The 72,089-nt window shown below is 40.4% G+C and overlaps 1 protein-coding gene across 4 annotated transcripts; it reads right to left on the bottom strand.

The window, feature by feature from the left end:
* Positions 1 to 13,877: 13,877 nt before the first annotated feature.
* On the bottom strand, positions 13,878 to 46,889 carry MC2R (melanocortin 2 receptor). Of its 4 annotated transcripts, XM_072154705.1 has the most exons (4): positions 46,808 to 46,889; positions 27,292 to 27,410; positions 18,320 to 18,376; positions 13,878 to 14,853 (listed from the first exon to the last, which is right to left on the bottom strand). In XM_072154705.1, the coding sequence occupies exon 4, from the start codon at positions 14,799 to 14,801 to the stop codon at positions 13,878 to 13,880; it is 924 nt and encodes a 307-aa protein (XP_072010806.1). In that variant the 5' UTR covers positions 14,802 to 14,853; positions 18,320 to 18,376; positions 27,292 to 27,410; positions 46,808 to 46,889. The 4 variants fall into 4 exon arrangements, with proteins under 4 accessions (XP_072010806.1, XP_072010809.1, XP_072010805.1 ...); XM_072154708.1 differs by lacking the exon at positions 27,292 to 27,410 and having other exon boundaries at positions 46,813 to 46,889; XM_072154704.1 differs by lacking the exons at positions 27,292 to 27,410; positions 46,808 to 46,889 and adding an exon at positions 26,729 to 26,838.
* Positions 46,890 to 72,089: the final 25,200 nt, after the last annotated feature.

Here is a 72,089-nt window from a genome sequence, read left to right as displayed (position 1 = left end):
CCTAATTTAAGTTGTATACAGCCTGCCAGCCCCTGAAAATAATAAACTCAGTACTCTACATTCCGAAGGCCCGGGCAGCTCCTCTTCCATACTCATGTCCATGTCGGGTCCGCGGCAGCTCTGTCTGCAGTGTCTCTTCTTCTTCAGGCCGGCACTAGGACCTCGACATCTGTTTATTTTTTTTATATACCTGAGTATAAGCCGAGTGGGGAATTTTCAGCACAAAAATTGTGCTGAAAAACTTGGCTTATACTCGAGTATATACGGTATGTACTTGTTGCAAATATGCTTATTTTAGTGATAGAGTGACCTTCTTAGTCACTTAGCAATCACATTATATAAAAAATTATATAACTGCAACTCTACATATGTAGTCTACTGCATTATTTGTAAAAATTTAATATACAATATGTGGGATGTACCACGTGTGCCTTAAAAGTGAGAATTAGACGTGATTTGTCAGATGTGAAGAGCAAACAAGCTGTGAATATATCTATGGCATCGAAACACTTTCAAATGGTACACTATGGCAATTGTACAGATTTTTCCATAACTGCTATAGAGGTGGTGATCAAACATGTAAATTGTTGAATAGAGAGAGTATTTGGATATTTTCTCTTGACACAAGATTGTCGCATGGTCTGAATAAGAGATAAGACATGATATTCCAAATTTAATACATTTGCAACTATACTTCTTTTCTCTCTTTAACAGTTTGTATCTGTTTGATTGCCATCATTTTTATACAAAATTATGTTGTTCATTTTTTTGATTTTAAACTTGTGTGTATTCCCTTTAACAAGAGAGGTCATGTGACCATAAGTTAGGGTGATTTATACACACCTGCACACAGACCACATCAGGTCATGAATAAGGATGTTTTCGAAACACGTAGACTGTGAAGCTGTAGCCGTGTGTTTATCTGTGCTTGGACTCCCGGTATCACACTGCTAAGTGCTGACTCTCCCTCACATATATATATTTGACATCAATATAGTTATATAAAATATGAATCACATATATTCGTTACAGTGGACTGTCAATGTACTGTAAGTTTCACTCCGGTTTGGAGAACAACAAGACCTATGCTTATTCTTTCCTGGGACTGTGGCCTCCCCCAAGAGGAGGAAGCCAATCCCCTTTGTACCTGAACATATTGAATAAGCAAAATACCCTTATACCCGAGTATAAGCAGAGGTATCTAATGTTAACACAAAACTGGAAGATCAACTCAAATATAAGCCTAGGGTGAGAATTGCATTGTTAACAGCCAACCCAGTTTATAGCCAGCAAGCACTTGCCCCCTATAGAGCCAGCCACCTGTTCCCTAGTATATAGCCAATGTTTGCCCTCTTAGTATAAAGCCAGTGCCTGCCCCCCTCGGTATATAGCCAGTGTCAGCACCCCAGTATATAGCCAGTGCCTGCCCCCCAGTATATAGCCAGTACCTGTCCCCCTAGTATATAGCCAGTACATGGCCCCGGGATAAAACCAGTGCCTGCCCCCAGTATATAGCCAGCAGCCCCTGCCCAGCCTGAAAAAAAATTATGTACTCACCTTACCAACGCCTTCCCCCCAGGTCTTCTTCTGTCTTCAGCTCCGGCTTTGTCTTCAGGTCCCCGCGCACTGCCGTCCCATATACCATGTGGTCAGCCACTTGCTGACATCATACAGCGCACACTTTGATGTCAGCAAGCTGCTTACGTTATGGTGAGTGCGACGCAGCGCATGGGGATCCGAAGATGGAGCCGGAGCTGAAGACAGAAGAGGACCGGGGGGGGGGGGGGGCTTGGCATTAGGAAGGCGAGTGCAGAATTTTTTTTTATAGACTTGGGTATAAGCCAAGTTGGGGTTTTTCAGCACATTTTTTGTGCTGAAAAACTTGGTTTATAGTCAAGTATATTTTTCCGTGTACAGAGCTGTGAGGGCTTATTTTGTGCGTAACAAATTTTATTTCTCAGTGGCGTGATTTATTATTCCATGCTGTGTACTGGGAAGCTGGAAAAAAAATCCAAATGTGGAAAACAAACACGTTTGCATCACGTTCTTGTGGGCTCAGTTTTTACAACTTTCACAGTGCTCTCCAAATAACACCTTTCTCTATTCTTTGATTTGGTACGATCACGGTTATACCAAATTTATGTAGGTTTTATTGTGTTTCAATACATTTTCAAAGATTAAACGAATGTGTACGAAAAAGAAAAAACATTTTTTTTCCATCTTCTAACGCTCATAACTTTTTCATTCTTCGGTGTATGGAGCTGTGTTGGGTGTCATTTTTTGTGAAATGAGCCTACATTTTCATTGCTTCCATTTTGAGGATCACTTTTTATCCCATTTTTTATGTGTTGTAAAATGGTGTAAAAGTCGCGTTTTGGACATTTTCCATAATGTGGTTTACCGCAGGCAATATATTCATTTGTAATATGTTAGACTTAAGGTAAGAATTTTATGTGCTTTCAGCCTTCTGTGCCAAAGGACTTTTAAATTTAGCAACCATGTAATCATTTTTGAATGCCAACCTTTCTTTGACATTTACCAATACAATCTATTTGTAAATAATATATTGTATGTTCTTGGCTCCAGGACTGTAAAATAGTGAACATAAGTGGATACAGAATCATTTAGCTTTTATATCAATCAGATTTCAAGAAAGTCAAAGATTTATAACAAATGTTTAAAAGCTATGTCTGAACTAATTGCAACAATATGGATGTGCACATAATTAATGAGAATGTTTTGTCATATTACCTCTCTAATAATAAAAGCAATTCAGTTGCATCAGAAAGCTGTGAAATGTTCATCAATAGCTCATGTGTCAGTATAGTTTTATATTGTACTTTTCTAAATAAACCAACCTTGGCCTTATCCATAATTCTGCAAATAACAATGACAACAGATTTATTCATTTTTTAATGTGTTTAAGTCATTTGTATCCCATTAATTGCTTTGTTGCTGCAGCAATTTAATCTGCCATGAATTCTGATTTATTTAGGTTTTACACGTGGCTTTGAAAAGCAGTATTAATATTCAAACAATTGTGATTTGATAATGTGCTTTCATTATGTAACAAGGTTTTGCTTGTTGTTATCCAGGGTGGATTTTTCTGTAGTTTTTGTTTGAATATGAAATATTTGTGTACTGATTACCGTATGTCTATTCAATTAAGCTGTGTTATGTTTGATTGATTTAAAGGAAACCTACCACTGCTTGGATGATGAAATCATGCGAGCACACCAGCCTGTAGGCTATTTAATCCTGACCCCTTTAATATGATATAATTAAACGATTGGGAATAGAAAGCTGTAGATTAAATTCAATCAATATAGGCATTTGAAGATGGCCTCTGTGAGAACGCTTATAAATGTCCTTTCTGCATGGAAATGTGCAAATAAGACATATATAGCCATGTGGCAGTCATGAAGGGGTCAATCTGAACAGTGGGGGTCTGATTGCTTGAACTCCCTCCAATCATGAGTACAGGAGTCTCTGTCTCACTAATTAAATGAAGTGCAGGTCGCGTGTGCATGGTTTATGTCTGTCACTCCTATGCGCTGTTTATAGTGATGATAGCCAATTATAGCCAAGTTCTGTGCTTGAATATTTCCAATGCTTCCATAGTGTTGAAAGAGTGTCAAGACCCCAGCTTCATTGAATTAGTGAGAACAATCATGTGGGGTGCCTTTCTCATGTCAATGGGGGTTCCCTTCCTAATCCTCTGGATAGGGCATGGAAATCAAATTTCAACATCCCTATAACATAGTTTAACTTCTTAGTTAAATATTATTATTATTATTATTTTTAAAAATTGACATGTGTCACTGAATCCAGTACTTAAGAACTCTTTACCTTACCCAGGTGATTTTGAGTTGTTTTTTTTTTTTGTGACTGTTGTACTTCATGTTAGTGGTAAATTTTGGTTGATATGTTTTGCATTTATTTAAGAGAAGGGAAATATTGGAATATTTGCGATATTCAAAATTCAAAATGCTCTGCTCTTCAAATAGCCTTCCTACCAAATTTGACACTTAAATTATCTCTGTTGTTTTACTACAATTCTAGAAAGATTACACATTGAAAACATTTTTTTTCAAGTTTTAAAGAACATTTCAAACTGAAATTACTTTGGAACCATTTTATTTCTAGGGAACATCATACTTAAAGAAACTCACCATAATTCATCCCAACTTTAGCCACCAAACTATACAAAAAAATCATCTAGGAAGCTTGTTCACCTTCCCCCTTCACCCTCTGCCTGATGTAATCTCACTACAGCAGAGGAAGTTCCAGCACACAGTGGTAAAATCTGCACAGTGTAGCTGAAGCATGGAGTGGCTCCCCGGGGATGGCTCAATAACATAATTGTCCCTGTCCCTGGTTTATCATTCTTTATTTTGATGATAGATTTTCTTTAAACATTTTATAGAAATGAAAACAAAAAGCAGGTTTTATTTGGAATTTTCAAATGTTGTCATTAATATGTATATACTTACACTGAATAGAAAAGAAAAATTCATCTAAGAAATTGTTGTGCAGTTTCTCCCAGGTATAGAAACGCCCCCCATGTGGATGTAACCTGCTGTTTGGGCATAGGGCAAGTGGAAAAAGTGAAGCAGCACCATTGAGCTTTTGTAAGCAGATAGTATTTTATTGAATGAGGGTAATTAATGCCTAAACGGCCAGGTCATTTTTTGCAGTTCTAATGGTGAAATAAACATCTCTTTTTCTGAGAAAAGGGTTGAGGCTTGGTGAACAGGCTAGGGAACCACCCTAGTCCTATTTAGAGAACAAATGCCTGGCACGCAAGACAAATTTTTATGCAGTCTCTTTTATTTATGCAGTCTTCTTTTATTTATATTCTTTCACATATCATGTTTTATAACGCAATCCAAAAAAATTAACATTTTGGTACTGTCTTTGGACCTTCATCGGGAACGGATTGCCATGGGTGCAAAGAAAAATGTAGATGAACGTGATGTGTCGTCTGTGGTATTGCGAAAATAAATAGTTTTAACTTGATAGGATATTTTTATTACATACAAACAGTCCCCGGGATACGTACAAGATAAGTTCCTTGGGTTTGTACTTAAGTTGAATTTGTATGTAAGCCCAAAAAAATTTTTTGTCCCAGTGAGACTTGAATTTTCACATTTTTTGCTGTAATAGGACCAATGATTATCAATAAAGCTTAATTACAGATACTTTACACCTGATTGTTGCAGCCATTGCAGTCAAGTGTCCTTAAAGGGTTTCTCAGGAGGTGGAAAAACATGGCTGCAGTCTTCCAAAAACAGCACCACACCTGACCATGGTTACTGCCAGTACTGCAGCTCAGCTGTATAGAAAGGAATGGAGCTTTGTTGCAATACCACACACTACCCATGGTCAGGTGAGGCACTGTTTTTGGAAGACTGCAGCCATGTTTTTCCACCTCCAGAGAACCCCTTTAAGTAGGAGACCCCCTGTATTTTTTTCTTTATAAAATTAATCAATAAATGACTATAAATATTTTTAAAAAAATATGCTTCTTTGTAATTTTTTAAAAAAGAAAATATGCCAGGTGGCTTTTCCCTGGCAGAATGCAAAACACTTTCAGCATCCTTTTTGAATGTTTAGCCTGGGAAGGAGGTAGACTCACTGCTGTGAGGTGATGCCTGATGAAGATCCATCTTCCTCTGGACCAAAACAAGTAGCTTTTACCAGTTAATTATCCTATGAATTGCTATTTCGGGTGAAAGACCGAAGAACATCTAATTTCCTCTCCTATCCAATAGTGACAATGTCACACTAGAAATTCATATTTTGTTCCCCCACCAAATCCATTTTACAACAAAACTTAGCAACAAGACATCTAAGGAGCTGAGCTCCAACTCTCGACATTAACTCTCCTAGTTCAGCAGAATATCAACATATAAAATGTTAGTTCTTCCTCCATAGATTATTTCCATTCAAACAATCTCCAAAATCATTCACTTTGTATGACAGGGAAAATGACAGCACTGTGACTCGACAATGACTAGCAGGGGGGTTAGGACACCTTAGCTACAAAAGTAATATGTTTAGTGGACCAGATGAAACATTGGTAGCACAACAATATGGATAAAATATAGGTTTCTTTTGAAGCATTGTTAACCATTGTATAATGGTGAGTCAGGGCCGGCACCAGCACTGGGCATACCTGGGCAAGTTCGGGGCCCAGAGGTGCTGGAGGGGCCCACCAAAAACTGCACATAAGGAGTCCATCGGGGTGAGCGGGCTTTATCTAATTAATCTATGGGGTGTGAGGGGGGCTCATATAAAATAAAAAAGAAGGGCCTGTGTATAAAATAACCATGAGGCGGCTTTTTAGTATAATAAACTAGGGGATATTGTAGGGAACAGGAGACTTATAGTTTTCGTATTTTTAATGCTGCCATTACCTCTACAAAGGTATCCACAGAGGCTCTGTCGCCCATGGGCCTACTGAAACTTGGAGCTGACCCTGTGTTGAGTGGACACATTTCCTCAGAAGTTCGAGTCCTGCCACCCCAGCAGAAATCACTCACCACCGCTGTTCGGACTTTAGTGCCCTGGAAAGAGATTGACGAGGAAGATGCAGACACCTGCCTGAGCCACAGCCTTACCACGTGGAGAGCCAACCAGGCCGGATGTCACCTTCACTATCCTGGAGTTTCATCTGCCGCTCACTGTGACCTTGGCTGCCCACGTACCAGCGCTCACTGGAGCTACACACAAGCTGCGTTCGGACTGCCGCCGCAGCCCAGGAGGCTCTCACCACCAGAGGACCACTGAAGCAGGATGCAGCCTTTCCTCCATGGGCTCTGCATTGCTGATGCACTTCACCCCGGTCCTAGCAGCCTTTGTGGTCAGGGGAAAGTCCAGGCTCGAGGTGCACTAGAGAGCCAAAAGTTGCTGCACTGTCCATATGGTCCGTTAGTACTTGTAACAGACCTTCATGCAACCACTGGCCAGACCATGTGAACCAACAGGCCATCTATCATCAGTCCCTGTGACCCTCCAGGCCCCTTATTTAGGCCGTTTGACCGAACTGGCAGGCACTGTCATCTTCAGGCCCCTTCCACTGGGCCCTGTGATCTACCTGGCCCTCTTCAACAGACCCTTTTATCCATTGGGCCCTTTGAAGAAGGACTATGGCAGTGAACAAACTGAACACCCCACACACCCCAGAAGTATAATCCCATGCCAGCACCTGGGGACTAAACATCACCAGGCAGCTCAGGGCGCGTGTCTGGGCGCAACAGAGCATCCATTTCTGGCAGCCCAGAGCGCCATTCATGAGTGTCAATAGGTGGAAATGCTGAAGTAACCCCCCACTTGGTGCCTGTTCTGGTCAGGTCTAACAACTAACAAGCAGCCTTGGTGGTAGCTGGTAATCAGGCAGCTATAGCACCGGGAGCCATCAAAGTGGCACAAGGCGTCCATTTGGCCGAAGCAGACACTAACAACACCATCTATACCTGGAGGTCACCCTTGTTCATAACATGTGTCTACTGTGCATTGTCTACTTGTAAACTGAATATATCCCGTAAGTATCTATGATGCCTGTATTGTGTAATCCACGTATCTATGTATTGATGTATGTATTTTTATTAACAAGCAACAAGTAAGGAAAGATCAAAAACAAAAAGCAAGCAAGCCTAGAGATTTGTTAATGTCTGTTCATTAAATGTATAGTGTTGTCTAATGTATGTAACTATATGCTGGGCACTATATACAAAATAATTTCCCCACCCGAGGATAAATAAAGTATTGCCTTATCTTATGATTCGCTTCTATTTCTTGGTAAACCAGAGGATATCTTGAAATGAATGTAGATAGAAGTAGGGTTTGAACAGTGCGAGAAAGCCTTGGGATTATCAATAAATTGGACAAAGTCTTATTTAATGCCATTCCCTTTTTAAAGTTATTAAGGGTATGGATTTGTTTAGATACCTGGGTATTGTAGTTTTCACTCGGTTGAAAACTTTATAGAATATAATATAAGTAGTTTGCTACATACACAGGACGAGGACAAGCTGATTTTTTCATTAGAGAACTGTACAAGCTGTTGATTACTTTAAATTTACATTTCTATAGGTGGTAAAATGTATGTTTTTCAATTATAGTGCTCAGTATATATGGTATTGTAATGTATGTATTTTGATAGGAGCATTTTGAGAATGGAGAAAACCTAACAAGTTTATTTTGTTTATTAATATAAAATAGCAAGTCAAAGGTTACAAAGGGTTCAATCTGTGATCCAATCTATCCAAAATACAATCAATGCAGCAGGACAAGTAATAAAACATAAAATTTACTCAAACTCTGTTAAAAACATCAGTCAAACGTTAGTCAAAGGATACCCAAAGGGACAGGTTCTACTAATGGTACGGTCCATGAATGCCAATGTAAGTGTCCCCACCTCACCATCTATAATAATCAAACTGGGATCAAAACTTTAATTTCTCAAAACTGTTTAATTGCATTGGTTTTGGACTGTACATTAATCACGTAATTTATAACAGTCCAGAAATGCTCTCTACTATATACCTTTAATGGGAGTATGGGATCATTTCATGTGGTATCAGATGCTCAGAAGAGTCAAACAATGTTGGACTATAACAATGAAGATATACAATGCACATAAAAATGATGGTAATATTGAAAGAGAAAATAAAAGGAAGTGGAAAACAAGGGATACCTTGGTGACTGTCCCTGGTAAAGAGTAAATACAGAGAAAGACTACTCAAACCCTACAGCCCTAGGTAGCTTCCACCCCAATAGGAACCATTTCCCTATTGACACGCAGTTCTTAGTATGAAACCTGAGTGTTTGAAGGGGTAAAAGTGTAGATATTAAATGTCACTCAAAAGAATGGTCCCAACATGACATGTTTCGCCTGAATACAGGCTCATCGGTAGAAATAATGGGGAAAAATATGCCCTACGTCAATGTTACGAATACAGGGGTAACGATATATGGAAGCACTTATCAGATAACCACCAATATTCATGGGAGGCAAGTGGCAGTGCCCAGAAGTCCCAAATCCTCATCACTGGTGTGAGGCAGTGCCATGCTGCAGAGAGGGGGAGGCAGATGTGGGCAGTGGTGATCCCTATATGTTTTGACCTGACATATACCCCTTTTGGCCTCTTCCTTTTCTTTTCTCTTTGACTATTACCATACTCTTTACCTTTGATGTTATACCCCACATAGTTGGACTCTTCTGAGCATCTGAGCCCACTTGAAAGCATACCATACTCACATGAAAGGACTGTTATACATAATGTGATTACTACACAGTCCAGTAGACTTTAGCTTGAGAATAGCACATTCCAAAAAGCTAGCAGAAAATATAAACAGTGTTCAGCAAGCATTGAGTGGATTACATATAGGTAGTCAGAGAGACTCAAATGCAGACGATTGAAGCAAAGCTCTGTCAATCACAGCACTTAACTACTGCAGAGGGACTGAGTGCAGTGCAATGTGATCAAAACACAGTCAGCATCATAAATCACAGTGCACACTAATAAAACGCAACTATAGCCTCATACCACTGACAAAGGTAGACACTGGCATGGATGTTGCAGCACTATAGGGTCTTGAACCCTATGTTGTCTGATCCATCATACTGTATAGTAATAATAATCTTTATTTTTATAGTGTCATCATATTCTGTAGTGCTTTTCAAATCATAGGGGACATATACAGTACAAATAAAATACTACATAACAGTCATATGGATTAATAGGAGTGAGGACCATGCATAAAAAAGCTTACATTCTATGAGGATGAGGGGGTGACGCAAAAGGCATGAGCTTGTATAATGGTCCAGCCATTGTTTATAAGGGAACAGTATAAAATAATTTAAAGAGTAACCATCATTCTGAGCAAAAAAAACCTAAAAACATAAATCTGCTCCAGGTGTCCCTTGGAATCATTCTCCAAAGTATTTTGCCTCTCAGTCCTCATTTAGTACCTTTTTTTGGCTAAATGGCAACCATGGTTTCCAGCAATCAAAAGGACTACAATCAGCAAGAAGGAGGGAAAGGACCTGTCTCCTGTCACCTCATCACAAGCGCATGGTGCTGACCAATGACACTAAGTCTACCTATTAATCTATCTATCCCATATCTATCTATCTTATATCTATCCCATATCTGTCTATCTATATATCCCATATCTATCTATATATCTATTTCCTATCTAATATCTATCTCATATCAATCTATCTACTTATGTATCTACACGTTCAGCACAGCACATGATGAGACAGCTTGAAGACTTGGAGAGTCTCTCCTGCCATTTTCTGCTGTGGAGTGTGAGGTGAATGCGCGAAGGGGGCTGTGATCAATCTTCATCTTGTGTGTGTGTGGATTATTTTTTTACATACAAGTGTAGGGAAAGCTGAGGGAAAGATAAGTGTAGTTGTTTGGTTGCTACATTAGTTAGGGCTCCTGGCAGAACATGACTGAGTGCTGGAGTTCTGAGCCATGAGGTAAACAGCTGAGAGCAGGGAGAGGTGAGAGAGGCGGTGTATAACATTCACATTCTCCCTCCATATTCAGGGACACTTATTCTTTAATAAATAAAATTGCTGCTAAGTAAAACCAGCCATCATCCGCCATCTTATATACAAAGTCCAAAGTAAATGGGACTGCAGTGAAGCCTGAAGCTTGGTATCTGGTGTTTGCCGAAAATAACAGGTAGGAGGAGGACTCAGGATGGGTTAGTAAACTTATGGAGGCTTGCCTAAAGAGAATTTTAAAAGCATGTTTGAAACTTTTGAGATTAGGTATTAGTCTGATAGTCTAGAGAAGGGGATTCCAGAGAATTGGTGCAGCTCATAAGAAGTCCTGGAGACATGCTTGAGAGGTTCGAAATAAGATATATTGCAATATGATAATATTGCATTAATCATGAACTTTAATAACAACTGTGCAAGGGTTTCCCAGCTGTCTTAGCATCCAGATAGGCACTCCCAGTGCCCCCATTTAGTTCTATGATTGGGTTTCACCATGGCACTTAGAAGGATCACAGCCATGATCTGTCCCATTGCAGGTCTTAATCTGTATGGAGAGGGTTTAGCGATTAAAATGTTAATGCAGCAACACCAAGACAGTGAAAAAGCTTATAGCTTTAAAAGATTCCTTCTGGCATTTCAGTTTACTATAATTCACAAATAAAACCGCTTTCAGTTCATAGATAAGTAAATATTAAAAAGTTAGAGACAAGTTTGCTAATATTTTACTTTGCAAATTCAACATACTATGAAGACATGCTACCAAAATCTGTAATCCAGTCCATGTGTTATGCAGGAAATATATGTTTCTTATTGTCTAGTGATATATATATATATATATATATATATATATATACATACATTTATTTCATCTTCAAACTGCAAAAACATGTTATACACATTTATTTCATCTTCAAACTGCACAAACATGTTAACATTGTGACATTTTGATGTTACAGTGTTTAACAAGCAAATAAATACTTTTTTACCAGCTGTTTTAAAGTTGTTTTTTCAAACATGTCATGTTCACCTTAACACTGTCTTTTTCCATAAATTAAAATTTTAGCAGCATGGCCTTAAAGAGAACAGAGAATATTAACAGCAAAGAGCTCAGGTCAGTGTCATGCAAAGTAAAGTGACAGAATAATTATCTTTGACGCATTCTACTGGTACATTAAGGTCAAACTTTCAAAATCCTTTAAATCACCTGAAAATGAAATAAGAATTTGCATTATTTAACAAACCATTGCAACCTACTGTGTGTTTACTCTACTGCATACTAATGCACCACATGAGTGTTGATAAACTGTATCTATTGTATTAACCTCTTACCGACGTGCGCCGCAATAGTATGGTGTGCGTCGGGTGCGGGTACATGGAGAGGGCGCATGGGCTGCACCCTCTCCATTGCCGGCAAGTCTTTGCTGCATATTACAGCAAAGACTTACCGGTAACACCTGCGACTGCCACCGTCAAAGCTGCCGGTGGCTGCAAAAAGATGGCGGCGGATGGGCAGAGGATTATCGCTCGCCGTGACGTCATCGGGGAGTGGCGATCCATCGCCATGACCGCCTCGGGTCTTGCAAAGAAAGGAGTAGGAGTTTTGCCTTAATACAAATCATTGGTCAGCCCACACATGGAATATTATCTACACTTTTGGGACCTGTGTATAAAAGGACATAATAGATCTGTAGCAGGCGCAGAGAAGAGCAACCAAGCTTATTAAGGGAATGGTGGGATTAGAATACAATGACAGGTTATAAAACTTGGGGTTATTCAGTTTAGAAAAAAGAAGGCTGAGGGGAGACTTCATTATGATATACAAGTACATACACTCACCGGCCACTTTATTAGGTACACCTGTCCAACTGCTCATTAACACTTAATTTCTAATCAGCCAATCACATGGCGGCAACTCAGTGCATTTAGGCATGTAGACATGGTCAAGACAATCTCCTTCAGTTAAAACCGAGCATCAGTATGGGGAAGAAAGGTGATTTGAGTGCCTTTGAACGTGGCATGGTTGTGGGTGCCTAAAGGGCTGGTCTGAGTATTTCAGAAACTGCTGATCTACTGGGATTTTCACGCACAACCATCTCTAGGGTTTACAGAGAATGGTCCGAAAAATAAAAAACATCCTGTGAGTGGCAGTTCTGTGGGCGGAAATGCCTTGTTGATGCTAGAGGTCAGAGGAGAATGGGCAGACGGTTCGAGCTGAAAGAAAGGCAACAGTGACTCAAATTGCCACCCGTTACAACCAAGGTAGGCAGAAGACCATCTCTGAACGCACAGTACGTCGAACTTTGAGGCAGATGGGCTACAGCGGCAGAAGACCACACCGGGTGCCACTGAGGCTACAATTTGCACAAGCTCATCGAAATTGGACAGTAGAAGATTGGAAAAACGTTGCCTGGTCTGATGAGTCTCGATTTCTGCTGCGACATTTGGATGGTAGGGTCAGAATTTGGCGTCAACAACATGAAAGCATGGATCCATCCTGCCTTGTATCAACGGTTCAGGCTGGTGGTGGTGGTGTCTTGGTGTGGGGAATATTTTCTTGGCACTCTTTGGGCCCCTTGGTACCAATTGAGCATCGTTGCAACGCCACAGCCTACCTGAGTATTGTTGCTGACCATGTCCATCCCTTTATGACCACAATGTACCTAACATCTGATGGCTACTTTCAGCAGGATAATGCTCCATGTCATAAAGCTGGAATCATCTCAGACTGGTTTCTTGAACATGACAATGAGTACACTGTACTCAAATAGCCTCCACAGTCACCAGATCTCAATGCAATAGACCATCTTTAGGATGTGGTGGAACGGGAGATTCGCATCATGGATGTGCAGCCGACAAATCTGCGGCAACTGTGTGATGCCATCATGTCAATATGGACCAAAATCTCTGAGGAATGCTTCCAGCACCTTGTTGAATCTATGCCACGAAGAATTGAGGCAGTTCTGAAGGCAAAAGGGGGTCCAACCCGTTACTAGCATGGTGTACCTAATAAAGTAGCCGGTGAGTGTATATGGGCAGTACAGGTATCTTTCCAATGATCTATTCTTTTAGGTTGAAGTTGATGGTCCAGTGTCTTTTTTCAACCGTATCTACTATACCAAGCACCCATAAGATTAGCATGAATAGCATTGCTACTTTGGCTTTCTTTTACTTAAAATGGTATTCAGGAAAAACAAAAATTGTGAAAGAGAATAAATACCAGATTGGAGGAAATGCAATAGCTTGGACTTCCACCAATCTAAACTTAAATAAGGGGTAAATTATTGTAAAGAAGCAGCCAATTAGGTTGTCTTTATTCTATTGTGCCATATGCATTTTATGCTTTTCTAACCATCTAGCAAAGGAACATTTTCTTGAAAGTGCTCCTCAATTCTGGACTCCGGAATGCATAAATGAAAGGGTCAATCACTGAATTGCATAATATAAGTGTACAATTTACATACAAAGTTGACATATAGCAAGCACAATAAGGATTTTGAGGGCAAAATATGAATAAGAAGAGATGTAGAATAAATGGAAACCAACAACAAATGAAAACACCCAATAAAATGGTCAATGTAATAGCCCCTTTCATATTTGTCTTTTGCTGCACAGAATTCCACTGACCAGAGAGTGAAGATATTTTTCTTGCATGTGATTGCGCTAAAAGGAACATATGGATATAAAGACATACTATAAAGACTAACAGCAAAAAAAATAAAAATGTAAAACACATTACAGTAATGGTATAATCAAAAAAGATAACTATAACTATTCCCATCCCGCCGCCTACCACCCATATGGCAGCTAAAATGACCCAAGCTCTTCTAATAGTCATAATGTTGTGATAGCGAAGAGCATAGAAGATGGTAATGTATCGGTCTGCAGCAATAGCGGAGAGGCTGAAAATTGATCCAAGTAAAGACAAAACGAAAAACCAATCCATAATATCATCCATCTTTTTCTCAATTTTACCTTTCTTCTGAAGATGGCCATAGCTAGCCAAAATCATCATAATGCTCTCTAGAATTTTGTAAAGACTTCCTAAAATGTCAGAAAATGATAAACTACAAATAAAAAAGTACATAGGTAAGTGGAGCTTTTTGTTTTTGATAACAGCAGTGAAAACAAGAACATTTTCCAATACACCTAGAATAGAAATGGTGAAGAAGATTTCCTCTGGGACATTGATGGTTAAGCACTGAGTATGGTTTGGAGGCATTGAAGTCCCATTTGCATAACCAGTATTTTCCTTCTTCATTTCTGTTGCTCTATCCATCTTATGATTTTGTAAATTTTAGTTGATTTGCAATAACGTACTTTCACTTGCACTGAAAAATAATGCAAATTTGTGTTTATAGTTAAAGAGTCATATTTGTTTCACATCATTTAAGGAAATTAAGTTATATAAGCCTTTATAAGTTCCTGACGGGCACCGTTGGTCTGCATTCGCATTTAATTTTCTCCTTTATGTCCTTGTTTTTGTAAAATTAACTTTTAAACATATACTTTTGAGCCTTGGGGGCTCTAGGGAGCACCTGTTGTCTCACAGTAAAGCATGCACCCAGAAACCCTTCCTTTCTGCCGTATTTTCTGCCCTTGTCTCCATTTGATCGTGCATACATGGGAATTGGATAGAGCTGAAAGGCAGGATAAAGGTGGCAGGCATGAAGGGCAGCGGGGAATGTACACAAGTATGAGATGACACAGAGGGGCTCACAGAATGAGCACAGAGCATATTTTTAAAATAAATTTTCAACAATACAAGGCCATAAAGAAGAAAAATAAAAGTATGTGTAAGTGATACTGCTTATATAATATCTGTTTTTGTGTCACATTATTTTTTCCTTTTAAATGTACAAGGACACATTTTCCAAACATTTTCTATTTCTAGCCTTATCATAGTTTTGGGGTTTCAATCACTTGGTTGTTTTTCTGTTCTCTTTTTTACATTAAATGCTATATTTTTAACTGAAAGGACAGCAGTGGAAGGTAACGTTTCTAGACATAATTTCATTATCTGTGAACACATTTGCTGTTGTGGTGCTAGACTGACAAGATATAGCTGCAACGGAAATAATAATTCATGCAGTGGCATCAAATAAACACTTCTGGCTCAAGTATATATTATACTCAGCATGGGAAGACCAGGGGATTCTATTTCTGAGCCTAATCTTTTTTTATTTTGATACAGATAGGTATTTCCTTTAAAAGTCAATTGAAGTACATATCACTCCATTGTTCGGATTGTATTTTGATCAAAATGAGAATTAAAAGCAGACATAAAGTAACTTTGTTCTTTAGAGTTCTGTTGAGAATGCTCTAATGCACCTGTAGTTGAGTTTCTGGGTAAAATGTAAAAAGGTCACAGAAAACTCATAATGTAAAAAAAACGCATACTATAAACCATGATACTTTTGAATCTATATGTTGTGATTAATAATGGCACATTAATAATGCCTGGACTGTTTTCTAATTAATGCTAAAAGTAATAGTGCAATGTAAATATTCAAAATTCCTTAACCCCTTAACGCTCTGCTCCGTAGCTCTACGGTGCAGAGGTATAAGGGATGTATGAAGAGGGCTCACGGGCCGAGTCCTCTTCATACAAAGGTGGGGGTTTTTGCATTTTGCAGAAAACCCCCACCGCTAATAACCGCGGTCGGTGCTTGCACCGATTGCGGCTATTAACCATGTCATTGCTGCCGCCATCTTTATTGCGATCGCCGCGCCCCCGAACGTCATCGGGGGGCGGCGATCAGTTGCCATGGTAGCCTCGGGTCTTCTTTTGACACGAGGCTACATGGCTTCTGCAGTTTCGTTACAATGAGCCAGTGGCTCATTGTAATGAATGTGCTGCAAAAATGCCATATATTGCAATACAGAAGTATTGCAGTATATGGTAGGAGCGATCTGACCATCTAGGGTTAATGTACCCTAGATGGTATAAAAAATAGTGAAAAAAAAAGTTTAAAAAATTAATAAAATATTAAAAATTCAAATCACCCCCCTTTCCTTAGAACGGATATAAAACATAATAAACAGTAAAAATCACAAACATATTAGGTATTGCCGCATCCCAAAATGCCCAATCTATCAAAATATAAAAACGGTTACGGGCGGCGGAGACCTCCGAGGCGGGAAATGGCGCCCAAATGTCCGAAATGCGACTTTTACACCTTTTTACATAACATAAAAAATGAAATAAAAAATGATCAAAATGTCGGACAGACCTCAAAATTGTAGCAATGAAAACGTCGCCTCATTTCGCAAAAAATGACCCCTCACACATCTCCGTGCACCAAAGTATGAAAAAGTCAGAAGATGGCAAAAAAATGTTTTTCTTTTTTGTACACATTCGTTAAATTTTTGAAAATGTATTAAAACACAATAAAACCTATATAAATTTGGTATCACCACGATCGCACCGAACCAAAGAATAAAGCTGAGGTGTTATTTTGAGTGCACAGTCAAAGTCGAAAAAACTGAGCCCACAAGAACGTGCGTTTTTTTTTTTCCATTTTTCCACATTTGGAATTTTTTTTCAGCTTCGCAGTACACGGCATGTTAAAATAAATAACATTACAGGAAAGTAAAATTTGTTACGCACAAAATAAGCCCTCACACAGGTCTGTACATGTAAAAATGAAAAATTTATGGATTTTTGAAGTTGGAGAGCGAGAAATGAGCCGAAAAACCCTGCGTCCTTAAGGGGTTAAAGTTCTTTTACATTATGCTGCATGCATTCAACGATGCCCATATTTTATTACCTGTGGTGGTAATGGATAATTAACCCACTCAGATCTTTCCTTTTTTCCTTTTGGGAAAAAAAAACCTGTATGCACCGTCTCTTTCCACGTGCCATAACTTTTACATTCTTCTATCCATGTGGGTTAGTGAGGGCTTATTTTTTGCATAAAGAGCTGTACTTTGATATGTATACACCTGGGGTTCCTTTTTTGATCGCATTTTATCCATACGTGTCCACACATCAAAACAAGTATGTAAACTACAAGAACAGCAGTTAGACAAGTACAAGGAAATTTATTAAGTGTACAAATATCGACAATAATACCGACAATATTACATGCAATACCGAAAATTCATCCCAACAAAGGTAAAGTGAATGAAAGCATGGGCAGTTCAGGGGGAAGGGGGAAGCAGACCCCACACATATCGTCACCCAATGACAATGCACATAGTGTCTGCTCCCCCCATTCTGCCCATGCCTTCATTCTCTTTACCTTTCTTTGGATAAATTTTGGGTATTGTATGATGATTTTGTTCTACTATGCTTGTATATTTGAGTTACCTTCTTATTTGTACTTAGGTTCTGCTAGAGAAAATATCATATATAAAGGCATCAGTATGCAATTACCAATCAGGGGCTTGTTTGGGCTATTAAATCTTTAGCCCTGGGTTGATTCATACACCTATGGGTGTATTTTTAAGTGTTTTTATCTCTTATCCTGTATATGTTATGTGATTTTTTTGTATACTTACTAAATTTACTTATACTAGTCCCTTATACGCAATGTTTTTCTTGTAGGTAACAAAGCCCAGCTCCAGCAGGCCTACAATCGATAAACCCTCAACAACTGCCATAAAAACCTTAAATGGCAGTCGTTAAAGGGGTTAAAAAAGGTTTTTTCTTCACAATTAGCTGCACTAGATGTATATAAACTGAATTTATAAGCCTTTGTTCAGTATTTCTTGTCTGGAATAATAGTTTAATTCTTTATTCAAATATTAGCCACCACCTATTAGCAATATATGTGAAAGATAACAAGCCATTACCAAATCTGTCTTCTGAAATGTAATCCTTTTCTGATCAAAAGTTCTAGTTTACATTCCCTGTATGAAAATAAAGACAAAATCTGTATTAATAAATGTCACATTGCTTGTAATTCTTCAATTAGATTAATCTGCAAAGTAATACACATATATATAAAGATGAACGTGACCCAGACGGTGCTTCCACACATTGCAGTTAAAACTGCATGTCAACTGCCAAGTAATATAGTACATATACATTTTTATTGAACAATTTCAAAAAGTGGACACATTTAAAACCAATTAAAAAAATGTACATGAGTACATATAACCAACAGATGGTAGGATTAACCAGATAAGGTTAACCAACAACACACCTCCTCTACTACTCCCAGTGCTAAATGATGTGTGCCTTCATGACACAGATCTTTTTTCTTTCTGTAGTGTTGAGGAAAAATTAAAAAAGACATGAACTCAAAGGGTGAATTTGATTTTGGAGGGAAAAACTGCTCAATAAGGGTGCGGTCACACATTGCAGTTACAATTGCATCACAGTCAGTTTTGAGGTGGTTGTAAGCGCAGTTTTGTTAATTTAACAGGTGAAGGACATGAACTGAACGGGTCAATTTGATTTTGAAGGTGTTCCACAAATGTCATTCACCTGTTAAATTAGCAAAACTGCACCTAAAACCTCCTCAAAGCTGATTTTGATGCAGTTTTAACTGCAACATGTGACTGCACCCTAAATGTGTTTTACCTGGTGACTGTGTGTCTGGAGACTGGAGTAGAATGTAGGTGCAACACAGTGTCCAGGCTCTACATTCCATGCCAGGCAGTTTTGTGTCTGACTTTGCCCGTTCTTTTATGTGCTAACTGCTTGTACATATATTTAAGAAGTGTCCGTGCCACATATGTTTTGCACACGTCCCTTTTGTGTCGCGGCTGCACTAGTGTGTCACCCCATGTTAAACGTGTTTCAAAAAATAGTAGTGCACTCTGTCGGAGAAGTGCAGGGGGCTCTAGATTCATGCATTACACAGGCAAACTAGACTGTTATTAGTAAATGTGGGCCAATGTATTATTAAAGTGGGAAGTTAAGTCCTATGACTTCCCTTTTAGTTACTTTCCTAAGACTATTTTTCTGGTTTAGTGTAAGATTGTAGTGTAAGGGGCAGTGATTTGAGCTTTCTTCAGGGAGGATGACACTAAACTAAATCACAGCAGTCAGGGACTTGGAGAATCATTAACAAAGGAAACAAATAGAAGAGAACATTATACACCAAGAGATGTACACGAGGAAATGAAGGAACAAATTAACTTTCAGAGATCATGTACAGGCTAAAGGGATTGTCTATTAAAAGTAATGTATTGTGTATTGGTGGTTGGCAGTGTAAAGTAACAATGTTAGGGTTAGTCACAACTCTGATACTTAACGGATTTACTATTTGCATATGTTAGTTAGCTTAAAGATCAAGGTTGTACTTTAAGAATGGATAGCCTATTAATTGTAGAATTAGTAGCAAAGGACATTATAACTGATAGCTTGTTAGCTATATCATCTGACTCCTACATATATCTCCTCCTAAGATGTGTTGATTTACATTAACCCTCAACCTTTTACAACCGTGGGGCACAGATTGTTAACCCAACTTTTACAATGGCATATGTTGTCTTCTGCGGTGCAGGCAGTCATATTAATGCTTGCTACATATACATATATTCTATTGTATAATAAAAATGTAAGAAATCTAAAGATTTTTGGGTTATTTAAATATAAATACCCCCTAAGGTTTTTAAAGACTGCATATTATTGAAAGATTTTACTCTTAAACTAAAGAGTAGTCTTCAAAATGATCAGTGAGTTGTACGACTAAGACTCCAAAGTGACAAATCATTGCAAACAAGAAGAGAGATGTGTACCACGCATCAGCTGTTGTGTTGTTTGGTCTACAGAGCATTGTATAGGCTGGAAATACAGTTGTGTGATTAATGTTAGGTCCAACAAATATAATCTACTTTATAATGCTGTTGTAGAGAAAGCCTAAACCCCTACAATATGGACATTAGTCATTCAACATTAGAAGAAAAGTTCTCTGTCGTCAGGCAAAAATGGTTTTATAGCCTATAAATAACATCAGGAACAGTGAATAAACTGAAATGTTTTCAAACCTAGTTTTTTCCATTGATGATGACATCATCAACTTCTGTTTAGAATGCACCGTATCTATTTTGGATCTGATGCACAAGACCGGTCATGTTCTGTTTTTCAGGTTAGAGAAAATCAGCTTCCATAAAGTTCATGTGAATTGAGACAAAGAAGTACAAACAAGAAAAAATGTTGAGGATGTAAAAAATAAATGAAGCCTCTGCAGTACTTTTTTTTATATCCGTAATATTACTACTGGTTAAAATTGAGACGAGATGAGAGAGAGAACAGATATGTGAAGAGTGGACAGTACGAGCTGTAATTTCACATTAATGAGCCTTTCCAATAGAACATTATGGCTGCATAAATCACATAAGGATGTGGAGATAACACCTCTGAACAAAGATCATTTAGACACCCACATATAGCACTTATTAATGGAATTCATACAAATGACTTAACCATTTCATGGCATGATATATTGCGCTGTCAGTTCATTTAAAGGAATATTCAAATGTGATGTGAACGTTTGCATATAATAAGCTAATATTGTTTGGAATAAAATGCTAAACTCATTTTACTTAGCTCTAGTTTAGCTTGTTTAACATACCTTAATCCAAAGACGTTTAATACATCAGTGCACAATGTGGTGCTCTTGGATGGAAAGCTTGCTGGCAAATCAGACACTGTACATAGCAATAACTTAGTGGAAAAATCTATCAAGGCAAATAGCTTGCATCATGTTTTTATAGCCTTGACTATCTTGTCACTTTAGATGAATGTTAAACAAGAAAATTTATTCTGGCCACAAACACATCAGCTTTTTACACGCTATACATTTTGAAAATGACTATTTAATGACAACCCAATATAATTGGAAGGGATCTATGGGTGAGCCTTTCAATTCAATGCTCAATATGAATAAAGTAAAAAAATTTATGACAGAGAGGTTTTGATGACTTAAAAGATTTGTGTTACATCTTGTGCTGACATATGTAAACACACGGACAGGTTGTGCTTTTGGATGTTGAGACAGTATTCCAGCAAATGTTTTTTTTTGTAGACTAAAAGGTTAAAACATTTTCCATTATGTTTCTATAGTAATTTGGACTTTTCAAAAGCTTTAAAAAAAAGACCCTTGACCAGAAGTGATGATCAGCAAATTTAATAAACCATATATTTTTTCACAATATATTATAGAACACATATCAGATGTTATTAGCGAGACATATGTCATGTAAAAATGTAAAATGAATTATCTTCATCATTATCTTTAACCCCTTAATGACCGGTGAATCAGGGTTTTATAGCGGCTAACAAGGGTATTCTTCTACGTTGGCGCGTCATAGGAAAATTGCGGGAAATCTGTTCCTGCTGGTGCTAGTGTCATGCTGTGACATCACAGCCCATACCCAGCACTAGCAACCAGGATTGTAAAGACACAATCACTGCATGTAAGTGTGTCCCTGATAGTTCGCCCCGTGGTGCGAGGTCGGTCTCCTGGAGGCAAATTATATGTGGCGAGATCCTGCGGAGGTACGCAAATAGAGCATTATATTTTTTAGTGTCTCACAATCCTCATACGTTCCAGGACAGGACATGTAGGGGCATACGAGTGGTACTGTGGCACAATGCACTGGATCTACCAATAAAACAAAACCTAGGAACAAGAACAGCTGCGCTGAATACTTGCAACCCCCTGTTTGGCTCACAAATTGAGTTATGCCCTAGAGGGGAGGCAAGCTCAGTAAGTGGCAACTACAATAGGGGCAGTCTGTACTGAGGTCTTAAAGCAGCAGACTATTGCTCTGTGAGCCGGCATCCAGGACCTGAGTTGTTATACTGCAACACAAACCCCAGTCAGCTGGTATCTCAAACATATATATATTTTTAGCTGTGTAGGCCCATACAATATTGTAAAAATGGGGAGAAGGGCCCTTTTCCTAGACCTTAGAAGATTGTCCATGTAGAAATGGTGTATTAACTGACCATTAAATAAACTATGTCACAATGTGAGCAATAAAACTTGAATCCAGACGGACCCTTTAAACCCACAAACCCACTGGTGGAAAAAATAGAAGATATGGAGCGTCTTACAAGAAGCATCAGTGACATGCATATCTGCGTAGCAAGTCCAAATATGAATCTGCCTCACTCGGCGCACTGAAGAAGTGTAATATATCCTCATGGATCACTCTTAGGCGTGATGGGAAGATCATACTGAAGGAGAGTTGCATCTCCAGTAGACGACTCTTAACACCAGTGAAGGACGCTCTCATTTTCTGTAGAGGAACGGAGAAGACTAGAAAATGGAGATGTTAGTATTCTGGTTTATAATTGCAACCTTGCTGCTGATAAGTCTAGCCAGCATAGGTTACAGATGGGACCCAGGCGGTGGTGGTTTTTCTGAAACGTGCGCCTATGTGCGTAGATCGGGGACAAGTCCGCTTCAGGCAGGATTTCCTTTAGCCATACCTCCATGAATGCAATTAACCCACTTGAAAATATAAATATTACCACAAAAAACAAGTCCTCATAAAAAATTTGCCCTATATGCTTGAGTATAAGCCGAGTTTTGCAGCACAAAAAATCTCTGCTTATACTCAAGTCTATAAAACTCTGTACTTACCTTTCCGACACCCCCCTACCACAGTAAATGGAAGTGCTGAAGGGACCAGTATGCTGTACTCACCAATTTACAACATTTCATAGTACTGATTGAAATAACTGGATGCATGCTTGACCTCCTGCTTCAGTTAAATAGCAAAAATGGGATCCCCAACGGTGTATTATTGTAATCAGTGAGGATCCCAGCAGTTGGACCTATCATATTGTTATGACCCTGTGGATAGGGGATAATAAATAAAGTTGGTATAAACCATTTAATGTTAAACAGATTTATCATTTTGATAAATCTAAGTGTAACTTTGTCCTGCTTATTTTATAATAATATAACATTTTTTAATTCTGCCCCAAGGAGTCTAGGTTTTGGTCACATGACACAGCTCATTCTCTACTACTATTTACATCATGTCCCATTTTTATGGGCATGAGAATAACAATTTTTGTGGAAATGTTTTTATCTCACAACACACATGTTATATTCCTTACTAATCTGCAGAGTCTGCAAAGGGCTGTTAAGTAGCAACACTTGGCGGGGCAATAATGTTGAACCTTCTTATTATTTTTCTGATTCTTATTTCATTGTATTTAAAACCTTTGAGATCAGTGTAACACTAACACTAACAGCTTAGATGGGAACCACTGCTCTTCATGCACCTGTAAGAATCCGTTCTATGATAAACACAATAGAGATGCTGAAGTTTTGTCTAAAAAAGGCACTTAAAACATTTTTTCAAAATAAAATAAAGTAAAAACAAACAGAAAATCTTATATAAAGAAGCCACTATAAAAAAGTGAAAATGTAGGTAGAATTATAGGAGATCTTTTATAATCTATAATAGCCATATTCCTCTTCCAACACTCACTTCACTGCAGAATCTACCAAAGGGTAGTTCACTGATGATCATTGACAATTATAAGACTAGACTGACTTCCTTCTAATTTATGGAAACTGCTATAGATTGGAAGGTTTACTTCCATACCAATAAGCTTGAACTGTTGAAAATATTGTATTTTTTTAATGAGAGACATGAATATGTAATAAGAGAACAGATGAACTGCTCAAAGATCCATCCAGATCTATATTTCAGCCTTATTTGCAGCAAAGAACTGTAAAGCTATTTGATGCAATTAAGTCAATTTGTATTGATTTTCTTATGACTTTGCACAAATATTTACTGCTTCAGGACAAACAACAAACTACCGACAAATGCTAGATTTTATAGGGCACAACATCTTACACTGAGACTAATTGGTGTAACGGGTCACAGAGACAACAGAACTAAAAGTCTCTATGGGAAGAGTCCGGAGGGAGGAGTCTGTGGACCAGTGGAGATGGTATGAGTCTCGCGGTGGCAGCCAAGGTACAGGGATGTGAAGGAAACTGTCCAAACCTGGGATGACAGCAGCAACACAGAGGAACACTGGTAACGCTGGCACGGACTGCAGACACCGCTGGACTGGAACCCTGGGAGGCACAGCAGGAACACCAGGAGCATATGGGAATGCTGGAGACACACAGGAACACAGGAAAGCGTCTGGAAACGCAAATGGGGCCGGTGGAGACATAGGAGCGACCTCTGGGAAGGCTGGTGTAGACACTGGAGCGACCTCTGGGAAGGCTGGTGGAGACACTGGAGCGACCTCTGGGAAGGCTGGTGGAGACACTGGAGCAACCTCTGGGAAGGCCGGTGGAGATAATGGAGCGACCTCTGGGAATGCCGGTGGAGACACTGCAGCGACCTCTGGGAAGGCCAGTGGAGACACTGGAGCGACTTCTGGGAAGGCCGGTGGAGGCTCTGGAGTGGCTTCTGGGAAAGCAAGAGACTCTGGAGCGGCTTCTGGGAAAGCCGGAGGAGAACTTGGAAGCGGTGGAAGCATGGCGGCCGGCTGCAGTGGTTCTAGGAAAACCGGAGTGGAGCTTGGAAGCTTAGGAAGCACGGCGCCCGGCTTTTGGAACACCGGAGCAAAGCGAGGCCGACATGGAAGCCGGACTTGTGGTTGCTGGCAATCAAACAGCTGTTGAGGCATGGAGACAGGCTGGAGTGGCTCTATGGAAGCCGAAGCAGCACTGGGAAGCTGCAGGAGTGAAGCCTGTGGTAGCCGGGAGTCTAGCAGCTGTTGGAGCAGGGTGGCAACCCTGCTCAGATCCTCTCCCCAAGAAAAAATCAGATGAGATTGCTGGGCGAGAACATCTGTCAGCAACTGGTATGGGTCTTTGGAACAGTCCATGAGGGGATCCATGGCCTTGGCGGAGTCCGTGGACGGTTCTTGCTGTAACAGGTCACACAGACAACAGAGCTAAAAGTCTCTATGGGAAGAGTCCGGAGAGAGGAGATGGTATGCGTCCCGCGGTGGCAGCCAAGGTACAGGGATGTGCAGGAAACAGTCCAAGCCTGGTATGACAGCATCAACACAGAGGAACACTGGTAATGCTGGCACGGACTGCAGACACTGCTGGACTGGAACACTGGGAGGCACAGCAGGAACACCAGGAGCGTATGGGAACGCTGGAGACAGAAGACACGGAGGCGTCTGGAAATGCTGGAAGACAGGACACATCAGGAGCGTATGGGAACCTTGGAGACAGGAACACCAGGAGCGTATGGGAACGCTGGAGACAGGAGACACGGAGGCTTCTGGAAATGCTGGAAGACAGGACACACCAGGAGCGTATGGGAATGCTGAAGACACACAGGAACACTGGAAAGCATCTGGAAATGCTAATGGGCTTTCTCTTCCACAGGAACGGCTTAGGGAAGCCTGGCATGGAAACCATAGGAGATCCTAGGAGAAGATCCGTCAGGGAGAGAAAGGAGGTGCCGGATTAGCAGGAGCCAATTAGGAGGAAGCTGGCCCTTTAAGGCGCGCGCGACCACTAGTGGTGAGAGCGCGCAACTGCAGGCAAGGAGGCATGCGGCCTACACGCCGGGAGCCGGAGCACAGACAGGAGCCAGGAGAGGTAAGTGAGGGCAGGGGGACGGGAACCGGCAGACAGCGGATCGACATGGATCGCGGGAGTACCCCTGACAATTGGTTGGGGGCGGGTTCATACCACTGTTATTCCTTTCCATTAGGAAATCTCCATAGGAGAACAATATAATGAAAATACTCATACTAAATGGAAGACTCTCAGTATAATATACAGATTGCGAGCCCTCATGGGCAGGGTCCTCCTTTCACATGTGGCAGTTCAGCCTAGTTTTGAGTCTTTTGTACTTATTTGTGCTTGTTTTATCTGTGACTTTCACGATTGTACTTCACCATACAATGAATGGTGCTCTACAAATAATAAAAATAATAATATTATTAGTTACCAAAGAGGAGGCTTCTGTTATTTATAATGGCAAAAATTGGAAAGATTGCTGAGCTTTTTGTCTATTATAAATCATAGAAGCACAGTAAGATGGAAGGTAACATGATACAAAGTAATCATTTTCTAATTTTATGCCATCATTTGGTTTATTTACTGAAGACTAATTCAACATGCCAATCATCTGTCATGATGTGCCAAATTTTGACCCATGACCCCGTTTTCTGTTACTCTAGGCTGAATTTAGACTCAATTCTATTGTAACTTGTAATATGTTCTATTGTGTTTCAAAACATTATTATATAGAAAGGTATAAAAGAATAATGCGCATGAAAAGCCTCTAATATCTCACCTTGTTAAGCCAGAGCATGACCTTGCAATGGTTTTTTCCATTGGCTACTTTTGTAAATCTGATTTAATGGTAGGTGAACATTTGGATCTTCTTTTTCAGCTGATCATTGTTATTATAAAAAGTGTCAGTTTGTCTGTTACTATGGATACAGAAGCTAAGGTGGATTTCAATTGGATTTATCGATGCAAAAGCCTTCAGTTGGCATCAGCAAGCCATTTACTGGCGGTCAAATACATGTTTTATTCTATTCAAGTCAAAAGAGAAACAAAGCAGAACAGAAATCATCTGTGGGTGTCCTTTAGACATTTCTTTTCAGTTTTATGAAAACTGAAGTGAGATGCAAACAGATATGTTTATTTTATTCCATTTTCCATGCTGACTAGTGGGCTAAGATTTGGTGTATAACTTGGTGTACGTGTTTTATATTTATAGCTCCCATATTTAAACATACGCTTCCCAGTGACAAGTCATTTCAGAGATTGAAAATTTCGAACCTCTTTTTTTAGATATCCCAACCTCTTTTTTTAGATAGTAAAAACAAGTAAAAACAGAGAATTACATACCAGTGTAGAGAGAACGCTAAGAAATGGCTTATTCTTCTTTTAGAGAACACAGTGCCCTGTAATCTGGATCAGTGTGATGCCGGAAGTATTGCATTTCTGACAGCTGGTAATGGGCAGAGCTTAACAGAGAAACAAAGATGTGTAAATAGCGAGCCATAAACTATACATTATTTGTTCAGGGAACAGAGCAGTAGAATAAAACATATTTGATAAATTCTAAGCTATGTAAAAAGTTGCATTGTGCCGTCCACATCTTACTCTGCCCAATCTGTTTATCATACGTTTCTTTTTCCCCTCTTTATTTTTGCATTGCACTATGAAACAGTAAGGGACATTTATAGACATAATCAAGTCAAATCTCTACCCGAAACATTAAAATAATGCATTGGGAAATTTGAAATGTACTAATGAGGATGGGGGTTAACATTTAGGAACATTGCAGGATATTCATGCACACTGCGCACCAAATACCACTGCATGTGGTGTGCAACACGCTCAGAATCTATTACAAATTTTGGCACCACCACTTGTGCATCTTAACTGAAATCTATAGCAGGTATTCTTAAGATGTTCTACAGCAGCTGAAATATGCATGACATGGTTTTTCTGAAGCTAGGCAGAGTTTTGTGAATGTGGCCTCTTACACAGGCCTATATAAACTGTGGGCTGCTGCACTTCCTGTGCTCGAAACAAGCCATCTTGTCTTAAACCAGCTGGTCTTTTTCTGCCGTTACTGATACCCAGCTGCCCGTGGACTCACGTGGTTATGGACTGTATCACCGATATTCCATTTTCTTCAGGTCACTTTGTTCCTCTGCCAGGTCTGTCATCAGCTCCGCGCCTTGCCATGTTGTTCTTCATCCACATCTTCCGGCTTCATGATCTCCGTCTACATATTGTATCAGACCGAGGGGTCTAGTTTGTTTCGTGGTTCTGGCATTCTCTGTGCAGCCAACTTCAAGTGAAATTGGACTTTTCCTCTGTGTACCATCCACAGTCTAAAGTGGAAAAAGTTAATCAGACGCTGGGCTGCTATCTCGGCCATTTTGTCTCTGACCATCAGGACGACTGGTCCACTCTGTTGCCGTGGGCGGAGTTTTCCTACAACTTCTTGGACTCCGCCGGCTCCACTCCATTCTTCGTTGTCTATGTACAGCACCCATGCCCTCTTTGCCCTCTTCCTGCCATGGAAGAGTCGGTGCAGGATCTGAAGTCTATCTGGGAGCAGATGCGCCTCTCTTTACTCCAGGCATCTGCTCGAACCAAGACCCAGGCTGACAAAATATGCAGGCCTCCTCCAACCTTTGCACCAGGTGAAAAATTGTGGCTCTTCTCCAGGTATGTTCGGCTGAAGATCCCCAGCTACAAGCATGGTCTGCGTTTCCTGGGTCCATTTGAGGTGCTGAAGTTCTTCTACCCATGGTCTATAAGCTTTGCCTTCCTCCCTCCATGCGCATCCAGATCTCCTTCCATGTTTCCCTTATGAAATCTGTCATCCTGAACCGGCAGCTATCACCTCCTGAGGCAGATTCCTCTGACATTTATGAAGTAAAAGAGGTCCTGGATATGAAGTAAAAGGGGTCCTGGTATTACTTAGACTCCACTCCCAGGAGTTGGCTTACGTCTTCATCTGCCGTGGTACAGAGGTTTCACTACCACTGATCCGGACAGTGCCACTTCATTTACACAGACCAGTGGATGTGAGACCATCTACCTTCTGAGAATATCATGCAAGGACTATAAAATAACTGCGTTGCTGAAGCTAGCACATATCATCACTCATTTCTACGGGCTTATATTCATCATTTTATGGAGCACTGAATGAGATAAATACTTGAAGGAATAACACAGATCTTATCCATTTATGCATTGCGACCCATGCTGTCATTTATTCCAATAATTTGGCTTAACTGATCGTGGCCTGTGAAACAATTCTTGGTTCAGATGTGAGTCAGAAGCATTATAGCGATTTCATTACCAAAAATGATAAATTTGCCACAAGTACTAATATTTACTTATTTGTATCTTCCTTCTGACTGGTCTGAATCGATAACGACAGAATAATGAATGTCACCTTTTAAGACTGATGAGATGCACGATAGACAAGGGCAAATTAAGACAATACTAATAAATCCCCCCTATGTGTTTTGGAGCAAAGATTTTCTGAAACCTGCCCTGTTGGCAAACAAGATTCCCTGGTGATCGGTAAGAACTTGTACTTTGGGGATCATTAATCTTATCTCTGTTTTTGCCTCTCTTGCCTGTCTGGCTTGTTTTTTGCCTGTCTTTTTTTCAGTCTAATTTATCTTTAACATTTTTTCTTTTTGTTAAAATGTTTTTTTTTTCAGATTTTTTTTGCAGGATTTGTTACAAATGTCTCAAAAATGTTGCACAAATGTCTCAGGTTACTTCTTTCCATTTTCTAAGTTTTCTTAATATAGTTTCGTCTGGAGTTTTTTGCACCAAAATATGTTGCAAATTTTAGACAATTTGAAAAGATAAATGTCATTTGCGATATTTAGAACATCTGGAATAGAACATAAATGCACAGTGCACATTTCAAAAAGTCGCACAAAATTGCAATGTGCCAATAACTGTCTCAAAAGAGACAGAAAAAAAGGAAGAAACATAAAGATAAATGACCCCCATTGTGTTGAAACCTCTAATTGATATTCCTAAAGAATAGCTGGTGACCAACCTTATTCTGTAGCAGTAAAAGACGAGGTAAACTTTTATTTCCAGCATATTGCCCAACTTGCCTAGCTAACTTGTTAGTTCTCTGACATCATATGAATTTCTTTACTACTTTATATGTCCTATAACAAGTGGTTGATGCAATAGAAAATCTACATTAAATGATACAAACATTGACAAGTAATGGATATTATTAGCAGGAATTTCACTTACTGTTCAACAGTTATGAATGTAGATTCAATCAAACATATTTCTGCTGTAAAAGGATGTGAGGGGGAGGCTTTATATGATGTTGTTGATAAGAGCTATATTAAATCTTATGTGTAGATAGGATATTGCTATTTCTTTCTCAAGCAGGAAACAATACAAATGTATCTATTTACATATAACAGTCCACTGTGAACATTGGCAAAGGCTGGTTTAAGACATGAGGCGATGCACAAAATTAAAGGTATGGCCCCACTTCGTTGCTGGTTTTCATCTCAAAAGAAATGCAATGTTATTAACCCCTTAATCGAAATCAAAATCCAAATTTTTGACAGAACCCAACTTTTTAAATTTGAAATGTGCCACTGTATGTGGTAATAACTTAGAAAAACACTTTTATATTGAAAATATAAAGCCCAGATTCTTGCTTTATTGGGCCTGATGGCAGTTTCAGACCATTGGAGAATCATGGATGAGGAAAGAGCCATCTTTTTTTCACACCAAAGCAGTAGACTGAATTAATAACCACATAGACCACTGTAGTGGTGAGATGGAACTAGTGGGGTTTTATGGTTGAACTGCTGATTCTGGATGAGAACTGTGCAGATTACTATTTGTTTCTATTGGGACTGATAAGTATACTATTTAACCCTTTCAGGACCTGGCCCTTTTTTGTTTTTTCATTTTCATTTTTTACTCCCCATGATCAAAAATCCATAACTTTTTTATTTTTCCATGTACAGAGCTGTGTGATGGCTTATTTTCTGCGTAACAAATTGCACTTCATAGAGATGGTATTGAATATTCCATGCCGTGTACTAGGAAGCGGGAAAAAAATTCCAAATGCAGTGAAATTGGTAAAAAAACGCATTTGTGCCGCCTTCTTGTGGGCTTGGATCTTACGGATTTCACTGTGCGCCCCAAATGACATGTTTACTTTATTCTTTGGGTCGGTACAATTACGGGGATACCAAATTTGTATAGGTTTTATAATGTTTTCATACATTTAAAAAAATTAAAACCTCCTGTACAAACATTTTTTTGGGGATTTTGCCATCTTCTGGCGCTAATAACTTTTTTATACTTTAGTGTACTGAGCTGTGGGTGGTGTCGTTTTTTGCGGATTTTGATGACATTTACAATGTTATCAATTTTAGGACTGTTCAACCTTGTGATCACTTTTTATAGAATTTTTTTAATTTATTTAAATGACAAAAAAAGTGCCATTTTCGACTTTGGGCGCGATTTTCCGTTACGGGATTAAACGCAGTGAAAAACCGTTATCATATTTTGATAGATCGGGCATTTTCGGACGCGGCGATACCTAATGTGTTTATGATTTTTACTGTTTATTTATATTTATATCAGTTCTAGGGAAAGGGAAAGGTGGAGTTTTTAGGGTTTTTTATTATAATTTTTTTTTTTTAACTTTTTTTTATTTTTAGTACTTTTCAGACTCCCTAGGGTACTTTAACCCTAGGGGGTCTGCACGATCCTATCATATACTGCCATACTACAGTATGGCAGTATATGGGGATTTTACTACTCATACATTACAATGTGCTGATAGCACATTGTAATGCATGGGTTAACCTGAAGTAGCCTCGGGTCTTCGCGAGACCCGAGGTTACCATGGCGACGGATCGCCGCTCCCCGATGACGTCACGGGGAGCGGCGATCCTCGAAAAGATGGCGGCGCCCACGCGCCGCCATCCTTTTGAAACAGCCGGCAGCATTGCCGGCGGCGATCGAGGTGAAAACACCCGCGATCGGTGCTAATTTGGCCTTGATCTGTTTTTCTTTCACAGCAAAAAATGATATCTTTTTTATCCAATTATCCCGATTATTGGGATATCTCCAGAAGTGGTTGAGATCTGCCATCTTGCCTATTCTCTGCATTTACGATGCCCAGTGACATGATGTGAGATAAAACCAGTTAGTTTTACAAAATGAAAATGTGGACAGCACTGTTTTGATGTTATTACATCTCATTAGTGGAGTATAGGGATCTGGTATGTCTAGTAAAGAGACTGGTTGGTCAGGGAGGGATTCATTAAAAAGTGTTGCTAGGACTGCTCTGTGAGGCCATATGACAGTGGTGGCGAACCTATGGCACTAGGGCCAGAGGCGGCACTCTGAGCCATGACCCAGGCCATGACCCCAGGATGAAGTTCACCAGACAGAACTCAAAGAATCTTCCTGGAGAATCTTCCTACAATATTAGACACATTTTCCATCCTCCTTTCAACTGTGTTGGTGTCCTTAGGAGTCTGAACGACTGAAAGTTGTCAAAGAAAAAGGAGAAATAAATTACTGCTGAAATTGCTGTGCTGGCACTTTGCAATAAATAAGTGGCTTTTGGTTGAAGTTTGGGCACTCCGGCTTTAAAAGGTTCGCCATCACTGCCATATGAGCTTCCTACCTTAGGGGGCAGTCTGCAATATCTAGAAGGCAATGCAAATGGTTAGATGCACTTTTGAGCTGCAGTATTATGTGCTGCCTTGTCTTTGTACTTGAGTAAGGGTCCCTAAATTGATCCTCCACCTCTGCTTCTGTCAAGGGAATATGATGAGGCTAGGTCCAGATGAGTGAGTAGTGCACGACTTGGAGATATGTATGTTATATGTAGCACAGAGCTTTCAAAAGTTGTAATGTTACCTACAATGTTTGTAATGGAGAAAGAACTGTTAATAAATATAATCATTTATTATTTTGCAATTTTGTTTTCGGTATGAAAATGTTCTGTATAAACATAGAAATTGTCCCAAAATTTGGTAAAAACAATGGGGGTCATTTACTAAAGGCCTGATTCGCGTTTTCCCGACGTGTTACGCGAATATTTCCGATTTGCGCCGATTGTACCTGAATTGCCCCGGGATTGTGGCGCACGCGATCGGATTGTGGCGCATCGGCGCCGGCATGCGCGCAACGGAAATCGGGGGGCGTGGCCGAACGAAAACCCGACGTATTCGGAAAAACCGCCGCATTTAAAAACCGAAAAAGTGTCGCTTGGGGAGCGCTTACCTTCACTTGGTCCGAGGTGGTGAATTCCGGCGCGATGAGATGACTTTCAGCGCAGCAGCGCCACCTGGTGGACGGCGGAAGAACTACATTCATAAATCCCGGCCGGACCCGAATGCAGAGCAGAGAACGCGCCGCTGGATCGCGACTGGACCGGGTAAGTAAATGTGCCCCAATATGTTGCTTCTTTTGTACTATCCTTTCAATTATTTTGTTAACAAGCCAATAAATAGCTATGTAGAATGTTTTCTTTTATATATTACCATTGCTGGACAATATGCATTGTGTTGATAATGATTTTCTTGAATTATTACATGTCTTTTGAGCTGTTTATTTTAATTTAAATAAGTTTTTCCGAAAAATGGCTGTAAAAGATAATAACGCACCTTTGCAAGTGATTTTTTTTGCCCTGGTAACAGGGCTAACCGGTAGTAATAAGTCCTCCACATACAATTGGTTATAATGACCTCTTTCAGTTTAAAGTCCTCCCTAATGGACAATATAGATTTTGCACCTCATAGATAAGTTAGAACACATCAAGTAAGTAATAGCTAAAAGGTGAAAAATGCTAATTGTACTTACTGTAGCTTAATTTGACTATGACTACTGTGCTAAAGGCATATTCTGACGTTCGATGTTAGCCTAAGTCCACAGAAATGGTAGAAGCAGTATAAAGAAATAACATCATCCCACCACATCTGCCAGAATGCTGGTATATTGTAGGCTGCAACTTCTAGAAAACGGCAGCATAGTGAGCATATGGGTCGTTGACTTGTGAAACATGTAATCTCTTTAACTGAAATGGGGAGCGTTTATGTTTTATGCTTTTCCATGGTTATATGTCATGTTACATCTGGTACCCACAAGATGCTCCACAAGCTTTTAGTAGCAGTATACTGTAGGGCCCCATGCACACAACCATATGGAAGGGGCTATGATAGAGGTCTATGGTGCTTGGCCTTTTTCATGGGACAGCTGCCTAAAGGTATATAGGCCTAAAGGTTATATAACATTTAACATTTTCCTTTTCCCTTTATTTAAAGAATGAATTTCTGCTTAAACAAAGTTATAAAACCTAAATTGTTCTCAGAGAATGATGAAGAATTCCCAGAAATATACCATGTAAATTAATTAGCTAGCACTTTATCTGTCACAAATCAGTGTGGGCACAATCTTACTTGTGAGGTGCTCTCTGTGCTCCTATAATCTTCCAGTGCATTTGAGGTTTAGATAAATCAAACTGTATACATAATAAATCTATTATTACAATTAAATAATCAATAAACATTTATACAAAAAGCATTTTCCCATTAAAGGGGCCATCGAAGAATGAAAAAATATATACCGTACATACTCAAGTATAAACCTAGTTTTTCAGCACAAAATTTGTTCTCCAAAACCCTAACACGGCTTATACTCGAGTCAAGAAAAAAATTGTCAAAGCTCACCTTTCCGATGTCACCCGTAGGTCCTATGCTTGATTCGATGCTCCGGTGCCGCTGGATCCTCTTTGGGTTTTCCCGCTCCTCTTCGGGTACCCTCGCGATGCCGGCAGCTCACAAACAATGACGTCGGCAAGCAGCTGATGTAATTCTGTGTGCCGGCCAAGCGCGAAGACCCAAAGAGGAGCGGAAGAATCCGAAGAGGACTGAAGGACCCGAGGCAGCACCGAAGCATCGGAGACAGACTGGGCAGGCTATATACTACAGGGGCTGGGCAGGCTGTATACTACAGGGGGCTGGCAGTCTATACACTACAGGGGTCTTGCTGGCGATATACTGGGAGGCTGTGACCAATGCATTTCCCACCCTCGGCTTATACTCAAGCCAATAGGTTTTCCCAGTGTTGAAATTTTGTGTTGAAATTAGGGGTCTCTGCTTATACTAGGGCCGGTTTATACTCGAGTATATATGGTAAATGGCTTTGGGGGCTTTTAAAACAATAAACACCTCATACTTACCTCCTCCGGCGCTCCTGTTCACCCGAGGCCTCTGTTGTTTTTACCAGAGGCTGGAGACTACTGCCGCACGTTCGCTGGGTATAGGGGCAGGTGAGCGTGGCTGACCATCTCAGCCGGCCAGAAGCTGAACGCAGCGTGGCTTCCGTGCCTCTGTTTAGTATTTTTAGTCATTGTAGAATTTTTATTTCACTTTGCAAATACTTTTTCCTTGAATGTCCCTGAATGTGGACTAGCCTCTTTGATTTCTCAATCAAACAAAATCTTGCTGCATGTATCTGCCAGATTTGCTGTCCGTCTTGCTGTGTTCAGTTCAGTTGCTCTGTGTTTAGCACAGTAAATCTGACAGATATATGCAGGGAGTTATTTACCTTTGTGAAGCCTGTATAAGCAACAGTAATTCTAGTAAGGAGTGATTTCTTTGCAAATGTCCCACACAGCATGCTATCTTTTGAAAAAGACATACACAGAGAAAAAAAACACCACATTAAAATAATGTTTTCTGTATTCCACTTTGGACATAGAAGTAACATCTGGTTACTACATTGTTTCATTAAACAATGCAGCTCACTCTGATCTCTTTAGAAACAAATTTAATTCTATTTGATGTAAATTTATTTATTATTTTAGTTTTATTTGTCTCAGGGTCGACATTAGAGTCTGCAGGAATCACAGCACAAAACAAGCATTGTCATTTTTATTTCAAAACTATTGCTCAACACTATAAACAGTGGTGGAAAAAGTATTTTCATTGTACACAAATCATGTAAATACTCATAAGTACGGAGGATGTAACTTCGCAGTTTTTTGTCTTCAATATATGTCTCACAATTGTTGCATATTTACCATGTGAATACAGATGTGGTAGACAACTTTTGAAAAATCACAAATTTAGGCGCAAATTCTCCCCTGTACACCAGGGTATATGAAAAATGTAGGAACTATGTCATAAAACATGCTGCCTGAGGATGTTACTGCAAGGTGTTTATTTAGCTCACCCAATCCTGCGGTAACCTTTCAATAAGGACACAAATTTAGCATACATTTTACCCCAGACAGTCCTTAAACACACAGCACCATCTATTAAATTCCAGGTAGGCCAATAGGTACCCCACTTTACATCTGCTCTTGCCTCTCAAGCATTCAGCTTGGTACCCCACTAGACATGCACCCTCAGCTCTCTAGCAGTCATACAGTTAACCACACTTTACAAGGAAAGCTATGGATTCCAAGAGCATTCAGGAATCGACATCAAAGTAAGAGCTTTAATACAAAAAGGAGTTCAGTGCTTATAAAAAGGAAACAAAATACAATACGAAATACAGCAACATTTTTACAAAAATTGAGAAAAATAACAGAAACTTACAAGGTGCAAAATTCTGGTTTCCTTGGAGGAAAAACATTGAACACTTTCAGACTAGGCTGCCTCCAGTATGTAAATGATATCTACCTGTACATTACATTATTTTATAATATCTCTATTTGCTTACCAAGCTCTATCACACTATCCTCTCATAAAAAACTGCTGGAGATGCTAATTGCCCTTTAATTAATTTAGAGTAGGTGTACCCAACGTAGGATAGAGAAAACCCAGGCGCTCGGTGACGTACAACAGTATAAGTCGATTTATTTGTGTAAAATTAATAAAATCGCGACTTGTTTCGGCTCACTACATGAGCCTTCTTCAGGCATGTTGTTGCCTGAAGAAGGCTCATGTACTGAGCCGAAACTCGTCGCGATTTTATTAATTTTATTATTTTTATACAAATTAATCAACTTATATTTTTTAACTTGACCGAGCACCTGAGGTTTCTCTATCCTACGTTGGGTACACCTACTCTGAAAACTCGTCCTCTGGTGCAGGATACGTTGCTTCTAGGAGACCTCGGCTGCCTTTGACTACTACTGCCTTACATGCGCTATAGCTCATGTGACTAAGGTAAGCAATTTTCTTTAACTGTGTGAATTCATCACTTGCCAAGACATACTACACGAGGCCAGCGTGTCTTGTTTCTTTTTGTTTCCCTTTACCTCTACGGTCCCCCAAATCTCTCTCGAGATCGGTGACTGTGAGATACCTTCAGATTCTTCTACACACCTTTAACCAATTTGTACACACCCTTTAATATTTAATCACAAACTATTTTGAGGAATTTACAACTTATGTGTGACTTTGTAACTAAAAAGTTGCTTATCTACTGCAGACATTACAGGAAATGTACAAATCAAATCAAGCATGATAAACAGCCTATGGAGTAACCGGACAAAGGGGCTCTGGTAATGCCTCCCCAAAGCCCAGCTGGCTCTATTTAAAAAGTTGATTTTAGAAGGAAGTAGGCCATGATAGCACATATAAGAAGATTACCACAGTCACAGTACCTGAATCTAGGAGTAAGTGTCCCTGCTTTAACATGCTTAATTTCGATACTAGATTTAATGTTACACATTTATTAAGTTGTCTAAACCTGTACGATAAATCTGGTATGCGAAAGACTTCCAAAGAGATAAATACTATACATTTAAATCTTATAAATAGGGGGCTCTCAAGGGCATTGGAGTTAAGATCCAGTCACCCTACCTTGGTATTTGCACTTTTAGCCTGGGTTGGTAACCCTGCTGGTGGTGGAATCCCCTTTGGGCAAAGTACTAATGTAGCACTGGTAAAAATGACAGATTTTCTGTAGTTTTGAAAAAAATCTTCAACAGCATATCCAGTGTAGTACATCCATTTAGATAATAACAAAATAATTGCACATTTATTGAGAAGGTGTCATTAGAGGGGTTTGGCTGACAATGTGAGATAGATGGCAAAAAGGAGGGGGGTTATGAAGAGAGGGAAGTTCTCCCTTACTTTTTAGCTTTCAATTAATCTCCAAGCCATTTAATCACCTAGGGAGAGATAGAGGAACTCAGGGAGGGGTGAGAAGCAACAGACAAAATAGTGTTTTTTCTCCCGTTTAAACACAAACACAAGAAATGCTCAGTCCTAGCAGCACGTATCTAATTCACATGGATTAGATCAAATCATTAACTTTTTATGATCCAGCTTACATGCACCTTGAAGAACAGGTGAACTCTGTGGGAACTTAGCGGGGAAGCGATACATGCAGGATATCGGGCACACGATCTTAGTGAATCGTTGCACAGTGTATTATAGACAGACAATCTGTGAACTCCTCTGGATGGGTAAGTAAATGTGCCCCACTGTGTGCAATGTGGGAAAATCTGATATTCAATAGAAACGCAATTGTCTTTTATATTTATGCGGTCTAAGACCAAACAATGTGTACATTACCTGTTGTTTGATCAAGGATCCTGATAACTGATACATCGGTAGCCATACCCCTTTGTGATGATGTCACGGATGATGACTAAGGATGCGTTCACGTCCAAAAGGCACTGGAGGAGATGAATGTTGTATTCCTTTTAAAGGGAACCTACCACCACGATTCTACCTATAAAGGTAGATCGGGTGGTAGGTGGATGAATGGGACGTGAGGATAGCCCTTTTTAGAGCTTATCCTCACGTCCCGGCTATCTTTTAGAAAACTTTGTAGTGCTGATATGTAAATTTTCTTAAGCGGCTACTTTGACGTGGAGTAGTCGGACATGAGGCTACACGTCGTGGCTACTCCATGCCCCAGTAGCCTATTTTCTCCTCCTACCATTTCATCTTTGGCGCGCAGCTCCTCGTAGCTGCGTGCCCTTGTCCGAGTACCCGGCGATGTAGTGCACTGTAAAGTACTGTCAGTTACTGGTGGGCTTTTTATTAGGCCATATCTTTGCCTAATACAAAGCTACTGCAGGCAACTTAGGGACCCCTGGGTGAGTAACAGTGGATACATAGGGAGCCCACTCCTTCTGCACTCACTTAGACAATGCAGTCCATGAGCGCTGAGCTCGGCAATTTACGTCAGCTCCATAGAGATTAATGGAGCAGAACGGTCATGCGCGGCCCTCTGCTCCATTACTCTTATGGAGCGACGAAGGGTCGGTCGGACCCTTGATTTCATGATCTGTGGGGGTTTCAGCAGCGAGACCTCCTGTGGATAGGGCCTTACTTGTCTTTGGGCGAAAACCCCTTTAAGGAAATGCTTAATTTTAAAGTGGTATGCCTAAGAGGCAATGTTTCCCTTATCCCACCCTGGAAAACCTATTAGCCTAGTTCCCAGAATGCCCCAGTGGAGTATCAATGGCTGTAGGTCTCCACAAGCCTTCAAGGTGGCCTTGAATGACAATGGTTCCCAAATGAGTCTTCTCACTTCCTAAGGGCTCATTCACATAGAAAACAGCAGGCTCCATAGAAAACAGCAGGCTCTTTTTGCGGTGTGCGGCCCAGATCGGTGCCACACATGTGGCCCCGCCGTGCCGCTATTGCCGTCTATGGGGACGTACATGCGGATGCAACTTTGCGGCTGCATATACGTCCCCGCAGACGGCCATGTGAATTTACCCTGAAGCTGTATGTTCCCAGGACATTCTATTGGTGCAAACTGTGTAGTTGTCTAATAGATTGTAGGTCTAATAGATTGTTTGTAAATGCATGGTGTGAGAAAGTGAGAGGTGTTGTGTGGGAAAACCGCTATCTGTCTTACAGGCAGACGAAATGCTGGTGGTAAAAGCCCTGGGTTTGTCTGCAGTAACCCAGGGGTTAATGCAGACATGATAAGCAGGAATAGTCTGTTTTGTCTGTGTTGGCCTAGCTAACACAGACACATTTGTAATGCCCGTACTGGGCCTGCTTATTATGGAGTAGGGGTAGGCTGGTAGTGGGACTCCTACTCCACCCGGGCTTCGGTCCTGGGCTTTTGTATAGCCCACAGGTGCAGGTCACAGGCCTCGTTAGGGTCTGATTTAGTCTGCAGGCCAGAAGCAGTGGGAGAGGCCCTACCTGGAGAGCTGAAAGTGAGATTGCATTCTCACAGCAAAGGTAACTGAGGGTCTCCTGTCTTGCTGCGGGCCAAGAGCGTGTGCCAGGCAGCCTGGTACCCGGATAGCTAGGGTCTGTCAAGTGTATTAGACAGCGCCTAGCCGGGCAGGAATTACTTTTATAATGTTTTTGCATGTGCCTAAGCCAAGGCTGAATTTGTGTTCTGTTTTGCAAGTGTGAATAAACACTTAAGTTGGACTTTTAAACCTGCGTGTGTCACTGCTTCTTGCACTGCTACCTGTCAACTACCAGAGCAATTCCCCACATATGGTGGATTGGAGCGGGCAAAGTGCAGTGAAGTATACACTAGTGCATGTCCTGAAAGTTGACAGCACTGAAGCTGCAAGCCACAGCCATGGAGGAGTTAATCAAGCAGCTTGTCCAGTCCAACGTGCAGCAGCAAGAGACAAACAGATTGCTGCTCCAGCAGATAACAGCCCTGACCGCTGCTCAGCAAAGGACTGTCCCAGCAATGACGGTGAAGGACGCCAGGAAAGAGGTCCGCAAAGCTATGACCAAGATGACCGCCGAGGATGATGTGGAGGCCTATCTGACAGGCTTTGAGAGGGTGGCCACCCGAGAGAGGTTGCCACAGCAACACTGGGCAGAGGTGTTGGCCCCCTTCCTCATCGCTGATCCCCAGCAGGCATACTACGACCTGAGCGAGGAGTATGCCCGGGACTACTCCAAGGTAAAGGCAGAGATCTTGGCCAGACTAGGAGTGGATCAGCATCTACGCGCTCAAAGAGTGAATAGCTGGAGATACCAGGAGGCGCTACCACCGAGGGGGCAGATGCACCAACTTGTTCACTTGGTCCGCAAGTGGCTTCAGCCGGAGACATCAACCCCAGCCCAGATGGTCGAGAAGGTTGTTTTGGACCGTTTCCTGAGGGCCTTGCCGGGTGAGATCCAACAATGGGTGGGACACGGGGACCCGTCTGATGCCGATGCGCTGGTGGGGTTGGTGGAGAGGTTTTGTGCCACTCAGGCCCTAACAAAGAAAGCCCCTTATACCAAGACAGGCCTTAAGGCACGGAAGGTCTTGTCACCCACAAATTCCCGTGGAAGGACAACGCCCAATGTCCGGGAAGTACCCCAGGGGAGGAGGAGGGGGGAGGCTCCCACCTGTTGGACCTGCCATGAGCCAGGTCATATTGATGAGCGCCACCTGTGCCGGGTGACTGTGGCAGGGCATCCAGCGTTGGCCCTGCTGGACTCAGGCAGTCGGGTGACCTTGATTAATGGGTCCCTCACAGACCCCAAGGCGGTCACAGGGCGCACAATTGGAGTCCTGTGCATCCATGGGGACGTAAAGGACTACCCCACCACAGTTATTAACTTCCAGACCTCTTGTGGAGAGACACTACATGAGGCAGCGGTTGTCAAGAACTTGCCCCATGACCTTATCTTGGGACGGGACTTCCCCATGTTCTGGACTCTATGGCGGGGAAACCAAGAGTTGGGGGGTTGTTCTCCTGTGTTGTCTGGTCAGATCTCTGAAGCCGAGCCTGATGACCCAGACTCTGGAGTTCCTGCCGTAGGGGTGACCGCCACAGAAGATGGAAGTGTAATGTTTCCCCTAGATGTTATGGCAGGCGAAACTGAGGAGGTAGTGACAGGACCGCAGTTGTCTGATTTGGAGGTATCCCGTGACAACTTTGGTACTGCCCAACTCCAGGACCCCACTCTGGTCCGCGCCAGAGAAAATGTGGTAGAAATTAATGGCGTACCTCAGCACCCAGGTGCGGATAAGTTGTTCCCTCGTGTGGTGGTAAATCAGGAGTTATTGTACCGCATTGATAAGGTCCACGGTGAAACCCGGGAGCAGTTAATGGTGCCTCAGCCATATCGTCAGATGGTGTTAGACCTTGCGCATAAGCATGTGATGGGAGGGCACCTAGGTACCACAAAAACTCTGGAACGCATCTTGCAGCGTTTTTACTGGCCAGGAGTGTATGATAGGGTAAAAAGGTATTGTGAAACTTGCCCTGATTGTCAATTGCATGCTCCCATGGTACACTTCCGAAGTCCGTTGGTACCTCTGCCCATTATTGAGGTACCCTTTGAAAGGGTCGCCATGGATTTGGTCGGTCCTTTAGTTAAATCTGCTCGGGGGCATCAGCATATCCTGGTAGTCATGGACTATGCTACCCGATATCCTGAGGCCATCCCACTGCGGCACACCTCTGCGAAACTAATTGCTAAAGAGTTGTTTGCCATGTTCTGCCGGGTGGGACTTCCCAAGGAGATCCTCACAGATCAGGGGACTCCTTTTATGTCAAAAGTCACCAAGGAGCTATGTCGGCTCTTTAATATTAAACAGTTACGCACCTCTGTGTACCATCCTCAGACGGATGGATTGGTAGAACGGTTTAACAAAACTTTAAAGAGTATGCTAAAAAAGGTGGTAAACAAGGATGGGAAGGACTGGGATGTACTATTGCCATATTTAATGTTCGCCATCCGAGAGGTTCCACAAGCCTCTACTGGGTTCTCACCGTTTGAGTTAGTGTATGGCAGACATCCCAGGGGTCTCCTGGACATAGCCAAGGAGACATGGGAACAAGAGCCCACCCCCCACAAAAGTGTAATAGACCATATCGCAGATATGCAGGACAGGGTGGCGGCCGTCATGCCCATCGTCAAGGAACATATGGAGGAGGCACAAAGAACTCAAAGCCGGGTTTATAACAGGTCAGCAAAAGTAAGGAACTTTAGTCCCGGTGATCGTGTGTTGGTGCTAGTCCCCACTGTAGAAAGTAAGTTTCTCGCTAAATGGCAAGGACCGTATGAGGTTATAGAGAAAATAGGAGAGGTGAACTACAGGATACGTCAGCCCGGACGGAGAAAACCTGAGCAGACTTATCATGTAAATCTGTTGAAGGCCTGGAAAGACAGAGAGAGTCTGCACACAGAGATGGTTCTGGTGAGTCCACCTCCTGCGCTACCCTCACAGGCTGCAGATAAGCCTGTAGCAGATGCAGAGGTGCGAATAGCCGATACCCTTACCAAAGAGCAACAGCGAGAGGCTAGAGAGTTTGTAGCAAGAAATACAGATGTGTTCTCAGAGTTGACAGGTTACTCATCTGTAATTAAACATGACATTGTCACTGAGCCAAGGGTAAAGGTAAGATTAAGGCCTTACAGAGTCCCTGAAGCTCGTAGACAGGCCATATCAGAGGAGGTTCAGAAGATGCTGAAGCTAGGGGTAATTGAGGAGTCCAAAAGTGAGTGGGCCAGTCCAATTGTTCTAATTCCCAAACCGGATGGGACGTTGCGATTTTGCAACGATTTTAGAAAATTGAATGAGGTGTCTAAATTTGATGCCTATCCCATGCCCCGGGTGGACGAACTTATTGAGAGACTAGGGGGTGCTCGGTACTTCACCACATTGGATTTAACTAAAGGATATTGGCAGGTACCCCTGACAGACAGGGCTAAAGAGAAGACAGCCTTTATCACCCCTGAGGGCCTTTTTCACTATGTTGTGTTACCGTTTGGGCTTCATGGGGCCCCCGCTACCTTTCAACGGTTAATGGACATAGTGTTAAAGCCACATAGGAGATACGCCTCCGCTTATCTAGATGACATTATCATCTACAGCCAAGACTGGGAGAGTCACTTGGCCAAGGTACAGGCCGTAGTGAACTCGCTAAGGGCAGCGGGCCTGACCGCAAACCCCAAGAAGTGTGCGCTAGGAATGGAGGAGACACACTATTTGGGGTATGTGATCGGTCGAGGTATAATTAAACCTCAGATCAACAAGATTGACGCTATACAGGGTTGGCCTCAACCAGTGAGCACAAAGCAAGTCAGGGCATTCCTGGGCATTGTAGGGTACTACAGACGGTTTATACCAAACTTTGCCACCGTGTCCGCTCCCTTGACAGACCTGCTGAAGGGTAAAAGGCCTGTCATGGTGCGGTGGAATGAACAAGCAGAAGGTGCTTTTCAGGCATTGAAGTCTGCGTTGTGTGGATCTCCCATCCTCATTGCGCCAAACTTCAAGAAAGAGTTTATTGTGCAGACGGATGCGTCAGATGTAGGACTGGGAGCTGTCCTGTCTCAGGAGGTGAATGGCGAGGAACACCCCATTACTTACCTGAGCAGGAAGCTCACGCCAGCTGAAAAAAATTACAGTATCGTAGAGAAGGAATGTCTGGCGATAAAGTGGGCATTAGAGTCCCTACGGTACTACTTGCTGGGACGACAGTTCCGTCTCATAACTGACCACTCTCCTCTCACGTGGATGAGTAGAACTAAGGAGAAGAATGCCAGGGTCACTAGGTGGTTCTTATCCCTCCAAAATTTCAGTTTCATGGTGGAGCACAGAGCCGGGAAGCTACAGGGCAATGCGGATGCCTTGTCCCGAACGCATTGCTTAATGTCAGGAGTTCGCCCCGGTGGGTCTGAACTGAGGGGGAGGGTATGTGAGAAAGTGAGAGGTGTTGTGTGGGAAAACCGCTATCTGTCTTACAGGCAGATGAAATGCTGGTGGTAAAAGCCCTGGGTTTGTCTGCAGTAACCCAGGGGTTAATGCAGACATGATAAGCAGGAATAGTCTGTTTTGTCTGTGTTGGCCTAGCTAACACAGACACATTTGTAATGCCCGTACTGGGCCTGCTTATTATGGAGTAGGGGTAGGCTGGTAGTGGGACTCCTACTCCACCCGGGATTCGGTCCTGGGCTTTTGTATAGCCCACAGGTGCAGGTCACAGGCCTCGTTAGGGTCTGATTTAGTCTGCAGGCCAGAAGCAGTGGGAGAGGCCCTACCTGGAGAGCTGAAAGTGAGATTGCATTCTCACAGCAAAGGTAACTGAGGGTCTCCTGTCTTGCTGCGGGCCAAGAGCGTGTGCCAGGCAGCCTGGTACCCGGATAGCTAGGGTCTGTCAAGTGTATTAGACAGCGCCTAGCCGGGCAGGAATTACTTTTATAATGTTTTTGCATGTGCCTAAGCCAAGGCTGAATTTGTGTTCTGTTTTGCAAGTGTGAATAAACACTTAAGTTGGACTTTTAAACCTGCGTGTGTCACTGCTTCTTGCACTGCTACCTGTCAACTACCAGAGCAATTCCCCACAATGGACTAAGGAATATCATGACTAAAAAATACTTTGGGACTATTGAAGGGATAAAAATATGGTGCTCTTGGAAGGGTGAATATACTATTCACACAGCAGCCCTTTCTGTCTGTCGAGTTTGTCCACTGTTTCTATTGATCTCTGCATGCATGTAGATAATTGTAGAAAAGAAAATTGTAGATCACCACCTAGGAAAGCCTCTGAATATCCCCTATCCATTACTGTGTAATGATGTATAAGAGTCTTTTGAAAAATTTTACAGTAAATCTCACAAAATATTTCTTAAAAATCTCTGTATGTGATCTCTGGGTCTCAATACCTATGAAAGAAAAAGTATATAAACATGCTTATCGATTCACATCCCAAACAATCTGAACTGAGCTATACTAAAACACCAAGGATACTGAAATCAATGGCCTAAACATAGCATCAAACTTACAGCAATGAGAATTTCATAAAATCAATTGCATGCTGTTTGTTGGATTTTTCAAATATGGATTTAGGGCATAATAGCCGAACTTTTAGCATCAAAATATTATAAGAAAATGTTGTGTGAGCAGCTTACAACTCCATTGTGCTTTACAGAGAAGGAACTTAAGCCACTTTTACACAGTTTGTCTTTTTAAGATTCACATCTCTTTCTAGCATTTTTTTTCCATTAAAGGAGTTTTCCCTTAAAGTATGTTCTCAAATTTTATATATATCCACTGGAAATTGTGTCCTCATAATCCATAACATCTGATGACACCATTACAATATACGGTACAGCAGCAAAACTGCCACAAACTACCACTATTGTACTGTAGGTATGACTTCTAAGGACTTCTAAAAAATTACATTTCTGTCTCATCAGGCTTCTCCCAAAAGTCTTGGGGATCATCATATGTTTTCATATTTAAGATTTTTATGATCAACAGCAGTTTTGGTCATGGAACACTTTTTGCCCAGTCGCTTTGGGCATGAACACTAAGCCAAAAGGACATCTACGATCAGATTTACTTGCTTGTTACGCCTGTTAGGGGATGACCTCGCATTTGGCATCTACAGGAATAGCTGCATTCTTTTAAAAAAGACTTTATAAGAATATTCAAACAAGCCGGAGGCACTCTGTTCTGCGTCCCAGAATCACCAATCTGCTGTTCCCACAAATCTGCTGATGTCACAATCGGAACACCTCCAGCATCAAGAAACTGGAGCGCCTCCGACTCATTCAATTATTTTTTGAAAGAATGCCGAAGTGCCTGTAGATGCCAAAAGTGAGATTTGTTTTCCCGATATGCAGCAGAGCTGACACTGTACTAATCACGGAGTAATCACTGAAAAATCCTGAGGCAAATTGGGACTGTAGTACTTTTGATGTTGTATTGGGGTGTTTTGTGAGCTCTTGAATGAGTATGCTGCTCTCCTGGGGTAATTTTAGACGGCCAGCCACTCCAGGGAAGGTTCACCAGAGTTTTTCTTGTTTTTTCTCCATTTGTGAATAATGGATCTCATTGTGGTTATCTTAAGTCCCAAAGGCTTTAAGATGGTTGTAACACTTTTTCCAGACTGATTGATTGTTTCGCATTTGTTCCTTAATTTCTTTGAATCTCCCCATGATTTCTAGCTTCTAATGTTCTTTTGGCCTACTTTACTTTGTCAGGCAGGTCCAAATCCAATTTGCTTCCTTGCTATGTTGCTGAATATTTCGTAATGGAATTTTGGTTTTCCTAAAGTTGGGTGAGAAAAAAAAGAAAAGCTAAATAAAGTTTAACAACTTGTCCAATCAAACACTTCTGTATACTGGGGATTATATTCTTACATCATTTAGCAGGAACCATACTGATTAAAATAATACAGTAATTACAAAATAATTGTATAGCACAGCTTTTGACATTAACCTTCTATTAAATAACCTTGATTGCTATTTTAAGAATGCTTTAATGGTATAATCTTCAATTATTCATAAAGTAAGGGAGAAATCAAACACAGACAAAACTTCTTTTTATAATCCTGTAGAGTGGCATGAAATAATGGTGTGCATGGAATATAATTATTAATAAATTGCTCCTATAATGGACTAAGGAAAAATTCCTTTAAAAGATTGTAGCTAAAAAAAGCTGAAGTTTTCTTTGGCAGTCTTAAGTTTTCCAGTTTTCCTCATACAATGCTCATTTCATTTTTTTGGGCCAGGGTCAAAAAAATATTAAATAGCCAATGTCATTTTGCAAACAGTAATCACATTGAGATTGATCATTTCTACCTCACAGCTGAGAAGGCCCAATTCTTACACTGAGTGGGTCGAGTGATGGTGCCGAGAGAAGGAGAGTGGGATGGGGGGCTGGACTCCGACCTCGCCTTTGCACCGCATATTCAATCTCTTGCTTGCTCTTGCCACATGCATTTCATAAACATCTCCAGAATCCACCTAATTTCTTACAATTGAAACCTCTACATGCTAATTGTTGCTCTGAATTATTCTTGACGGGGATACCGTAACTCTCTACTAATCGGTCTTTCTCTCAATAAACTCCTCTCCAATTTATTTTTAATGCAGAAGCCAGGCTTGTCTTTTAGACCAAACGCTACACGGATGCCTCCAATTTGTGCCTGTCACTGCACTGGTTGTCTTTCTCTTTCCGTATATAGTTTAAAGTAATAATCCTCATCCACAAAGCTCTTCATAATGCTGCATTTCCCTATCTCTCTTCTCTGACTTCAATCGCCCAACCCATGCTCTTCAATCTGCCAGTCATGTTAGATTAATGTCTACCTTCATTTGAACCTCTCTCTGCACCAATTCTCTGGAAAGCCCTTCCTTGGACTATCAGACTAATACCCAATCTCCAAACTTTCATATGTGCTCTTAAAACCCATCACTTGCTAACTGCATGAAATTTTAACTCTCTCTTTATAAACCTCCTCCCATCTGTTATCCATCAAACACCAGATAGATACCAAGCTCCAGGCCTCTCTGCAGTCCCATTGACTTTGGAGTTTGTTTATAAGATGGAGGCTGATGGCTGGTTAAAGAAGTATCATTTTTATTTATTAAATTATTTTATTCTGTTCCTATAAAAATGGCGGGAGCATTATACAAGCTCTTTTACCTCATCCTCATAGACTGTAAGCTCTTGGGAGCAGGGCCCACACTCCTATTGTTCCATATGACTGTTTGTACTCTGTAATGTTGTATTTTCTTTGTATTTGTCCACTATGATTTGTAAAGCGCTACTGAATATGATGGCGCTATATAAATAAGATTGTATTATTATTATTAGCACCCTAAAAGTAAATAGTTGTAATTGAAACAGTTTGGTTTATTAAACAAGATTAATTTTAAACCCTTTAATGTAAAGCCAGGTATAGAATCTTTCATTAATGCTGTATAAACAGTTATACGAGCAGGGAGGAATGATATGCAAGGCATGGGTTTCAAACACCCTAATACAAATACTGATGAATTCTTGCCCATGTCATTAAATCTGCTGACAAAGGGGGTGCTGAGATCAGAGAGAAATCAGACGACAAGTGAACAAGGTTTATATAAAAGTGAATAAAAATCTGCAATTTGAACACTCTTTGTTTCATTGCAGTCAATTGGTAAGATCAAAAAAGTTCTGCACCCCATCTTAACAGAAAAAAAAACTGAAATGTAGATATTGTTGCTAATTTATTAAACAAGAAAAACTGAAATGGTCATAACACTTAGATTTAACTCACATGCTGTCCATTTCCTTCCTTGAGATGGTTCTACTCCTTTATTGGAGTCCAGCTTTGTTTAATTAACTGATTGGATTTGATTAAGAAAAGCACTCACTTGTCTATATAAGACCTCACAGTGCATGAGGTCTAAGAAACTGCCCAAGAAGCTCATAAACAGAATTATGGCAAGGCACAGATCTGTCCAAGGTTACAAAAGAATGGCCTCAACACTCAACATTCTTAAGAGCACAGTGGACTTCATAATCCTTAAATGGAAGAAGTTTGGGATGACCAAAACTCTTCCTTAACCTGTGGACCAAACAATGCAACCATGGGAGAAGAGCCATTGTGAGAGAGATTAAGATCACTGTGAGAGATGGGAGAAAGTTCCACAAAGTCAACTATCACTGCAGCCCTCCACCAGTCAGGGCTTTATGGCTGAGTCTGAAAATGGAAGCCTCTTGAAGCAAGACATATAAAATACCACATGCTGTTTGCAAACAAACACAAGAAGAACTCCCAGACTATGAGAAATAAGATTTTCTGGTCTCATGAGACAAAGATGAACTTTTTGGTGTAAATTAAGTGTGGTAAGTGTGGGGAAAACTAGGTGCTGCTCATCACCTGTTAAATACAATCCAAACAGTGAAACGTGGTGGCAGCATCATGCTGTGTGTGTGTTTTTCAACTGAAGGCACAGGGTGACTGCTAGAAATTGAAGGAAAGATAAATGTGGTCAAGTACTGAGATATACTGGATTAATACCTCTTCCAAAGTGCTCTGGACCTCAGACTGGGCTGAAGGTTCATCTTCGCACATAATAACTCTGTGACCATTCCTGACTGGCCCAGCCAGAGCACTGGCCTAAATCCAGTTGAGCATCTCTTGAGACTTGAAAATGGCGGTCCACCGATGTTCACCCTCCACCCTGAAGGAACTGGAAATGATCTCCAAGGAAGAGGCAGAGGATCCCCAAATCCAGTTGTTAAAAACTTGTTGCATCATTTCCTAGAAGAATCATGACTGTACTAGATTAAAAGCTGCCTCTACTTCATACTGAGCAAAGGGTCTGAATAAATGTGTGATATTTCAGTTATTCTAGTTTAATAAATTAGCAAAAATATCTACTTTTCAATTTATTTACTGTCAAGATGGGGTGCAGTGTGAACATTAATGGTAAGATTTTTTGATCTTACCAATGGGCTGCAATGAAACAAATAGTGAAAAGTTTAAAGGGGTCTGAATTCTTTCCGTATACACTGTATCCCCCTGGAAGACCCATTGTGGCTAGTACAGAATCAGTCCTGTCTAATGTTGCTACTTTTCTAGACAGTTGCTAGTGCTTCATATATAGTGCTTCATATATAGCAGTGGTGGCGAACCTTTGGCACGGGTGTCAGTGGTGGCACTCAGAGCCATTTCTATGGGCACTCAGGCCTTCACCCCAGGACCCCAGGACCAGCTCACCAAACAGGACCAAATCTATCAAATCTTCCTGCAGTCCTAGCAACTTGCCTAGATGTTGCTCTCAGTGATATTTTACAGCGACACTTCATTAACTGTTTGGAACTGCTTGAAAAGTGAGGTGGTGTTGAAAAAGTGCATTATCTTTGGAGGTCATCCTGCTGGACCCACCATTCTTCCTGTACAGAGAGAACCTGGAGAGAAGCGACAATGATAGTCTGCATTTGTCCTCCTTCTTTCAACTGTATTGGTGGCCTCAGATGGTCGATACAATTGAAAGATGTGAAAGAACAGGTAGCAATAAGTTACTGCTTAAAATGCCAAGTTGGCACTTTACGGTAAATAAGTGGATTTTGGTTGTAGTTTGGGCACTCGGTCTCTAAAAGGTTCGCCATCACTGATAGATAGTGTTTTTGTACGCCCGATAGGACATCAACAGGGGTTGAAAGTAGTCTTTAGGAAATTAGAAGGATTGATTGAAAATGATTATTATGTACAGATTTCTATTCCCAATTGTAACCATATATCATATTAAAGAGGAGACTTGTTTAATATGAAGATTTGTGTTTCAGTGTTCAGGAAATATAGGCGTTTGAAGTGTGCCCTCCTCCAGCCTGTCAGCTCAAGGCAGAATATAGAAGAAAGAGACTTTCACTTTGCAAAAGTACACGCACCCTCTGCATCTGTAGCTGAACCTGGAAAGGCTGATAGAATACTGCCGTACACATATTTTGGTAAAAGTTTCTACTTATTGAATTATTGGCAAATCTTATAAAGAAAAATTTGTAATTAATTTAATAAAACTATCCGATGAAGTTAAAGCCTCATATGTCATGAAAAAACAAAGTAAAAATTGTTATGATATGTTAAGCTTTTCCAGAGATATGGTCATTTAAAGAAGCACAACGTAAAGAAGCAGAACGTTAAAAATTGTGTTAAAAATTGGCCTCCCTTTTAGGAGTGCTGCCTTTTTGTTTTAATGTAGTACAGTTTATCATAGGCTGCCACCTATAACGTTTTTTCACTACTGCTTCTCCATATATGCAGTTTATCTATATACATATGTATATATATATATATATATATATATATATATATATATATATATACACACACACACACTCACCGGCCACTTTATTAGGTACACCTGTTCAACTGCTCGTTAAAACTTAATTTCTAATCAGCCAACCACATGGCGGCAACTCAGTGCATTTAGGCATGTAGACATGGTCAAGACAATCTCCTGCGGTTCAAACCGAGCATCAGTATGGGGAAGAAAGGTGATTTGAGTGCCTTTGAACGTGGCATGGTTGTTGGTGCCAGAAGGGCTGGTCTGAGTATTTCAGAAACTGCTGATCTACTGGGATTTTCATGCACAACCATCTCTAGGGTTTACAGAGAATGGTCCGAAAAAGAAAAAACATCCAGTGAGCGGCAGTTCTGTGGGCGGAAATGCCTTGTTGATGCCAGAGGTCAGAGGAGAATGGGCAGACTGGTTCGAGCTGATAGAAAGGCAACAGTGACTCAAATCGCCACCCGTTACAACCAAGGTAGGCAGAAGAGCATCTCTGAACGCACAGTACGTCGAACTTTGAGGCAGATGGGCTGCAGCAGCAGAAGACCACACCGGGTGCCACTCCTTTCAGCTAAGAACAAGAAACTGAGGCTACAATTTGCACAAGCTCTTCGAAATTGGACAGTAGAAGATTGGAAAAACGTTGCCTGGTCTAATGAGTCTCGATTTCTGCTGCGACATTTGGATGGTAGGGTCAGAATTTGGCGTCAACAACATGAAAGCATGGATCCATCCTGCCTTGTATCAACGGTTCAGGCTGGTGGTGGTGGTGTCATGGTGTGGGGAATATTTTCTTGGTACTCTTTGGGCCCCTTGGTACTAATTGGCAACGTTGCAACACCACAGCCTACCTGAGTATTGTTGCTGACCATGTCCATCCCTTTATGACCACAATGTACCCAACATCTGATGGCTACTTTCAGCAGGATAATGCGCCATGTCATAAAGCTGGAATCATCTCAGACTGCTTTCTTGAACATGACAATGAGTTCACTGTACTCAAATGGCCTCCACAGTCACCAGATCTCAATCCAATAGAGCATCTTTGGGATGTGGTGGAACGGGAGATTCGCATCATGGATGTGCAGCCGACAAATCTGCGGCAACTGTGTGATGCCATCATGTCAATATGGACCAAAATCTCTGAGGAATGCTTCCAGTACCTTGTTGAATCTATGCCACGAAGAATTGAGGCAGTTCTGAAGGCAAAAGGGGGTCCAACCCGTTACTAGCATGGTGTACCTAATAAAGTGTCCGGTGAATGTATATATATATATATATATATATATATATATATATATATATATATATCTTTTAAGAATTTTCACAGTATGATGGGATATTGTGTTGAATGGGTTTCATAGGACACTGCACATATCTATCTAAGTGACTGGATACGCTTTTAAAAGGAATCTACCATCACAACCAAGTATTATAATCTGCTGGTAGTATGTTGCAGAGAAATGCAGTTCTGTCCATTGTGTCATTTTGAATTTATTCCTAATTTACTATGCATGCTAATTAGTCAGCTTTTGCAGCAAGGTTGTGTCCTTAGCACTATATAATTAGTTCCCTCTTCTTCCAGCGTCATAGCATGTTTCTCACAGGACAAATTTCCTTCTTTTCCTGTCCTTCTGACATAGATGCTAGTGAAGCAGAGAGGAAAAGTAGAGCTCCGGGAGCAGAAGATACGACCTTGGTGCACCAACTGCCTCATTAGAATATGAATTAAAATGGGAATTTCTCAGAAATGGCATAATGGACAAAAATGATAAAGGAATAGAGCAAAGTCCTTAAATGGATAAGAAAATTATTTTAAAATATTGAACGAAAAAGGAAATTGTCATGATTTTGTGCATGTATAGGTTTCCTAGGTTTAAGAACAGAAGAAGGCCATTATCACATATAGAGATGCTTTTATATGAAGAGGATTTTCAGTTCTCTAAATACGGTGAAAGCTAATGGTAAAGCAGCTTACATCTTTTAAAATAGTTATGATGAAAAATGGTTCTATCATGAAAATCCTGCAACAATAAGCTCCTTAAGATTGAAATATTTTGTCATGCCGCTCCTGCTGAGACAGCAAGAAAAGTAGCGACTGCAGAAATAGAGCTAAAATCCCTGTATACTACTTGTCATATTTCACACTGAGTGTAATAAAAAGAAAAATGTCTTAATATTAACCTTTTTTAATATGAACCTTAATTATAAAACCACAGCAAAGAGTAATTTTCATGTTAACATATTATACAGTAGATGATTATACAGTTTGAAGGATGGACCTTATAGGAAACCTGTCACCAGGGACCTAGTTTTCACTAAAGACAGGTTGCAGAAGCCCATCTCACCTGCAGTGCAAAATGCCTCTCTGTCTTCTAGAAGCATTTGCATTACAATTGTGTTTTATAACTTACCTTGCACCCTGCAGAGTGCTCAGATTTTAGCCCCCACCTTTGTGCTCCTGTACAGCTCCTTTCACAGAGCTCACAGCCTGGTGAGCTGACATCAGTGGGAGAGGGAGGAGCTGTACTGGAACACAAAAGTGAGGGCTAAAATCTGAGCAGCTCAGACAAGTCACATGTTGTTTTTGAAATGCATCCAAACCAAAGCCCAGCCCCTGTGACTACCCCAGGATTTTGTCAGGGTGCAAGGTAAGTAATAACACACAATTATATTGTAATACAAATGCTTATAAAAGACATAAAGGCAGTTTGGGCTTCCGGTATAATGGTTTTCTGCAACCTTTCGTTAGTGAAAATGAGGTCCCTGGTGACAGATTCCCTTTAAAGGTTTTGTTCAACTGGTTGGTATAAATTGTCTTTATCATTATGACTAATTTTAACAATGTGTCTTCTTAATTTTGGTGTTCCTCTTTTGTTCTCCATAGGGGCCCATGTATCGTTTTATTTCTGCTTCCTCCTTTTAAAGTTGTCGGCTGTTGAACACACACGTGTTCTTATGGATCTCAATCTGGTCTGTTTTGGTGGAGTAAGTCATCAGAGTGCGGAACGCCCGTTCGAAGGTGTTTAAAGATGGGCGCATGCAAACGGTTTCTATCCCCTGATGAAGCCCGTGTAGCAGGCGATACGCGTGGGTCATTCATTCCATAAGAACGTATGTTAATGGTAATGTAAGCGAGGTTATTTTGTGCATATGATTATAATTATATTTATTGCTGCGGTCCCAGCCTTGTTTATTAGCATTATTTGTTACCTCTTTAGTAATCTTCAGTAATTATTGGCTAGAAACCTGCATTTTTCTTCCACAATTTGACAAATGATATATACATTCTTTGATACAATTTCATCCAGTCGTGGGAGGGTTTTGGTTCTCATACCATGTTATGGGTTTTTAAAGGACACCTGTCATCAGGTCTGTGTCACTATTTCTGTCACCTCTACCAGTGGAGCAGCTCACAAGGATCCCATCCCAGCCTTTATCTAGTTATTTTATACATTAATTATTGCAAAATCATCTTTTCTTTATTATGTAAATGAGGCTGCTCCCCCTCCCCTCTCCTCCCCCTGCTCATGTCTGTGTGTAATGTATAGAAAAGCATTGCTAGTGTGTGTGCTGCATCTGCTGACATGCTGCATCCTCGTAATACACAGAGACACAGACATCAGCTAGACAAGTATGTGACATGTTCTGCTATAACATGGTTGCACCCTGGAGCTGTTGTATCTCTCCCATATACACACACAGACTGCAGGGGGTGTGGCCAGCAGCACCAGGAAGCACATCATTATACAGCCTCACACCATGATACAGGCTGTCAGTCATGTACTGGGGGTGTGGCTGGTACCTCCCACTCATGAATAAGCTGGACAGCTTAAATATGCTAATGACTCATTGGACATTTCACAGGTCATTTGCATACAGCTTTAGGACCTCATTGCTTAGGTTTACAGGCATCTAGAGGGACAATGAAGGGATAGAGGTAATGCTCTCTGATGGCAGTTTATGAAAATATATTTAGTTTAGGGGGGTTATTTTGCCTGACAGGTTCTTTTTAAGTTTTTATATCACTTGTGTATTTAAATAAAGATTGTTATTTTTCCAACTATCACATCAGAATTTTTGAATATTTTAAGATTAATAATAATAATAATTTCTGTATTTAGCACACACAGATTACGCAGCGCTGCACAGAGCTTGCCAAATCGGGATATTTTTCTTGGATCAAAGTTTTTCATTGTCTAGTTTTCTGCAGTGTTCCCTGAGTTATCACCTTTTTTAAAAAGGCGCCAAAATGGCGCAAATTTTTACACAAGTCTAAGACCATCCTAACCAAAAAAGAATTTTTGCTAGCAATATACACAATTTGATATTAGTAGTACCAGTGGAACTTGTGAATACTATTTAAACCAAAAAAGAGTTCCACAAAAGGGAGTATAATCAAATATAGATAGTTTTATTGTAAACAAAACAGTTTTAAAACCATGACAATAAATACATACAAGATAATAGAAACCTGTGCCCAGGGGATATATACCCCGACACTAGATAGCGTGGGTTAACATTGTGTGTAATATTTAGCACAGTGGCAGTAAGAACAACATAGGAATATTGTGTAAGCACACCTGGGAGATGGACAACGAGTACCTATTGTGGAAACTAATCCCCATCAGACATATCTCAAGAAAACAATGCAAGTGCACATAAAAAGAGGGATTCTTATAAGGTTAAAAGAGTCAAATTGTCCTCACCCATAGTGCAGCTGAACTCCACGCTGACCCCGACGCACGTTTCAGCTGTCAAGCCTTCATCTGGGGGTTGATGTGAGGCTGACCCGGATGTGGTATAAGTGTATGTAACCACCAATCAGACAACTACCTGCCAGGTGTTACTTCTCAGGTTAAAGAAACTGCTGCTGCTTCTTGGCGCATGTCAATCAGGACAAGATCCGGATCCCGGAACCGGAAGTCTCGCGTGCGCCCGAGATTTCGCGAGCATGGGGTTGCCATGGTCACGAGATGCCAAGCGCTGTGCGACAACGCCGGTCCGTTCACTGGTCTCCCTGCGCATGCGCACGCAGCGCATATAGTATAAGATGTACAACAACACCTGGACTGTGGTAATGTGGGTGGATTGCAGGACTGGAATAAATAAGATATTGATAAAGTATGTATATTTCAACGGTATAAGCATATTTGGGAATATAGATCTTAAAAAATATATTTAATATATAAAATATGGGAATACATATAGAAGGATGTGTTGTTGCAATTTAGTAAAAAAGGAATGAATGATCCTCACAGGTCATATATTGCACGTGCTCAAAAATAAGTGTACAAAAGTGTGGTTATTACGTGTGGTTTGAACAAAACCTACATAAAGAAAAAGTTAACAATTGTTTACAATTGTTTACAAATGTGTGTTAACATGATTACTTGGATGCCATGCTATGTAGCCGTGACACGTTGGTGAAAAGAATTTCTCAGAAGGAATAAAATTGAAAGTAAGAGATTCAAAATGTTATTACAAGTGATAATACAAGACAAAATCTGCATAAATATATGTGTGGACATAAAGAGATACAATTAAAAAAATTCATGCAAACAATTCATACAAAAAATTTTTTCTCATACATATAATTAGTGGGGTGCAGAAGGTGGTGATAGAAACTTGGTAAGTAAATATCTTGACCTAGGAGAGATACATTCCATCCATTGTATATACCGAAAGTGTCACTGATTAGGGGAGAAAAAGTTTATTAATCTTATATGCTCACGTATTGAAGTAATTTGTGTGGGCCCTGCAGAAGAGAGAAGAGGAGAAACCGACAAAGTTAGTATATATATGAATAAAAACAACAATAGATAAAACCGGGGCTGGGGAAGCTTATTCCCCACACACCTTACATTCAGAGGGACTTACCTAGGGATCACAGAAAAGCCGCAAAGGACAGACACTCATTGAGACCCAATGGTTGCATAGTTTGCAAACGCCATATCCACTTTGTTTCCATCTGTTGTAATTTCTTCATAAGGGAGCCACCGCGGATAGTTGTTTCAACATGATCGATTCCTCGAACACGTAGTAGACTCGAGTCGCAAGAGTGATGTTCAAAAAAGTGTCGTGGAATCGTCTTTAAATTTGAAATTTGATCTTCTTCAGTGTTGTTGGCATTGGAGATCCCAATCACATGTTCGCGTCACTTTGAGTTCACGGCTCGTAAGTCCTATGTATATCTTGGGACAGGGACACACGGCATAGTATATAACACCTTTCGTGGAACACTTAATTGGCCAGGTGATGTCAAAACTCTTGCTTCCCCGAGAGTTGGTAAATGTTGTGCTACTGTCAATGTTGGTACATGCAACACAGCTGCCACAGGGAGTACACCCCCATTTTGGTTTTGATGCCCCGAAGATTGATGGAGTCGGGGAGGGAGGGTAAAAGCTGTAAACCAAATGGTCCCTCAGGTTTTTAGCTCTCCTTATCGATAGTGACGGATGAGGGGGTATAATCTGTGATAGAATGGGATCAGACAAAAGGATTGGCCAAAATTTATCCCAACATTGGTACATTGTAGACCAATTACTATGGAAAGTTGTTACATACCTAGTGGTATTTGTCTTCGGTTTTTTGGGGCGTGGTTGTAGTAGTGTATCCCGAGGTGTGTCCTGTGCTCTTTTGTATGCTTTGTCGACAACCCGTCGTGAGTATCCACGTTCAAGGAAACGAGTTTGTAGTTCTTTTGATTGTTTCTGAAAATCCGAATTGGTCGAATAGATCCTTTTTGTTCTCAGAAACTGTCCGATTGGGATAGCATCCTTAAGTCGCTATGGATGAGAAGAGGAGGCCAATAAAAGAGAGTTTACAGCTGTTTCCTTACGATAAAGGTCAGTCTGTAAAAAGCCTTGATCATCCCTTTTAATTAATATATCAAGAAATTCAATTTTGCACGGATCAGATTTCCACGTCAGCTTAATATTGACATCATTGCTGTTTAAGGAGGTGAGAAATGTGTCCAACTCATTCTTAGACCCTCATTTCATTTGGCAGGGGTCTAAGAATGAGTTGGACACATTTCTCACCTCACAACAAAAGAGCACAGGGCACACCTCGGGATACACTACTACAACCACGCCCCAAAAAACCGAAGACAAATACCACTAGGTATGTAACAACTTTCCATAGTAATTGGTCTACAATGTACCAATGTTTGGATAAATTTTGGCCAATCCTTTTGTCTGATCCCATTCTATCACAGATTATACCCCCTCATCCGTCACTATCGATAAGGAGAGCTAAAAACCTGAGGGACCATTTGGTTTACAGCTTTTACTCTCCCTCCCCGACTCCATCAATCTTCGGGGCATCAAAACCAAAATGGGGGTGTACTCCCTGTGGCAGCTGTGTTGCATGTACCAACATTGACAGTAGCACAACATTTACCAACTCTCGGGGAAGCAAGAGTTTTGACATCACCTGGCCAATTAAGTGTTCCACGAAAGGTGTTATATACTATGCCGTGTGTCCCTGTCCCAAGATATACATAGGACTTACGAGCCGTGAACTCAAAGTGAGAGTACGCGAACATGTGATTGGGATCTCCAATGCCAACAACACTGAAGAAGATCAAATTTCAAATTTAAAGACGATTCCACGACACTTTTTTTGAACATCACTCTTGCGACTCGAGTCTACTACGTGTTCGAGGAATCGATCATGTTGAAACAACTATCCGCGGTGGCTCCCTTATGAAGAAATTACAACAGATGGAAACAAAGTGGATATGGCGTTTGCAAACTATGCAACCATTGGGTCTCAATGAGTGTCTGTCCTTTGCGGCTTTTCTGTGATCCCTAGGTAAGTCCCTCTGAATGTAAGGTGTGTGGGGAATAAGCTTCCCCAGCCCCGGTTTTATCTATTGTTGTTTTTATTCATATATATACTAACTTTGTCGGTTTCTTCTCTTCTCTCTTCTGCAGGGCCCACACAAATTACTTCAATACGTGAGCATATAAGATTAATAAACTTTTTCTCTGAATTGTTTGCATGAATTTTTTTAATTGTATCTCTTTATGTCCACACATATATTTATGCAGATTTTGTCTTGTATTATCACTTGTAATAACATTTTGAATCTCTTACTTTCAATTTTATTCCTTCTGAGAAATTCTTTTCACCAACGTGTCACGGCTACATAGCATGGCATCCAAGTAATCATGTTAACACACATTTGTAAACAATTGTAAACAATTGTTAACTTTTTCTTTATGTAGGTTTTGTTCAAACCACACGTAATAACCACACTTTTGTACACTTATTTTTGAGCATGTGCAATATATGACCTGTGAGGATCATTCATTCCTTTTTTACTAAATTGCAACAACACATCCTTCTATATGTATTTCCGTATTTTATATATTAAATATATTTTTTAAGATCTATATTCCCAAATATGCTTATACCGTTGAAATATACATACTTTATCAATATCTTATTTATTCCAGTCCTGCAATCCACCCACATTACCACAGTCCAGGTGTTGTTGTACATCTTATACTATATGCGCTGCGTGCACATGCGCAGGGAGACCAGTGAACGGACCGGCGTTGTCGCACAGCGCTTGGCATCTCGTGACCATGGCAACCCCATGCTCGCGAGATCTCGGGCGCACGCGAGACTTCCGGTTCCGGGATCCGGATCTTGTCCTGATTGACATGCGCCAAGAAGCAGCAGCAGTTTCTTTAACCTGAGAAGTAACACCTGGCAGGTAGTTGTCTGATTGGTTGGTTACATACACTTATACCACATCCGGGTCAGCCTCACATCACCCCCAGATGAAGGCTTGACAGCTGAAACGTGCGTCGGGGTCAGCGTGGAGTTCAGCTGCACTATGGGTGAGGACAATTTGACTCTTTTAACCTTATAAGAATCCCTCTTTTTATGTGCACTTGCATTGTTTTCTTGAGATATGTCTGATGGGGATTAGTTTCCACAATAGGTACTCGTTGTCCATCTCCCAGGTGTGCTTACACAATATTCCTATGTTGTTCTTACTGCCACTGTGCTAAATATTACACACAATGTTAACCCACGCTGTCTAGTGTCGGGGTATATCTCCCCTGGACACAGGTTTCTATTATCTTGTATGTATTTATTGTCATGGTTTTAAAACTGTTTTGTTTACAATAAAACTATCTAAGTCTAAGACCATGTGTAGAGAATAGCTTAGAGATAATTGCGACTTTCCATTGGCATACTCTACCATAGAGCCCCAACTGGTGGTTGACGCATCTATCTTGCACGCCGCGCTCAGAAAAATAGCGAGGGAAAGTAAAAAAAGCCCAAATTACTTTATAAATATATTTATATATATAAATAGTAAAAAATTAAAAACAGAATGGGAGGAATAACTTGGGGGTCATGGTGGAGGAGGATGAGAAAAGGGTCAATCTATTGAATCTTTCTTTCTATCTTCACAACTGTCTTTTCCTAGGAAAGTCCCATGGGAAATTACATGAGGGGGAATAATATACTGTATATCCTCCATTAAATGTTAGTTGCTTAACGCAGGAAGAAATACAGCAACTCCCCAACACCACTAAAATAGACAAATCACCGGGCCCAGGTGGCATACACCTCCGAGTACTGAATTAATTATGTAATGCGATAGATGGACCATTATTTCTAATATTTGAAGATTCATTAAGGACAGGTTCTGTTCCACTGGACTGGCGCATAGCAAATGCAGTGCCAATATTTAAAAAAGGGTTAAAAAGTGATTCTGGACCCATTAATCTAACATCAGTTCTTTGAAAAATATTTGAGGTGTTAATCAAAGATGCTATCCTGGAGTATCTCACTGTGAATAATCGTGTAACCCTGCATCAACATGGGTTTATTAGGGATCGGTTTCATCAGACTAATCTGATCAGCTTCTATGTGGAGGTAAGTTCCAGATTCCACCTGGGGGAGGCAGTGGATGTTATTTATCTGGACTATGTCAAGGCATTTGAAACAGTGCCGCACAAAAGATTGGTACATAAAATGAGACTGCTGGAACTTGGGGAAAATTTGTGTATTTGGGTAAGCAAATGGCTTAGTGATAGAGAACAAAAATTAGTCACTATTGGCACATTGGTAGATTGGGTTGATGTTACTAGTGGGGAGCCCCATGGGTCAATATTGGGGACGCTTCTTATTACATTTTTATAAATGACCTCTTAGAGGGTTTACAAAGTAGAGTTTCAATATTTGCAGATGATGCTAAGCTCTGTAAAGTAATAAATACAGAGGAGGGTAGTGTAACATTACTGAGGGAAGCTGGGGGCCTGGGCTGACAAATGGCGGAGGTTTAATGCAGATAATATGTAAAATTATGTACTGGGGTTGAGGAAATGAAATTTATAATCTTGGTAAAACTGATGAAGAAAAAGACTTGGGGATATTGGTGGATAGTAAACCCAATTTAAGTGATCACAACAAGCATCTGCTGCTAAAGCAAAGAAAATTATGGGATGTATCAAGAGAGGAATAGATTCTCACAATAAAGACATAGTTTTACCCTTTTACAAATCACTGGTCAGACCACACATAAAATATTGTGGCTTTTTCCGTACTTTTTTCGGACTTTGCACATTCTTTCGGTGGAAATTGGCTTTCAGAGGTATTTAAGAAGTGTCTGCACCACTACTGTGTTGCACACAACCCTTTTGTGGCGCAGTTGCGCTAGTCTTTGCTCCACACAAATTAGGGGGCATGCCGTCGGTCGGCCCGACTGATTCGGCCCCAGAGCTGTATTTCACTTTCAAATTGTGTTGCACACCCTACGTTAAAGGCGCACGATCTTAGTAAATTGCTGCACTGAGCATTATACACACAAATAGCACTTTTAGTGCATTTTCGAACTTTCTCAGTAAATGTGCCACATTGGGGGTCATTTACTAATGGCCCGATTCGCGGTTTCCCGACGTGTTACCCGAATATTTCCGATTTGCACCGATATTTTTTTTTTTTTCTTCCCTGTATTGCCCCGGGATTTTGGCGCACCCGCTCGGATTGTGGCGCATCCGCGCTGGCATGCACGCGAGGGAAATCGGGGGGCGTGGCCGAACGAAAACCAGACGGATTCGGAAAAACCACCGCCAGGTATAGGCCGGTGAACTTCAGTTCATTCCAGACGGCCTCGGGGGACTTCAGTGCAGCAGCAACACCTGGTGGATGTCGGAGGAACTACCTTAGTGAATCCCGGCCGGATCCGAACCCACCGCAGAGAACGCGCCCCTGGATCGCGAATGGGCCGGGTAAGTAAATCTGCCCCATTGTGCGCAGTTTTTGGCACCAGTGTATAAAAAGGACATAGAAGAACGGGAACGAATGCAGACGAGAGCAACCAAGATTATTAGGGGAATGGGGGGATAAGACTACAAGGACGGAATACACAAGACAACTGAGGAGAGACATCATTACAAGGTACAATGGATGGGCAGTACAAGGATCATTTTACACCTAGTTCTGTAACCAGGACAAGGAGACATCTTCTATGCCTAGAGGAGAGGCGGTTCTACCATCGCCATAGACAAAGGTTCTTTACTGTGCGAGCAATGAGACTATGGAACTCTTTCCCACAAGATGTTGTAATGGCTAATAATTTGAACATGTTCAAGAGGTGCAAGGATGCCTTTCTGGAGAGCAATAATATCACATCGTAATTGACTGTTTCAAACATAATTGTACATTTTGTTTCCATGGCCCAAGTGCAAAACCTTACATATATCTATATTGAACCATCAACCATTTCTCCACCCATTCCACTAGCTTCCATAATTTCCCACTGTAATGCTCTACTATCCTGTATTAATTACTTTACAGAGCTTAGTATCATCTACAAATATGTAAACTCTTCTTTGTAAACCCTCTAAGAGCTCTTAATAAAAATATTAAAAAGAAGGGGGCCCAGTACTGACATGTGGCACTCCATTGGTAGCGTCAACCCAATCTAAGAATGTGCCATTAATGACGACCCTCTCTTTTTTATCACTAAGCCAATTGCTTGCCCGAACATATATTTTCTTCTAGTCCCAACAGTTTCATTTTTGCACCAACATTTTATGTTGAACTATATCAAATGCCTTGACAGATATTCAACATTACAGATATTCGCCATCCACAGCCTACCCCAGGTCCAGCCTGGAAATAACCTCCTCAAAGAAGCCAATCAAGTCTGATAGGACCTATATCTCATAAACCCATGCTGATTCTGGGTTATAAGGTTATGTACAGTGAGATACTCCAGGGTACTATCTCTAACAAACCCCTCAAATATTTTCCCCACCACAGAAGTAAGACTTTTTGTAGTTTCTAGGACCGCTTTTTGATCCTTTTTGGTATATTGGCTCCACATTTGCTATGCACCAGTCCTGTGGAACAGAACCAGTCCACAAGGAATCTTCAAATATTAAAAATAATGGTCTGTCTATCATAGTGCATAAATAATTAAGCCGTCTGGGCCTGGTTTTTCTATTTAAGTGGTTGAGAGGTGGCACCTTACCTCTTCATAAACTGTTGACATTCCCAAGAGAATTTACATTATTCCTAATCGTGTCTTCCACCATGGGATATTCCTGGGTAAAGACAGTTGTGAAGGAAACATTCAACAAACTGGCCCTTAACTCATTTCCCTCCACCATGACCCCCAGGTTATTCTTCAGAGGGCCCATACTCTCTTTTTATCATTTATATACTTGCCAAATAATTTTGGATTATTTTTACTCTCCTTGGAAATATTTCTTTCAGCCTCTGTTTTTGAATCTTTTATTTTTTTTTACAGAATTAATTTTTCTCTCTCTAATCCTGTAACTCCTCACCTATTGCATCTTTTTTTAGAACCTTATCTAAAAAGCCTTATCTTAATCACTTATTGCTCGCCTTACAGTTAACCAGATTGACTTTTTCTTGTTTCTCTTATACTTTTTACCATATGCTATGTGTTTCTCACTGACCATATTTAGAAAATTTAGAAAATGTAATATATTTGGGGGGGCTTCTGTTTGTGAGAAAATTCTTCCAGTTTATCCCAACAAGTTCCTCCCTTAGCTGCTGAAAAATTGCCCTCCTGAAGTTTAGATTGTTCATTGTCCCTCTATTAATCATCTTAGTAAAGCATAATATAAATTCAATGATGTTGTGGTCACTATTACCCAGGTTCCCCCCAGTCTGTAATTTTGATACCCTGTCAGGTCTGTTGGATAGGATGAGGTCCAAGAGTGCCCCCCTCCCATTTTGTTGGCTCCAGGACTAGTTAGTTGTTGACAAAAACCTGCGACATTTGAAGGACCTGCAGGTTTATGCCCCCCAGTCAACATCGGGGTAATTGAAGTCCCCCATAATAAGTAATTCACCAAGCTTTGAAGCCTCATCCATTTGTCATTTCAGCAGTTCCTCTGCTGCCTCCATTATATTTGAAGCCTTATAAAAAAAAAACCCTAGTAATATTTTATTATTCTTTATTCCTCCCCTTATCTCCACCCATAGGGATTCCACATTTTCATTATTATCACTAATCTCGGAGGACGGGCTTGAGGCAAAATTTAACATGTAAACAAACCCCTTGCCCTTTTTTATTTATTCAATTATTTTTAAAAAGACTAAAACAATCTATATTAACAGCCCAATCATAGCTATTGTCCAGCCATGTTTAACTGATACCCACAATATCATATTTTCCATCCAACAGTTACAATTCCTCCATTTTGTTTGTGAGGCTTCTGGCATTAGTGCATACTCTTTATATAGTTTTCCCTATTCCTATTCCTTTGGTTCTTATTCCTTTATCTTATCCCAGCCTCCATGCACTATGACTCTTACCTGTTCCCTATCTACACTCTCTTCTTGCCTTGTAGTCGACCTCCACCAAGGTCTCTGCTTTCACTTCTCCAACCTTCTAGTCATTTTTTCCTTCAAAACAGCTGCACCCTCCCCATTGAGATGCAGCCCATCCCTACTGTAGAGACTGTAGCCGACAGCAAAGGCAGCCCTTTTCTTCATGAACCCAAATCCCTCCTTCCTCCACCAACTTTTGAGCCACTTATTTAACTCCCTAATGTCACACTGCCTTTTGGGTGTGCACGTGGTACCGGTAGTATTTCAGAGAAAAATACGTTTTAGGTCCTTGCCCTGAGCTTATGGCCTATGTTCCTGAAATCCTGTTTATGGACCTTTCACCTACCTCTTACTTTGTCATTGGTGCCATGACTGCTGGATCCTCATCAGCCCCTCCCAGTAATCGATCAACCTGATCCGCAACATGCTGAACCCTAGCACCCAGCAAACAACACACTTTTCGGTATGCGCAGCCTTTGTGACAGATTGCCATGTCAGTTGCCCTAATAATGGAATCTCCCACTACCAGCACCTGTCTGACATTGCCTGTCCCATTAACCTTCTTACTGAAGGAGACAGCCCCCTGGTTTCTAGGGGCCACGTCATGCTGCAGTATTGCTCCCCTTATCTGTCAGCTTGGCAAACTTATTGGGTTGCACCAGATCAGGACTAGATTCTAGACTCCCTGCAACTTCTACCTCTACCGCGCCTTCTACGTGTTATCCAACTAGCTGCCCCCTGACTTTGCACCTCCATACTGTGCAGAAGCAGCAAACTTCACTTCATATTATCACTTGCCCGCAACTTTAAAACTTGCTCATTTAGAGCCAGAATCTGGGCTTCCAGATGAGCAATTTCCATAAAACAGCATGTCCCCTCATAAATGGCACAAGATGTATACTCTGTAGCATTGCCACTTATGGAATCAACTTATAGAAATTCACTGAAAAAGTGTACCACAAAAAAAACAGCAGTTACCTGCTAAAGTCCCTCAATCTTAACTTCCTTAATCCTAAATTCCACTTCAGACACTACACACACTTAGGATCAATGCACACTTGCAAAAAGCTCCCAAATGTGCTTTTCTATTTGATATTTAAAGGTTAGATGCTAAAATAAGCCACTGCCTTCACTGCAACAAAGATCTGGCTACAAAAACACCCCAATGTGGTGGTAGGAAGCAGTAAAGGAAAATTTCTGTCATCAGTTGGTCTTTGAGATTGCTGCCTTTCTTTTCTATATCTGCACAAACACTTTTCTTGTTATGTTTTAACAGTTAAACAAGCAATTGCATTAGGTTTCTAATTAATTCAGCATTTGCAGATATGACCTAACCAGTGACCTAATTATAAAAAACAAATTACACTATATTACAAGTTTTGTTTGAAATAGACATTGAAAATTTTACTTTTATCAAATATATTAATGAAGAATAGAAACTTTCCTAATAATTTCTAAATTTATTATTATGTATGGTGGAAACTGTCTTGATTAAAGTATAAATTATTGCAAAAGTAATATTACAAATTATATTTCTGAGAAAGTCAACTGACAGGCTACTCTAAGAGTAGCATATTATAAGTTCAGCACTCCAGGATACCGGTGCAATGCAGGACTTATGGCTGTCGACCAACACCCGCACTGTTATTAGTAAGTGACCTCTTGTGACTTAGTCCAATAATGGACTATTAATAAAGAAGTAGGGCCCCTTTTAATGAAACAGGACCACTTAGGAAGACTTATTTATTGCGATTTATGCCTTGTAGAAAACTATCTAATGATGAAAGCCGAGCACTAACTTCTACAAAAAAACAAAGGTGTTGTTTTTAATTAGACCAGCTTCTTGGGTCAGTTCTATGTCTATTTTTGGAGCTCCAGTACCTAGTAGATTTATTGAAGTGACTTTAGCCCTTTAATAAATTTTCTTCTGGTCTAAAAAGTCTCAAAAAGTCTCAGCACATAGACAAGCAGGGGACTGTAGTGACTGTGAGACTTTTAATGACACTTTTTGCAAAATGTGAATGCAACTACTTTGACACTTTTTACGCCATACAAAGCCCATGAAAACCAATGATAATGTTCATTAAAAATATCTACATAAGAATGAGAGTAAATAATAAAAATAAATAAAAACAGAATGGTATATACAATAATCCTATAGCTGAAGAAGATACAGTAAGATATCTGTAAATAAGCTATGTACCAATGTAAATAGACAATGTAACATAAAACAGAATAAGGTATATATTTGAACCTTATATAGTCTGCAGTCACTGTAGCATAACATATTTGATATCACAGGCTGGGATAGTGGCTTTGTTGACACTCAAGGGCCTTAGTCAGTTACACCAAAAATATCCCAAAGTGTAAATCTAAGTTACACAATTCTTGTATCGGCGGTCATACTGAAATATTGCACTCCATTCTAGCATAGCGGAGCTATGGATGAGCCTTGGGAGCCTATTCCCGTGGCTGTAGTCAAGGACACATCACTGAAATAGAACTTCAAAATTGTGGTTAAACCTGACTAACTTCCAAGAGTGAGTAATTTAAACTATTGCTCCATCATTATTAACAAATATTTTCCAACAAGATGTCCATTTGGTGGAATACTAATAACAATTGTACTGCATAAAACTATGACCATTTATCTGAGATATATCTCAATACATTAATAACACAATTTGGAATGCTATCTATTAAGCTTTACTACATTGTTACCATCAGACTTATGGATTTTATAGCATCTACACATACAAATAAGAAGCTATCTGCAATATGGTGACATTTAAACCTTAGATCATTTTTAAAGGCATTGTATGGTTCGTTATTTTCCACTTTTTTCATCTCCTTCATTTTTGGTGTAACTTTAGTGTCAGCAAACCCACTAGCCCAGCTTGTCTTATCAAATATTTTATCACATATTTCATGCAAGAGCGACTGCAGACTATATAAGGTTCAAATCTATACCTTATTCTGTTTTATGTAACATTGTTTATTTACATTGGTATATACCCTACTTACAGATGCTTTTATAGGTATATGAAATACTGCTACTTCACTATAGAATTATTGCATGTACCATTGTGTTTTTATTTATTTTTATTATTTTTAATAACATATTAGATCTCATTTATCAAAAGTGCCTGAGAGCAAAGCTGTTTTGGTTGCTCATCACAACCAATCAAAGCTCAGACTTAATGTTATAATCAGTTGTGGGAAAATGAAAGCTCTCCTCTGATTGGTTGCCATGAGCAGCTAGAATAATTTTAGACACTTTTGATAAATGAGGTCCATTGTTTTAGTAGAAGTTCTCAGCTTTCATGTATCATTTGCTAGAATCATGTTAAAGCAGGAATATGTAGAGTGCCACTGCATATATATGTTTTATTATAAGGCCAGGAGAGCTATAAGGACACACAAATATGCGTATGCCCATCTATACCTTAGCTTAAAAGAAATTTCCCATCAAAATCAAGCATGATAAACCAAGGACACTTACTCATAGATCCAGGCATAGCGAATGCGGTAATCTTATATGTGTCCTCCTCCCTTCTAAAATCAACTTTTAAAATTGTGCTAATGAGTCTAATGGGCTACCCTTGTCCCTCTGTGATCTGCCTCTTACACTGTCTCACCCTTACCCCTGCTTCCTCAGCCCTTGTGCAGTAAGCACTTCCTGCTCAGCCAAGCACATTCTTAGTATGACAGCTTATGTGTGATTAATATGATTTCAATTGCAATGGTTAACTAATGTTGTAGAGGCATTAGGTCTTACTGATATGTCAAATCTCTGATATTCCAGTCACATCCAGAGCAGCAATCCTGTCACGTAGACCATATGTCTACTGTTATATAATTTCCAATATTCCAGTCACATTCAGAACTGCAATCACCTCCATGTACCTTTATAGAAAGAATTGCAGTATTATCATTGATAATATTTTATGGTGAGCTTTCAAAAATACAAGGTCTCTTCATCAGACATAATGTTTTGCATGAAACAGAAAATTCACTATGTTTTATACACACTAGAAAGAGATCATCAAAATATACTGAGAAAAAAGCCTTTAAAACAACAGAATGATATACACACAAATATCGTATTTATAACAGGATAATAATAAACAGACTAAAAATTTGTGAGGCACTGCTATTATATAATCCGTGATACTCCACTCACATTCAGAGCTGCACTCTTATATCTGACATTATATCATTACATATTACTGCAGCTTTGGATGTGACTACAGGGATCAATATGTCGTTTTGTCATTTCTGATACTCCAGTCTCATATCTGCAAGTGCTTCTTGAATTTTCTCCCACAATCCCTTGCTGTAAGGGATTAAAAGAAGAAAAATGACCAAATTTATTAAAGGCTTTGCACCAGTTTTATGTCTAACTTTGAATTACATAGAACATGTAAACTGCTTGCACATGTATTTATAAAGTGTCCGTGACTGAAATCAGATGTGAGTGCAATATGCCCAACACAACACAAATTTCTGTACCTAAAGGGGCGCTCCAGTGCACAGTTGGACCATGCGCCACATTTATCATGCAGTGTCTGACAGAATTGTGTAGCTTGCTCTATGTTTAAGGTGCAGCTAAAAAACAGTTGGCGCATACTTCCAGAGCGGTTTAGGTTACGCTAGATTCATGAAGAGTGTGCGCCACAATTCATGAATCTGACACACTCTTTTGCACTGCTTATTTATAAATTTGGACCACTGACTATGTATTCCAAGCTTGGTAATTCATGAATAGAATAACAGTACTACAGTGAGCACTGACACAGGGGCAAAGCAGTGGGAGCTATGAGGACCTATAGGTGTCAGACACAAAGAGGTAACCCCTCTCTGCATATTCTAATAAATCAACACATTTTGGACATGAGCATAACCTATATCTTTATTTATTTTAATTTTTTTACCAGCCAAATGGACTTGACTAGTGCCAAAGCTATGCAGTGTCCATCCTGTGCATAGTATACTTCTCCTGAGCAACCGTTGAAGGTGAAAATTTCCAATCTGTAAGTCAAGATTTTAGATCTAAATGAGAAATCTGCATGTATAGTACAGTTATAGTAGAGTTTTCTGCTCCTAAAACAGAAACTCATTGGGGCATAAATGTGTGGGGATGGAAGCATGGCGGTTCAGAAGGAGAGGGCAGCTAGTTGGGTAACATCCCAAGACAAAGTCGGAGGGAAGAGAGGAGTAACCAGAACAAGTTATATAATTTGCAGATAAAATACTTTTATTTTGAACAATAACAATAAAACGACAAAATGTAGACAAGTAGATACAGTATGGTGATGACACAGAAAAACTAGCGGTCAGAACCCAAGGCAGTAGGCCAGCGTTTCAGTCCAGGCAGAGGAACATATCGTTACCCTATTGGTAAGGACCTTTTTTCCATTACTGTGTAGGTTCCCACATTACTGCATGAGTACTAGGCATGGTATACATTACCAGCCAGCACTTCAGTGGGTTCCCTTTCCCCCTTTCCCGGGTTGTACAGTCCACCATGTTATATATACTATTTTTCCCCTACTGCCTTGGGTTCTGACCGCTAGTTTTTCTGTGTCATCACCATACTGTATCTACTTGTCTACATTTTGTCGTGTTATTGTTCAAAATAAAAGTATTTTATCTGCAAATTATATAACTTGTTCTGGTTACTCCTCTCTTCCCTCCGACTTTGTCTTGGGGGGATACTTTTGGGTTCTCTTGTGATTTGAGGTGTGTAGCCCTGTGCGTACACTAACAGGTGGGGGGCCACTTTAGGCCAGATTTGTAGGGATTTGTGCCACTGGGCCGTTATTTGTTTCCCGCTCGCCCAAACCTGACCTGCTGCCTTTGGATCTAGTTGGGTAACATATAGAAGGTGGGGTAGAAGAAAGAGTTGTAGAAAGTCTTTCCCTTATCTGGATCATACAAGTTTGCCATGCCGGCAGATGAGGCTTATCAGTTATGCGGTGGCACAGCTCCAGGGCAATGTCTGCTCCAGTAAAGGAGGAATGGAAGTACAGGGAAAGTCACACAGGTGCTGCTGGTGGGAGACTCCATGGTGAGGGGAACAGAAAGGCCACCCTGTCTCAAAGATGTGAAAACCTTTTTTCTAGCTCGATAAAGGATCTGCACTGCCAAAACAATCTGCGCTTACATGGATTTCGGTTTTTAATCAGATCTTACAATAAAAGTGAAGTTTTCTTTATCCACAGGTGCCTTGGACTCCAAACTATTTTACATTATAGTCGATGCATACTTTCACTTTAATATTAGTTATCCTATAAAGGAATCACCTAAAATGGTAATTTGTTGTTGAAAAGAAAAAGGAAGGCAAAATATTATGTAGATTTCATGTCTCTTATGTTATGAATTACCTTACCCCTCTATTTGTATTCATTTGGTTTTCTTCCACAGGCAAATTAAATATAAATTGACTCTAATAGATAAATATATACGGTAAAGAGGATAACTTCCTTGTCAATATATTACTGTATCTAGCTCCTACAGACCCCATTTTATCATGGGATTGATGTCTTTTAAAAAAGATGTGCTGTAGAATTGTTTATTTTGATTTATACCTTCTTAGTAATAAACAAATATGAATATCACCAGCGACAATCTTAGGGAGAAATTAAATTAGGCCTGAGAAATATGTAACTGGAGCTGATAAATTAGACTGGCAAGCTGAATACATGGTTTTCTGTGTGAGTAATTGGCATTTAAAACAAAAAGCCATAAAAGATCTGTGACTAATTCCATGCATTCATCTTGTCCTGGTTTGTTTAATTAAAATAAAAGTGGGCATCAACCTATTAAATCCATCTAAGAAATATCTAT

This window comes from Engystomops pustulosus, chromosome 5, assembly GCF_040894005.1.
Source record: "Engystomops pustulosus chromosome 5, aEngPut4.maternal, whole genome shotgun sequence".
Taxonomy (NCBI): domain Eukaryota; kingdom Metazoa; phylum Chordata; class Amphibia; order Anura; family Leptodactylidae; genus Engystomops; species Engystomops pustulosus.
The sequence above is the reverse complement of the archived record's forward strand: the minus strand, read 5'-3'. Positions and strand labels throughout refer to the sequence as shown.

Coding starts and splice junctions, on each gene's coding strand:
- MC2R (XM_072154705.1), bottom strand. CDS start 14,801: ATGGATAGAGCAACAGAAATGAAGAAGGAAAATACTGGTTATGCAAAT.